Below are 72,089 nucleotides of genomic sequence, written 5' to 3' on the forward strand. Positions count from 1 at the left end.
ATGTGGGCTCAGTAGTTGTGGCTCGCAGGCTCCAGAGCGCAGGCTCAGTAGTTGTGGCACACGGGCTTAGTTGCTCCGTGGCACGTGGGATCTTCCCAGACCAGGGCTCGAACCCGTGTCCCCTGCATTGGCAGGCGGATTCTTAACCACTGTGCCACCAGGGAAGTCCCACACATCAGCTGTTTGACAGTTCGCTGGTCCCCTCTCTCACTGTCCGGTTTTCAGCTACTGCTTTTCATTGCTTTCAACAGGTACCACCCACCCCCTCACCACCACCTTATAGTCTTAGCTGAGAAACCAGATAAAGGAGCCTGTTACAAATGTATGTAAAGTAAGAGTTAATAGGTTCCCAGAGAGCAGCTGACTCTTTTCTGCGCAGCAAAAATGCTTTTGTAGAACTCTCTGAGATAATCACCCAAGCCCTTCCACTCACTTCTCACTTCTCGGCCTCATCCTGGATGGCTGAGGTTTGGGGGGTCAGACCCCTAGAAAAGTGACCATCACTATGCTCAGATGACGTGACTTCCAACATGCAAGGTGCTTCAAGGTGCTTTGTTTTTCAGATACAAGTAAAATCAATATCACGGACACAACTGCCATCTGCCTTTAGTATTTTTTTTTTAGAAATTAGACAAGATTTCATCTGAGTTGAACTCAAGTCTCTGATGCTCTAAGTGTCTTGTCCCAGCCTGAAAGGACCACTTTGACGACAGGAAGTCATCCTGAGAAAAGCCCGTGGCTCCTAACCTCACAATTTCCCAGCTCCTCCATGGAGCACTCATTTCTGCTCACCTGCCTGTTCCCAGCGCCTTCATCCTACTGTCACAGAGCTTCCCTTATCCAGTGGACATTTGCAAAGTCCCATGAGGTGCCAGACACTAGGATGAGCACCGGGGGTCCTTGCCTCCAGAAGCCCCCACCAGGTGAGGGGAGCAGACAGGTAGCAGCGGTTAGTCCTACCTTGTGACCAGGATGTAGCAGGTACAGAGCTTCTGGGCACTCAGAGAAGAGAGTGACCAACTCGTCCCTGATGGGAAGCGGGGAAAGCTTTACCCAAGAGGGGCCATTTGAGCTGAGCCTTGAATGCAAAAAAGGAAAAAGGAAGGGTATCCCTGGTGGAAGAAACAGCTTGTGCAAAGGTGTGAACATTCACAGCTTGTTTGGAGCCGAGGGAGGGCTGGGCAGAGGCTGAGGCCAGAGTGTAAGTGTCCCATCAGCGTGCAACCACCATCATGGAGACAGTCTGAGCAGGACCAGAAAAGGATCCAGGAATCAATCCCCTGGGGTCCCTTACATGTTGGCTGTGGCCAGTCTCAGGAGACCCCCAGTCCTGCTTTCAGATTCAGGGACTCAAGTTCCCATCAGCTTCCACCCCAGGCCCAGGTGTATCTTCAAGAGCTTGTGACCACCTTCTGGAGGCAGCACGTGCAGACTGGCCCTGAGAGAGTGTTTCCAGAGGGCAGCTGATCCCCTGGCCAAACACACTAACAATAATCTCGGGTAGATTTCCAGACCAGACTCTGACACATTCAAACCAAAAAGACTCAAAGATTTGCACAGTTGATGAAAACTAAAACACCAGCAGGCTTCTCCAGCTTGGGGAGCACTTTCCCCAATCAGTGATTCAGCAAGAGATATGTGTTCACCTGCCAGACACAGGGAGGAGGAGGGCGGGGAGTCTGACACCATCCCTTAAATAAACCATGGTTCATCTTTAGAGCAGCTAAAAAGAATGAGGCGGTGCTATATATACTGACCTGGAAAGCTCCTAAGACGTATTAAATGAAAAAAGCAAATTGCAGGGCTTCTCTGGTGGTGCAGTGGTTAAGAATCCGCCTGCCAGTGCAGGGGACATGGGTTCGAGCCCTGGTCCGGGAAGATCGCACATGCTGCGGAGCAACTAAGCCCGTGCGGCACAGCTACTGAGCCTGCGCTCTAGAGCCCGCGAGCCACAACTACTGAAGCCTGCGCGCCTAGAGCCCATGCTCCGCAACAAGAGAAGCCACCACAATAAGAAGCTCGTGCACCGCAACGAAGAGTAGCCCCCACTCGCCGCAACTAGAGAAAGCCCATGCGCAGCAACGAAGACCCAACACAGCCAAAAATAAATAAATAAATAAATTTATTAAAAAAAAAAAGAAAATTGCAGAAAAATACATAGGATCTCACATACACTAAATTTAAAAGTGTGTGTGTGTGTATGTGTGTGCACATGTGTCCCTATAAATGCATGACCAAAGACCTGGGCTATCTCACAACAACCCCACGCAGTAGTCGCACTAACCCCTTTTGGCCAATGTAATTATTAAGGTTCTGTAAGGTTAGGTAATTTCATCATATGGCTAATAAACTGTTGAGCTGGGATATAATAATAACCACCACTAAGATTTATGTAGCAATTTTTTTCAAAGCACTGGAATAATACACACTAAACTCATTCATTCATTCATTCAACAAGCCTGAACTGAATATCTACTGTGTGCCTGACACTACTTCATTGGAGGTAAAATGATGAACAGTACAAACGAAGTCCCTGTCCTCATGGCAGTTATATGCAGGGGTCACCTCTGGAAAGAAAATGATAGAGGGTGGGGTTGGGAAAAGGAAAGAAAATATTAGCCTCATGTATACTGTTTGAATTTTTCATAATTGGAATGTACCCACAATTTGAATAATTGAAATTTATCTGTAATGTTTTCATTGAAAAGGTACCTTTGCCTCTAGGGGTATTTAATTTTCAAGCCTACTGCCCAACTACTAAGAGTTTCTTTCTAATAAGTTTTGTTTTAATTACCATAACAGGAAAGTGCATTCAGAAAAGTAAAACATAGATAACCACTTCTTGGGTCATGGGGAACCTCGTTAGGCACCAGACACTATGCTAAACCTTATGCACATACCATCTTGTCTGATCCTCACAACTACACCACAAGGTAAGAACTATACCCATTTGATTTTATTTTATTTTTAATTTATTTATTTTACTATTTATTTTATTTTTGGCTGCATTGGGTCTTCATTACCGAGCATGGGCTCTTCTCTAGCTGTGGAGAGTGGGGGCCACTCTTCACTGTGGTACGTGGGGTTCTCATCGCGGCGGCTTCTCTTGTTGTGGAGCACGGGCTCTAGGCGCGTGGGCTTCAGTAGTTGTGGCTCGTGGGCTCTAGAGTGCAGGCTCAGCAGTTGTGGCGCACGGGCTTAGTTGCTCCACGGCGTGTGGGATCTTCCCGGACCAGGGCGCAAACCCGTGTCCCCTTCATTGGCAGGCGGATTCTTAACCACTGCGCCACCAGGGAAGTCCTATACCCACTTTATAGATCAGTTTTCAACCAGGGGCGATTTTGCCCCCAAGAGACACACGGCAAAGTCTGGAGATGTTTTTGGTTGTCACATTATAGGGAGGGGGGCGGTTGCTACTCGCATCTAATGGATAGAAGCCAGGGATGCTGAACATCCTACAATGTCCAGGGTGGCCCCCACCACAAAGAATTATCCATTCCAAAATGTCAGTAGTGCTGAAGTTCAGAAACCCTGTTATAGATGAAGAAATTGAGGCTTGAGAGAATCACGTGCCCAAGGTCACACAGCTAGTGTGGTAGGCAGAATAATGGCCACCAAGACCTGTGAATATGGTACCATATGTGGCAAAGGAGAATTAAAGCTGGAGATGGACATAAGGTTGCTGATCAGCTGACCTTAAAATAGGGAGAGTAGCCTGGATTATCCAGGTGGGCCCAGTGTAATCACAAGCGTCCTTAAAAGTGGAAGGGGAGGCAGGAGACTCAGTGTCAAAGAGACGTGAAGTGCTGGCTTTGAGATGGAAGGTCTGTGACTCCAAAGCGTAGCTCTTGACATTACACTAGAAAAAGGGAGGGGCAGGGAATCTTCCATGACCCCACAGCCCAGGGAGAACCACTGTTAATATTCTGGAATTATACTATGGTTACAAATTACATCATGAGCATTCTCCTATGTCATTAAAAATTAATAGAAAACCCAACTTTCATTGACTTTATAATAGTTCATCACACAAATGCACCATTATTTAACTGCTCCCTTTTATTTGGCCATTAAGTTGTTTTTCATTCTGTACTATTACAAACAACCCTGCAATAAACATTTTTGCTTGAATTTCCCACTGCATCTTGGGTTATTTCCTTAGAATAGATTCCTAGAAGTCAAATCATCAATCCAATGGGTATGAACATTTTGAGGCTCTTAACAGATACTGCCAAATGGCTCTCCAAAATGATAAGGACAGGAAAGAATCCATTTCAAATTCTTGAAAACCTGAAGGATTTTTAAAATTCAGTTGATAGATAAAAATAGTCTCCTGTTTTAATTTGCCTTTCCTTGGTTATCTGTGGAACTGAGCCTTTTTCTCATATATTTACAAATCATTTTTATGTCAACTATGAATCATTTGTTCATGTTTTTTTCCTATATTTCTATTTGTTAATAATTTTCTAATCAGTTTTATTTTATATATATCAATATGAACATTAAAAATAGTGTTCTCATATACATCACAAATTTATTTTGGAAAATATATATTGGAAAATATTTGCCATACGTATTTGTTTGGGGAGAACATTTGCCATAAATAGTTGCTTATTGCTGCCTTCTGGCATTTGCTGTTATTCATGTTTTATACATTTTTTTTTCATGTTGTCAGATCTATTGCTTTTTCTTTGGGATCTTATCCATCACCTAAATGCTTAGAAAGACCTTCCCAGTTCAGAGATGGGGTAAATGTTTACATGCATTTTCTTCTATGTTATGTGTGCATGTAGTTTAATTTCTTAAATTTAACTCTTTTTTTGTGTGTGTGTGTGTGGCTGCATTGAGTCTTCGTTGCTGCGCATGGGCTTTCTCTAGTTGCAGCAAGTGGGGTCTACTCTTCATTGCGGTGGCTTCTCTTGTTGCGGAGCACGGGCTCTAGGCTCGTGGGCTTCAGTAGTTGCGGGGCATGGGCTCAGTAGCTGTGGCGCATGGGCTTAGCTGCTCCATGGCATGTGGGATCTTCCCGGACCAGGGCTCAAACCCGTGTCCCCTGCATTGGCAGGCAGATTCCCAACCACTGAGCCACCAGGGAAGTCCTAAATGTAACTCTTTAATGCATAACTTCATTATGACCATGAGGGCAAAGTTCCCTGCAACTTTTTAAAGGTGTACACAGAGTCAAATAACAATCCCAGGAAATATTCAAGTATAGCCAAAAGCAAGCCCGAATGTGACATACACTAAATTATAAGCATCCTTACTGTGGTCCAGCAGGAACCCAAGAAGCATCCCCTCTCCACAAACAGACCCATGTTCAATTTCTCTCATTTCACTCTGAGATTCCCTGGTGCTTATCATCAGAGTGAATGCTGACGGTTTTCCCAGACCTCCTCATCCCCCCAAACCATGTTCAACCTCACAAAGAAGTAAGGATCCCAGCCTGGGGCTCCCTGTGCTCTACCTCCCTACGCGTGCCCTGCTACCACCAGAAGGAAGGATGGAGGAGGTACTCAGCTTGCCTGGGTATCTTCCATGTGTACAAGAGGTACATGTGCCACTAAACTTCTGTTTTTCTCCTAAAAAAAAAAAAAGAATACGAGGAAGAAAGGATGGAAACTCTTCGAACCCACCCTAAGTGGTGACTGGTGTCTGCCTGTGTGGAGAAGCCCAATCATCAAAGAGACAATGGGAAAAAAACGGAAAAAAAAAAAAAAAACAGGCAATGGATTAGAGCCTGGAGCAGTAATTCTTAGCTGCAGTGTCTGGTCAGCTCTGAAGGGTGTCATCAGCAATGTCTACTAATAATAGTTAAAGGACCAAGTACTTCAAATGATTAACATTTTGCAAAAAAAAAAAAATTCGTATTAAATATTGAGTAGAGTCAAAAGACTATCTCAAAAACAAAGGTAAGATATAAAGAATAACAGTAAGAATCAACTATGTATAAACTGCCTACTTTGCCATCAACTTTCGATTTCCCTCCCCAGTCCCATGCCATCCCCAGACCCCTCACAGAAGGACTGTCCCAAATTCTGTGGTCACTCCCTTGTTCTTCTCTATGGTAGGACCATATATGTTTGTACCTTTAGAAAACATTTTGTTCAGTTTTGCATGCTTTTTAGTTGTATCTAAATTGAAACAGCATATGTATTGTTTTGCCACTGTATTTTTTCTTTCGACATTATGTTCCTGATACCATGTTTTTTCATGTAGCTATAATGAACTCACCAATACTGCTCAATGTGTTCCATTGAATGAACATACCACAATTTATTCATTCTATCAGTGATGAACACTTGGATGTGTTTCCAATTTGAGGCAATTAGAAATAAGGCTTCAGTGAACATTTTTGAACAACTTTATTGGGTTATAATTTATATTACTATAAAATTTACCCATTGTAGTGGACTATAAATATATACATTTGTGCAACCATAACCACAATCCAGGTTTAGAACACTTCCATCACTCCAGAAGGTCCCTCATACCCATTTGTGATCAATCCCACCCACTCACCCACCCACCCATAGCCCCGGGCAACCGCTGACAACTTTCTGTCTCTATAGTGTTGACTTTTCTAGAAGTTTCACACAAGTGGAATCGTACAATATATAGTCTTTCATGCCTGTCTTCTTTCACTTAGCATAATTTTTTTTTAATTTATTTATCTTCAAATTTTTGGCTGTGTTGGGTCTTTGTTGCTGCATGCGGGCTTTCTCTAGTTGCAGTGAACGGGGGCTACTCTTCATTGCGGTGCATGGGCTGCTCGTTGGGTGGCTCCTCTTGTTGCAGAGCACAGGCTCTAGGCGCGCGGGCTTCAGTAGTTGTGGCACTCAGGCTCAGTAGTTGTGGCGCACAGGCTTAGTTGCTCCATGGCTTGTGGGATCTTCCTGGACCAGGGCTCAAACCCATGTCCCCTGCATTGACAGGCGGATTCTTAACCACTGCGCCACCAGGGAAGCCCTAGCATAATGTTTTTGAGGTTCATTCATCTTGTTGCATGTATCAGTAGCTTGTTCTTTTTATTGCTGAGTAGTATTTCGTTCTATGGACACACCATACTTGTTTATCCATTTATCAGTTGGTGAATATTTGGATTATTTCCAGGTTTGGGCTAATATGAATAATGTTGCTAAAAGTACTTGTGTACAAGTCTTTGTGTGGACCTATGTTTTCATTTCTCTTGGGTAGATAACCTAAGAGTAGAATGGCTGGGTCATATGGCAACTTTATGTTTAACTTTTTTTTTTTTTAATAAATTTATTTATTTTATTTTTTATTTATTTTCGGCTGTGTTGGGTCTTCGGTGCTGCGTGCAGGTTTTCTCTAGTTGCGGTGAGCGGGGGCTACTCTTTGTTGCGGTTCGCAGGCTTCTATTGCGGTGTCTTCTCTTGTTGCGGAGCACAGGCTCTAGGCACGCAGGGTCTAGAGCGCAGGCTCAGTAGTTGTGGCTCACGGGCTTAGTTGCTCCGCAGCATGTGGGATCTTCCTGGACCAGGGCTCGAACCTGTGTCCCCTACATTGGCAGGCGGATTCTTAACCACTGCGCCACCAGGGAAGCCCCATGTTTAACTTGTTTAAAAAACAATAAAACTGCTTTCCAAAGTGGTTGTGTCATTTTGCAGTCCTACCAGAGTGTAGGAGAGTTCCAGTTTCTCCACATCCAAGTAGAAAACCATTGGGTTTTGCCAGTCTCTTCTATTACATCTACTTTAGTTGGTAGGTAGCGTATGAACATTCTGAATCATGTTTCCTGGTGCACCTGAGCAAGATTTCTCAAGCGTTTGTATCTGGCTGACTGCTCAATCATAGGTTATGTGTGGCTTCAACTTTACTATTAGATATTAACAAATTATTTTCCAAATAGATTGTAGCAATTTCACTCCCTTTAGAGTTCCAGTTCCACCACATTTTTGTCAACATTTGATATCAATAGAATGTTTGATTTTGCCTGTCTGGTGGTGTACCTCATTTGGTTGTAATTTGCATTTCCTTGATTATAATCTTGTTTATTCTTTTTTTTTGGCCGTGCTGCGTGGCTTGTGGGATCTTAGTTCCCCAATCAGGGGCTGAACCCCAGTCCTCAGCACTGAAAGCGTGGAGTCCTAACCACTGGACTGCCAGGGAATTCCCCTTAAAGCAGTATTTATATATAATTATTAGTTGTTATTCAGATATTCTATATCCTTATTAATGTTTTGTCTGTTTTACCTACAAGAGAGTTGTAACATCTCCCACGAAGATGGTGGATTTGCCTGTTTCTCCTTGCAGCTCTATCGGTTTTTTCATTCACATACTTTGAGGCGAAACGATTAGGTATATACTAGTTTAGAATTGTTATATCTTCCTGGTAAAAGCCAGGAAGCCTGGTAAAAGCCATTGAGGCTTTTACATTACATAGCCACTCTTTAATCTCTAGTAAAGCTTTTTGCCATAAAGCCTGTTTCGTCTGCTGCTGGTATACCTATGTCAGCTTTCCTCTGTTAGCGTCTACTGGCACATCTTCTTTCATCCTTTTACCTTTAAACTTTCTGCATCCTTATGTTTTACACGTTTTTCTTATAGAGGATGTATAACTGTTTTTTTTAAATCCAGTCTGAAATTTTGTACTTTAATGGCATTCTTTAGTGCATTTACATTTATTATAAGTAATCTTATGTTTGGGTTTATTTCAACTATCTTATTGTGTACTTCTAATTTCTTCTACCGTTTTCATGACTTTTCCCTCGATCATGCTTTCTTTTGTAATATTTATTTTTTCTTCACTCCACTTCTTTACATCCGCTATATTGGAAGTTATACCCTCTATTTTCCTTTTTTTTTTTTTTTTTTTTTACAAGCGGTGCCCTACATATTTTAACATACATACTTAACCTATCAAAATTAATATCAATGTTCACGGCTTCAAAATGATCCACAGTGTGGGAGCTGGAGTGAAAAACAGGTGTGGGGGGCTAGATAAAATAAGAGTCGTCCTGTATTAAGGGAAAAGTGGGTTAGGATCCTTTACACTATGACCTTTACTTTCGTAATGCTTACAATTTTCCATAAGTTAAAAATCTTAGAGTTGGTATCTTTACCCTCCTCCTGAACAATACAAGGATTTTAGAGCACTCTATTCCAGTCACTCCCCCGTGATGCACACGCTGCTGTTGCTTGGTATTTTTGTTGTACTTGGCTGTTTGTTTGTTTTAACCACAAATTAAATAACATCATCGCCATCATTATTATGTTTTAGAGTACCCCACACATATACTACTTCCTTTGCTCACCATCCCTTCTTGCAACTCAGACCCTAGGCAATTACCTTCCATCTGCCTGAGGGACACACACATACACTGCGTAGGGCTTCCTCACCCTATAGAGTCCCCTGTATTGGGTCAGGTCCCAACTGGCAAAGGAAACCTCAATTCACCAGCCCAGCTGACCTCTGGATATGCAAAGGTCTTGGGACCCATGACACATGGGTCCCCTGTGTGTTGGTTGGATGCCCCTTGCCAAGGGGTCCCACAGTCCTCTGTACTCTTCCTGTGGGAAGCAGAATAATGGCCCCAAAAGATGCCCACATCCTAATTCCCGGACCCTAAAGACTATGTTACTTTCCATGGCAAAAAGGAATTAAGGTTCCAGGTGGAATTAAGATTGCTAATTAGAGAGCATTAAAATAGGGAGATTACCCTGGATCATCCAGGTGGGCCCAATGTAATCACAAGCATCCTGAAAAGTAGAAGAGGGAAGCAGAAGAAAATAATCCTTTGAAGAAGGAAGGGGGCCACAGCCAAAGGAATGCAGGCAGGCTCGAGACACTGGAAAAGGCAAGGAAACAGATTCTCCCCTAGAGCCTCTGGAAAAGAATGCAGTCCTGTTGACACCTTGATTTTAGCCCAGTGAGAACCATTTCAGACTTCTGACCTCCAGAACGGTAAGATAAGTTTGTACTGTTTTGACCACTATGTTGGTGATAATTTGTTGCAGCAGCAAAAGGAAACTAATATGTCTCCCACCAAAGTATCATCATCTGTTTGCTTGTCTGTCCACCCCCATCAGAGTATAAGCTCCATGAGTTCAGAAGTATGCCCGTCTTATTCACACTCAGCCCAAGGCCCTGATGGTGAACAAATAAACCTGAGAGCTGGAAAGGGCCAAGAAATCACTTAGGCCACCTAATTATTTTAAATGAGAGAAAACTGAGGCCCAGAGAAGGGCAATGACTTGCTTAAGGCTGCTCAATCTGTACCAGCCTGGGACACCACCCTGCCTTCTGGTCCCTAAGCCATAGAAGCCCCAGGACAGGCACTGTCAGGGCACAAGAAACCCTAGGGAACTCGGGACAGCTGGGAAAGTCAGGTAAGACCGAGAGAAGATGTCTAAAATGACTTGAGCAATCTTAAAAATGTTAATCCCAATGGAGTCCCTGGTCCACCAGTAACTACTAGGGCAGAACTGCGCCCAGCACCCGCCTGATCAGCTCAATTAGAAAGACACTTTCACCTGAAGCTTTAGAACGGCCCATGGGCACGTAGTTAATGGCAAACTGAAGGCCTGCTTTCAAGAATCTTATTATACAGCAGAAACTAACACAACATTGTAAGGCAATTATACTCCAATAAAGATGTTAAGAAAAAGAAAAAAAATCTTAGCATCTCACTCTTCTGGCCAGAGTCAAAGCTTTGGGCAAATTAGGAAAAGGTACTTCTTCCACAAGACATCTTTTTCCATCTGTCAGAATATTGTCATAATATACCATTCCATTAGAAAAAGACGCTTTACTCCCGATTTGCCAGAAAACTATCAGAGATTCACTCACACATGTATTACCACGTCTATGAAGTACAAGACACCCCCTTAGATGCGAAGCCCTTGCACAGTGCACAACCTGCGGAAACATACACAGCAGCCCTGTTAGGCAGTCTGGTCTCATCCCCTTCACTGACCTCATCTTCCCCCACCTCAGCCCTCAGGCCCATTGGAAAACAACCTTGACCTCAGAGTTTACCATTTCATGTCTAACTCCTCCACTAGGGGCCCCAGCTTTTACTCCCTTCCCCTTGCAGACAGCAGGGGTTGAGGATGAGCATGAGAAGCCTGATAGTCCCAGTCAGAAAGAAGGTGAGGAGGTAGGGAGACAGCAAGTAGTGAATGCTAACTGAATGTCTATGGGCCAGGAGCTGGTTGAGGAAATCTGGTAGCTCCCAGCACAGGCCTTGGAGAAAGCCCACCCACTACCCACTACCTACTGGGGAGATGCTGGGTACACTTTTTTAGCCTCCGAAAACCTCATTTTCCTTTCTGTGAAGAGGGTATGATTGTAGCACTGCCGGAAGGATTTAAGAAACTATGAGCTCATGCTGGCGCCTGTAAAGGCTCTGGACGTGCGAGCTGTTGTTATTTCTATTATTATCAGCACCATCAGCCCAGGGACATCTGCCCTTCAGGCTGTCAGCTTCCAGGCATATCTTGCTTTAAACAAAATTGGGACGATACATAGTTCTAAAAGCAAACCACATGGCTAGGAGGAGGGAGGGTGTGTTACAAAGAGAAACGATTGCTCGTTATACTAAAGTACCCATTACTAGATAAATAGAAAAATCCACACCGCTTCCGAGTGGAATTGCTTTTCTCTGGGAACAATTTCTGACATGCTGGATGGGCCCAGTTGGGCCCCAGGCGGCTCCTTGCACCATCTCCTTCTGCCCCCCACTGCCTGTGCTCCTAGCCGTCCTCCCCCAGGCGAGCCCCAGAAGCCCCATGGCCAGAGGATGACCGGGTGCATCCAAGTAGGCACAGCCCAGCTTTGGAGAGGGACACAGGTTAAAATGTGAGCTCTGCAGCCTCCCCTCGTGGATAACACGAGGGCAATCACAGCACCCACCTCGTGGAGCAGCCGTGTAAGTGGTACCAAGACGATGCTATAAAGCACCTGGTCTGATGGTCGTGGTGTTACCATTACTAATATCAGCTGGGAGACTTCAGCGCAAGGCAGGGTGGGTAAGAGAAGAGCCACCTCGAAGCCCCTGTTCTCAGTTCTCTGGATTTTCTTCCTGCCCCCGTTTATACACACACACAATTCTGACGTGGTTGTCACCTCCATCTGGCCAGAATGTTGTATCCCACCTTTTTGATAGAATTCCCAAATGCATTTTTTTCATGTTACTACGTCTCAATTAGAGTGAATTCAGCTGCAAGTAAAAGAATACCTGACTTGTAGTGGCTGAAACAATAAAGATGTTAAATTATCTTGTGTAACACATCACAAGACTTCAACAGAAATGTCACCAAGCCTTCATTTTTTTTTTTTAATATAGCTTTTCCAGGCAGCCATCACCAGTGTGCCAGCTTTTTATCCCTTAAGACTTTTGTCACCTCTGGGCTGCCTCAGCTCCACAACCTGCCAGTGACCAGAAGAAGGTGAGGTTCCTGGTCTTTTTTTTTTTTTTTTCTTTTCTTTTTAAAGAAGGGAGCAAACTCCCTCTCAGAGCCCACCTAACAGACATCCCCTTATATTTCAGGGACCGGACCTGGGTCACCAGCCCTCTCCTAGAAAAATCAGGGAAAATAGGCTGTTTCTGCTGGTTCACACCCATCACAGCTCACCCACGTAGGGCAAGGGAGAGACTGTGCCAGTACACAATTAAGAAAGCAAGAAGGAGAAAGTGGCTGTCACTTTACACGATTAGCCCCCTCGCTGATCGAGGAAGGAGCTGGAGCCCAAGAGTGGTAAAGTCCCGCGTCCAAGGCCACAGGCGACCTTGCAGAAGGACCAAGATAAAAACCCAGCCACTGGCCCAGCAAGCTCCCGCCACTTCACCACGTGGCTTCTCAACCCACTACAGCTGCCTCTAAGCCCCAAAGGGCAGAAGCCCCGTCCCCGGGACCCTCTGAGCTCGGCCAGAGGCATGACATGCACCAAGTCAACACCGTTACAGAAGTGAGCCCCTGACATACTCAGGCCCCAGGGCGGGGGGAGCCAAAGCACTTCCTGCCCCTCGCGAGAGCTTGGCAGGCGGGTCAGCGGGAACCCAGAGCCTGACAAACAGCATCTCTGTAGCTGCCTGGACACCCGCCAAGCTGCCTCATTCCCTAGGGCTGACCTCATGTTTCTGAAGAGCCTCAAGACGCCTGAGGTCTGTGTGTTGCCTCTCATGGTTCAGTTCTGCTGCCAGCAAAGGAAATGGCCCAGGATGGCGGCTGGGGGCCACGTGGAGAGGTGGAAACTCAGAGCCCAAGCATCCCTCCCCACCACCCACCCCTGCCCTGCCCGACTTGTGCCACACAGGCCCCGTTCCAGAAGAAACTGAGCAACGCTGTCTAACCTCTGAGATGAGGCCCATCCTGATCTGCCTTCCTGCTTCCATCAATCTGAAGGTATCCCTCGAAGACACTGTCACAGTCTGACTCTTTCCGTTTCATTCCAGACTTCTGGAAAGGGAACAAAAAGGCAGTCAGACTTCATCTATCGGAGCATCTAAGAACATCTCAGAAGTCAGTTCCACTGCCACAAAGAGAGCTGGAGAGCTCATCTGAGGCCTGTGCTTGGTGACAAAAGTAACTGCTGATTTACCCTAGAGCTGGACCAGGCAGCCACTCCAGCCTTTCTGCGGTCACTGACAGTGTACTGAGGCCCAGGGTGTCACCCGCCAAAAAAAAAAAAGCGTTTATGAACTTGGCCTCCACTTCCAGACATTCTTTCAGGGCAAAACACCTACTGTGGGCAAGGCCAACAGCAGACAAGGTGAGCAACCTAGGGAAAGAGCACGGAGCCAGGCCCCCAGGACACATGAGCATCCTTTCACTTCTCTCCAGGGCATCTATCTCACAATCACCACAACCCACCCACCCAGGCTGTAGCTCCGAATCAAGGCATTTGTTTCCATTCATGTTCACTTAAAAGTGTTTATTCCCCTTGCAAAACCACAAGGGCTAAAAAATCATGGGAGGGAGGAAAGAAGACCTCGCTTATTTGCCAGCCTCTCTTTGGCCTGACCAAGGCGGACTGGGCCCGGCAGCTGGCGGTTTTAAACTTTCCTTGCAGAAGTTTTTCTCAGAATGGTAGCTCCAGTCTTCAGAACTTGAAAAGCCTGCATACCTTGCAAGTATGCAGGCTGCAGGAATTTTCCATTTATAGAATAATATTCTTCATACCACTCTGGGGGCCAGCGTTCTCGTGGTAAGAGCTCGGAGTTCAGTGTCAGCAAACCGGCCACACTTCTGCAGGAGCCCCACGCCATCTGGGCCCTTTTATTTATTTTTGGTGGGAGACGGGAGGAAATAAAGGAATAGCTTTTTAACTTGAGTGCCAACACAAACTTGGAAAAGGAACTGGGTTGGCAAGTGCAGAATATCACTGCCTGGTTTGGGGACTTAACTGTTAGGGAGTAGTAGGTGAGGAAGAGACTGAAAAACATATCTTCCACCCCACACGCAGACAGGTGGCCAGAACAGGCATCACGTTACCACCTCAAGGCCTTCCCCATGCCTGCTACGTGGCCTCTGGATTGCTCCTGAGGGCAGGGGCCCACGCCAAAGGCACAAGGCCCCATCTCACTTCTCTTCTTCTAGTTTTCCCTGTGTGCTACACTAGATTTCTGCTGATGCATGCACAAAGTCTGAAATACCTTCAGGTTCCATGATATAGTGGGAAGGCCACCATGCCAGTCATGAAGAGGCCTGAGTCCTAGTTCTGGCTGTGACAAATTCACCATGTGACCTTAAAGGAGCCCTTCTCTTCTCTGGGTCTCATTTTCTTCATCTGTAAAGTAAGATCGGAGTGAATGATCCCAAAGATCCCTTCCACTGCTAACATTCTGACTCACTCATTCATTCTAATGTTAACCTGTGCCAGCGCTAGGTTCTGGGCATCCCCTCCTGGGCTATTCTAAACCTGCTGGGCGCAGCCAGACCCATAAGCATAGCCTAATGACCGCTAATGACGGCTGCAACACCAGCCTCCCAGTCCTTGTTTCAATAGCCACAGCTCCTCCAGAGAGAGGAAGGAAAACCCTGCCCTGCCCCATGAAGCCAGCCCTGCCTGCCAGCTCAGCCACCAGAGGAGGCGTTTTCCCTGTCCCACAGTACCCTACAAGAATCCTCCCAGCAGCTAATACCTTTCCTACTTTCCATCTTTTTAAAAAATGTATTGCCGCTTCTCCTGGGAAGGACATAACCACCTTGCAGCCACCTAATCAAGTCTTCTGATTTATTTTCCAATTTTTTAGAAAATTTTTTTAATTCATTTCAAAGTATTCAACTGTGACGCTGAATACGCTGTGTTATTCAAATTGCACATACACCTCAGATTTTAATACAGCCCCCTGACCCGGGGTTGGGGGTGAGGCAGGGAGCGTGGGGAGCTACACACACACACACACACACACACACACACACACACACACACACACACACACACACACACACACACACACACACACACACACCAATCACTGTCCTAAGGCCGGAAGGTTATCTGGCCCAGCCCGCATCCCCACCTGTCACCAGCGAATGGCCACCTAGTCTCGGAACACCTGTTGGGAGGTACGTCGTGCTGTGGGAAAGTCCTGCGTCCTTCCGCTACTTACTAGGCAAGAACCAAAACCTCTCTGAACCTCTCTGAGGTTTCTGCGAGGATTTCACCCAGTTGAAAGCTCTCCAAAACGCTGTGCAAACGGAAGTTACTTGATTGCTAGGCTGCTCTGACTTAAAAACTGCATCCTTAGGTCGCGCCAAGTCTTGCCTCCCCACGTCTTTTCCTGCAGATGCTGGTGAGAAAGAGAGAGGAAAGAAGGGGTTTCTCAGAAGGCTAGCCCAGGGCACTAAGGGCTGGGAAGTGGGTCTCACCACCAGGCCGAGGGAGATCCAGGCCTGGTCATCGGTTACAAACCGAGGGAACAAGGCGAAGGTGAAGGCGGGCCCCAGCAGCCGCCCCTCCCGTACTCCGATCCCCTACTTTCCCCTCCCCTCCCAGCTGCGCCGTAGGGCACGTCCCCTCCCCCGATTCACCAATCAGCGTCCGGAGCGGCGCCCGTGGCAGGGGGCTCAGGTCGGCAGCCAATTAGCGCAGCGGCCCGAGGCGGCGCCTCGCCCGCCCACTCCCAGAATGAAAGCCGCCCCGCAGCTGGCGAGGCTGGTGCAGCGCGTGGGGCGCGGAAGCCGCGCGGGCCAGAGCGGAGCGCGCTCACTGCCTGCCTGCCTGCCTGCCCGCCCGCCCCCCTGCGCGTCCGCCTCCGCTCCGCCTCGGTCCGGGGCACGGGCGAGGTGGGCGAGGTGGCCGGGGCGGGGGAGGGCAGGGGGCAGGGCTGAGGCGACGAAGCCGGGGGCGGGGAGGAGCGGGGCCGGATAAAAGGCGGCGAGGCGGCCCCACCCCGAGGCAGGCCGGCGGGCAGGCTCGGCGCGTCCCTTCCGTCCGGCCCGCGCCGGCGGCGGGGAGGCGGCGCGCGCGGCCCGCAGCCCGCCCATGGAGGCTTTCCCCTGGGCGCCCCGCTCGCCCCGCCGCGGCCGTGCCCCCCCGCCCATGGCGCTCGTGCCCAGCGCCCGCTACGTGAGCTCCCAGCGCCCGGTGCACCCGCAGCCCTTCAGCTCGTGGAACGACTACCTGGGGCTCGCCACGCTCATCACCAAGGCGGTGGACGGCGAGCCGCGCTTCGGCTGCGCCCGCGGCGGGGACGGCGGCGGCGACGGCTCCCCGCCCTCCTCTTCTTCCTCGTCGTGCTGCTCCCCCCACGCTGGGGCCGGGCCCGGGTCACTGGGGCCCGCGCTGGGGCCGCCCGACTACGACGACGACGACGACGACGACGACAGCGACGAGCTGGGATCCCGGGGCCGCTACCTGGGGGGCGCGCTGGAGCTGCGCACGCTGGAGCTGTGCGCGGACCCCGCCGAGGCCGGGCTGCTGGAGGAGCGTTTCGCCGAGTTGAGCCCGTTCGCTGGTCGCGCCGCCGCCGTGCTGCTGGGCTGCGCGCCCGCCGCTGCTGCCACCGCCGAAGTGGCGCCGCGCGAGGAGCGGGCCGCAGCGTGGGCGGCTGAGCCCAGGCTGCATGCTGCCTCCGGGGCGGCCGCCGCCCGGCTGCTCAAGCCCGAGCTGCAGGTGTGCGTGTTCTGCCGGAACAACAAGGAGGCGGTGGCGCTCTACACCACCCACATCCTGAAGGGACCCGACGGGCGAGTGCTGTGCCCCGTGCTGCGCCGCTACACGTGCCCCCTGTGCGGCGCCAGCGGCGACAACGCACACACCATCAAGTACTGCCCGCTGTCCAAAGTGCCGCCGCCGCCCGCCGCCCGCCCGCCGCCGCGCAGCGCCAGGGACGGCCTGCCCGGCAAGAAGCTGCGTTGAGGACCCGGGCTCCGGTCTGCTGCTGCCACCACCTGACGCCACAAGGGTCGCCGCCTGCCCACTCTCGTATTTGGTCTGCGCACTCTCCCTTGCTGCTGGGGAGCATGGAGCTCAGCAGTTGGCTCAACTTGGGATGTCGTCTTGTTTTTCTCAAAGGAAGCCGACGGTACTGAGTACTTTCCTGTCGAAGAGCGGTTGAGAGTAGACGCTAAAGTCTTGATTTATCTCTAGTTTGTGCACATCCAGACGGTGAAGGCTGGGTATTCCGCTAACTGAAATGTGGCAACTTAGAGGCGCTGTTTATTTATACGTCGACCTATTTTAGATGCGCATCAGTATGAAACTGTCTCAATCTAATCTTGGATGTTTAATTTTATGAATGGAGGCACTTTACTAGGTCTAGAATATTTTTTTAAAGGCCTCTTAACTGAACTTAACTGGCGATTTTATGGAATGTCAGCAAAATGACTTTTATTGTTTGAAACAAGTAGTATTTCTGTTGTCCTTAATCAGTTATAATTCCAGGCGAAGCAAACCCCCGGCCTGGTAGCATTATTAAGTGAAGGCTTAGTAAACTTTCCAGTATTAGTTTGGGTGGGTGTTCCCTCCTTGTGGCTTGTTTCTGTCCTAGCTGGATGTAGCAGGTAGAATACAGCAGCTCCTTATCCTTTTATGTACCAGATCTTTTATTACTGAACGAGCAACTAGCGTTTTCCACCTTTAAAAGTCGTGCCAAGTTATAATGTTGTGTATACACTTGAAAATGGTGCTGTTTAAAAAAACCTGTGCATTTATACAGTAACAGTATGTTAATTCGTTAATCTTGCCTTTAACTCTGGTACTTGGCCTTTTGTCTATGCCCCCCACCCCATTCCAGTTTTTCAAAACATTTGTCATCCTTCAGATCAAAAGGGAGCAGTATTAATTCACTCTGTCTGAATTGCTCAATTTCAGGGTTCCTAAACAGTGGAAAGCTCATTCCAGCTGTTGCCTCTCAAACTAAATATAAGATGGAATCCTTTGAGCTCTGGAAAGTCAGTGTAATAACCTGGGTTCAGGAAGGTTCCACTCTGGGCTATGTTGGCTTTAGGCATCACAGGCAGTCCTCAAACTGGTATAAGCACTAATTAAAGGGACTATTGGGGGGGGGGGGGGGCGGGAGACAAGGAAGACAGCCTCTCATGTTCCCATTCTCACTGGAAGATTACCCTTCTCTTTCTGGAATCCCACCAGTTATCCATAAATGAGATTAAATCTAATCCTTAGCAAAGGTGCTTGACTCCTACTTTAACCTCCCACCCTCATTTTCAAATCCACTGTAGTGAGCACCACACCATATCTACCATCAGGACAGACATAGAAGGCAAAAATGGAAATGAATTAAGATGAAGTCATCTGAAATGTATAAAATCACTATCTGAAAATACCAGCCAGAGATTTAGTCTATAGAGGTTCCAGGAGAGCTTAGCTACGTTATTAAAAATTAGACTGCTTTCATGGTAAACAACTAACTTCCTCCGCAGCAAATTTGCCTGATTTGAACATCCTTTGAAGCTGCCGTAAATAACACTGGGGGATAGCTATGAGCGTTTATTGGTCAAAGGAAGGTGCATGGGCGGGGGATGGACGGGACGATTTGTTGGTCAGGAAAAAATAATCCACTTGACTCGGCCTGAACTCAAGTAGCTTAATAAAACCATGAAATTAACTTATTTTCTTCAGTTTTGCTAGAAGACATACCAGTTTAAATTAGACTTGCTTTTTAAGGAGTTTTCAGGTCAACATGAATTCCTGTTACCTCTTGCCACTGCTCTAATTGTACCTTTTCAAGAGTCATTATTAACTGAGGGGTGCATTCTCCAGACCAGAAGATATGGTTAAGAAGGTGACTTAACCGTATCAGCCCCCCAAACTTGCCTGTTCTCCAGCTAACTTTAACTCCCAGTATTTTAAGCATGAACAGGGAATATCAGTAGTTTTGTAGAGATCTCTTATGAAAAGTTTACTAACCACGCTAATACATTTAAAAGCAACTCTCGATCTGAAACATGTTTTAGACACTTGAAAAGCTAAAATTAGGGTAAAAGGAAACCCAATTTTTTGAAGTGTTAAAAAGTACCCACAATAGTGTGACAAAATTACTTGTTTTCATAAGAACAGACTGCATACTTGGCCAAAAAAAAAAAAAGTATGGAATCCTCAAAAGAGCTTCACCAACTGTGCAGGCACAGACTGCTTTATATTTTAAAATTATACCACAAATACACATGTACTTCAAAGTTTCAGTGTTAGTCCTAATTTTCTAATCTGTTCTTAGCTACAGTATGAACATTCCATTAATTTCCTGTATATTTCAGTTAGACTTATGAAATCATTAATCAAGTCTACAGCCAAATCATGCCACACCATATAGGTGCCAACCTCCTCCTGGTAGCCACTATGGGTAACTACTAGGATGTCGAGTCTTTTTTGGGCCGCTGTCTCTGCCCTCAGACCCATCCATATTGACAGCAATAATATCCCCATCTAAAAATGCAGAAACCACTGGCAACATGGAAGACAGTGAGTAGGTGGGTCGTTCAGCTTTCCTTTGACACCTGTGAATAAGCACTGGGGGCGGGGTGAGGTTGTGAGGCCTTGACAGTGGAAACTGGAGAGCAGGATCACAAGCAGCTGCAGACTCTTCTGCCTTTATATCCTGTGCTCTGATTCCAATACCCAGGACAAAGGACTTGGGAGAACAGGACGTCTGGAAAAGGGTCTGGGCAGGAAGGGTGGTTTGCAGACTAGCCTGGAAACGTAACCATCAGACACGCATCTGTAACTCATCTAAACAAATCAGCGTAAATGAATCGTCTGCTGCAGCCGATCTGTGATGGCCCAGGTACAGTCCTGTTCTAGTAACTTAAGACAGAGCAGGTTACTGCCCCAAGTTTTTTCACTTGGTACAAAAGGAAAGACCCTCTCCTCACAAAAGAGGACCTTTTAAGACTTTCACTTGTTTGAAATCCAGATATTAAGAAAAATGTTTTTTAAAGTGTTTTTTTTTCACAGTTTTCATAAAGGTCTATTTCATTATTGGTGGGTAGCGCATTTAACAGTTAAATACATTTAAATAATGTATAGGTGACTGCACGACTGCAGCATTGGTAACTAGATAACCAATTCAACTAGAAACCAGCTAACAAGTAACTGCCTAAGTCTTTAAAACACAGCTCTTTAGATCATCCTTTGTTTTGATCACCTTCCTGGGTGGAGGCAGGGGAAGCCTGCTGGTCACACTGGAAGTATATTAAGGCCATGTCTTCTGATATCCATTCCCAGAGGTTTCTTTCAGCTGGATTAAAGCCTCCAGCTCCAGGGCAAGCCCAAGGTTGTGGCCCCCAGCATTAATGCTCTTCCCATCTACCAGAGCAGACAGTTTAAGCTTCACACCAGGCCTCAGAGTCTGAGTGTAGCCCATTCCAACTAAACTAGAGTTGTTGACTTTTGCAGAAATGGAGGCAGTGAGATCCAAACGATATTTAGCTACAATGCCAAAGCGAGTGCAGTTGGTTCCTGATGTCCAAGCAAGGTTTACTGAAGTGTCAAGATCTTCACATACTTTTTGATACCTCCAAATTCTGGCCCATCATTGACCTTAGTGTGTAGCTAGAAGTCCCCAGTCCTGTAGCCCACTGCAAGGTTATTCCTTGTCAGCTTTGACTTGGCACTATCAAAGGTCATCTGGTACCCAGCAAGCCAGCCCTCATAACCAAAGACTGCTGAACCGTGGATTGCAGGTCCAGCAAAATCAAAGTCAACACCACGACCAAGGTTTATACATTCCCTCTTGTAAGAAGACTTGATTTTACCACTTTTCTTTCCTGTTTGGTGAAAAGGTGGTATCAAATGTCAGTTTCAAACCTTGACAAATCTGGTCTTCAAGAGCGATTTCAGAGTATTATCAGTGTTGCACTTTTCTGTGAAAGTCAGACCACACTCACACCATTTGGTCTCCAAGGTCCCGGTAACTTTACCAGTGTCTGCGTTAGATGAACCAGATGTTGAGAATTCCACGCCACTGCATGACTTTGTTTTCACATCCAGTTTCACCAACCCAAAACCAAATCCTTGGTTGAAAATATCTCTGGCAGCTTTGCCAAGGTCAGCACATGATGGAGGAATACACATTGGCTGCGGGCAGTTCTGTCTGTAGGTCGCTATGGCGAGGCCAAGGGGAGAGGTGAGCCGGTGGTCTCCTGGCGGGGAGGGGGAGGCGCCGCTGCCGCCCGGCTAGCAGCTGAGTCCACTCAGCTCGCTCGGGGTCTGGCTGCAGCTCTAAAGTGGTTTCTATCATTGTTAACATCGAAAAGGAGAGGCTGCATCTGATTAAGTTTTCAAAAAGCATCAATACTCCCTCTTCTGGCCTTAAGGCTATACCAACAGAAATTCTCACCACTACTCACACAAGGAAGAATGTAAGTGCCTATAGCCACTATAAATTTGCAACTAACATTCTGTGAAACCAATTATGATTTTTCTAATTTCAGGGGAAAACCCAAGATGTACACTGCACACACACCGTACTCACAGAGAGGATAGCTTTACAAGGAAACTAAGGGGTTCATCATCACGGAACAGAGGAGGACGTTTAAGTGGAAACATCCTAGCCACATTTGCTTTCTGTTATATTTAGGTTATTTTCTGATACCCAACAGTGAGAAATTTAACAGCACTGGTAAAAACTCAAGTTAAAAAAAACCCCAACTGAATACGCAAGCTCAGCATTATAAATAAAACACTTTGACTGTAACCACAGATCAACACTAAAACAAATTCTCTAAGTATTTTATTTATCATTGAAGAAAAAACACAGCAGCAAGTTCTGTGTTGGCTTCAATAAGACCAAATAGTTAATCTTTAACATAGCTACTACACTCCAAAATTGAAGTCAACACAGTCATTACTACAAATTACTTGGTGAAAGAATCTATTCTGAAGAGAAAGGAAATTAGGAAAAACAATTTAAACAATTCCTCCAAACCACACATTTATAAATACTGTCATATTTAAAATGCTTGAAAGGCATGAATTCTCCATAAATGGAAAAGCGGTTTGCTATTGGCAACAGAAAAAAACTCAGCAACAGTTTACCAAATGCTTTAAAATTTAAAAGCTGTATCTGTTTTGGATTCACACTTTAGCAGTATTCTTGTCATTACAATAATGACTGCAAATTGGTTTATACTCACCTTCTCTCAAGTAAAATCTACCGAAAATTCCTCTGTATCCGGTGTGTGTAATGTTTACTGCACTTACAGTAAACCTAAAAACTTTCTAAATTTAGTAGATAGTAAATACCTCGAAATACCTAGAGGTATGTCTCAACCACTAGTGGTGTGAGAATTGTTTCAGCTCTCTGCTTTAGCGTCTTCAAATACATTTTCTGTAACAGAATCTTACTTCATCCCAAATTAATATCAGGTATTTCGAAATCAAAAGAAAAAAGATCAGTTCTATACCAAGATACAGGTGTTACTGAACACCTGAAGAATTCCCATTTTAAATTTATTTTTTAGTTTTTCTTTTTTGTAAACAAATGATTGATGAAACAATGCAACACCTCAAATTCCAAAAAAAGGCATGGTTTTCCAACCTTCTGTGGATACGGTGCATGATCAACCTATTACATAGGATTAATACAAGTTCATGCTTTTTGTGTTATGGTGAGACATTAAAGAGTCCAATTTAGATTGGTTGAAGCACAAGTATAATATTTCCTTGAATGTCATCAAACCTATGTAAAGACATGAGTTTGAGTACATTATCTTGAGACTTAACGTCGTACTGTGGTCCATCCATCTTCATCAGTCTCATTTTTAGTGCGACGAAGAGATTCCCTATCTTTCTCAGCTCTCCATGAGGTCTTCTCTTTTTCACCTTCTCTGTCTCGGTCTCGATCTCTTTCTCGATCTCTTGAAAGAGCTGCAGGAGGAACACGACGAGGGGCATCCCGCTCTTCGGCCCGGTCATCTTTCCTGTCATCAGCACGTCTCCAAGAACTTACTTTTAATTTAAAAAAAAGGAGAGAGAATAAATTTGTACTGTATGCTATTAGCTCAGACTAAACAGAGCTGAAGCAAAAGGAATGCCTCAAATTACTCGGAAATCCTGTACTGAAAATAGTGATAGAGAATCTTCATTTAAAAAAAAAACAAACAATAAAAGCTAAATACACTTAAATCATTTTGATACAATTTCTGAAAAACCTTTAAAACAATATACAGACTTAGAAATATAAGTTTGCAAGCAAAAAGAAATCACTGGCCTGGGAAGTGTCCTGATTTTTTTTTAAATTTAGGATAAGGTGACAAAAATCTGGCTGAATAAAAATTTTTTAAAGGATTTTTGGCTCCTGTTGAAGAAGATTTAACAGCAAATAAATGAAACAATGTATTTCATTAGGGCTATCAAAGAAGAAATACCCTTACAATCTGGTTGTAACAAACCAGCTAGTAAAAGCTTGTGAGGCAACTACTTAAGTGCTACGGTCATTTTAAACAAAGCACTTTTCACTAAAGCTTCCATTGTTACAATTCCAGAGAAAGAATGTTTGACACTTTGTGCTTATCTACCAGGACCTTACTTTTTTCCTTCTTTACATAAAATAAACTCTTTTTGTAAAATCAATATAGGTATTGCTTACTACACCACTGAATTAGTCTACTACTATACTTTGAATTTAAAGATGAGCTAAACTTCACAAAGCAACCAGTGAGTAAGTTTGTGAGAACCTTGAACTCTAAATGAAATAAAAGATCTACTTGTCCATCTTGGTTTTGGTGTTCATACAAATTTAAGACATAGCAAAACCCCGAATTCCCTCATATATTACGGCTCTCCAGTGTTCAGCGGTCATACAGAAAGAACATCTCTACCTTCCTCACGCTCTGGTCTGAGAGGAGGTCCTCTTCGGTCTCTGTCATCTCGTCTTTCTCTTAGATCACGGCGCTCATCTCTCTCACGACGGCGGTCATCCCGATCCCTATCGTCACGACGACTTGCATCTCTCCAGCTTGAAGATTCTTCAGCTGGTCCTCTTCTCCAGCCAGCTTCATCCCTGTACCCATTCAAAATGACACGTTAAGTTCTGTCATTAGACTCTACGGGTTAATTTTAAGTGAATATATCATATCCAAGTTAGCAAATAATAACAGGAATAAAGTTTAAACTCGTGACTTGACCTCAAACTGTATGCCTCAGGCATGGAGGTCAAATGAGAACACCTGGCTCTGCACTGTCCAACACAGTAGTCATTACTCATTCCAAATGCTCAACAGTCGAATGTGACTGCTGGTTACCATATGAACATTACATATACAGGACATTTTCATCCTTGCAGGAAACTGTACTGAACTGTACCGGTCTAGATTAGTACAAAGCCACTTTGACCAGAGGAAGTAAGCTAGAATTCTTACTACTAATAAAAGTAAAGAGGCTTTTAATAATTTAAAGGCAATAAACTGACCTCAACCACAAGGGAAAAGCAATTGGCAGTGAAGAACCTCGACTGGTTCCACTGCCATAGAGCTACACAGCCCACAGCCAGCCACACAGCTCCAGCCTCCAGGTCCTCACTCTGTAGAGAGGGAACTGGTTCAATTAACATGACCTCTAAATTTTTTTAAATCTACACTATGATTCTACTAGATAAATTGGGGGGAGTGAAGGGGATGAGCACCATTTTTCGAAAACAGTTGGGAATGCATAAGAGAGCATTAAAAGAATCCTAAGTGTAATGCCACAGACACTTCTTTTAATTAGAATATCAAACCTCGGCCGTCTGAAGCGGTCCTCGCGATCCCCATCTCTCTCTCTGTCCCTCTCCCTCTCCCTCTCTCTGTCTCTTTCTCTCTCCGGGTCCCTGTCGTTCTCATCGCGATCTTGATTATCTCGGTCTCTCTCTTTTTCCCTGTCCCATTCACGGTCTTCTGATGGTCTCGATTCTCGAGGTGGACCCCAACTCTCTTCTCTGGCTTTTTCTTTCTCTCTCCATCCACCTATGTTTTTAAAAAAGAAAAAAAAATTTTTCCACTCAAGAAACAGATTGGCAGCCATGAATCTTGATGTTAATCCATCACCATTACAAATGCTAATTAATTTAAGACACTCTACCTCATTTTAAAAAAACCAACTAAATTCATTTAACCTCATTTCATGGAACCACCAACTCCTATTTATGACTACCTATTATTGTTTTTCTAACATATAACATATAGGAACTTTTATAGCCTAGGTTAAGTGTTCCATATGCAGAGATTTCAGGTATAAAAATCTGTTCTGACGGTAAAGACAACTCATTTAAGCAGAAAACAAAGGGTGAGGGGTAGGATCTAGATCTCTGAGAGGCAGAACCCCAATTACTAGTTCATTTATACCTTGCAACATTTTCAAAACCTTTCTAACTGAAGACTCTTTCCTTTCACATTCATGCCCCCCACCATTTACCACCCGTAAAAAGTCCTGAAATAAGGATAAATCCTTTGGCCCTGCTCAATATCTCACACTTAGCCATGGGATGTCCAAATCTAGAAACAATATATACATGTACACACACATATGCATGCACACACAAAAAGAAACCAAAGGAAGCAGAGATTTCAATGAAAATGTATTACAGCTGCAAGGCTAATAATTATTAGTCACTAACATTTATATTACTGTGTGCCACAGAACTAGTCTAAAGCCTCTGCCTGTATTAGCTCATTCAATCCTACCCATAGCACTGAGCTAAGTAGATTATTCCATACTTGCTAATTTGCTACTTGCTAAAATCTATAATCCCAAAATTAATACTCTAGCACTTTTACAAGTCGCTCGCAGACACATACAGAGTGACAAAATATTTGAGTCGCCTGACGGGCCTGTTGTCAGCTGAGGTCAAACAAGACAATGCCGTCTTCTTGCTGCAGTTCTCCTACTTTAAACAAGTAGCCTTTTGGTGATCTAGTTAGTGCCACATTTTCACATTTTTGTGCTTTTTGTTGGCGATTTCAGTTTTTAAGTGCGCCACCAGCCCTACGCCCCAGCAGTCTCAAGCACAAGAAGGCAATGGATATGTCTTAGGGAAAAAATACACGTGTTAGATAAGCTTCTTTCAGGAATGAGTTACAGTGCTGTTGGCCATAAGTTCAATGCTAATGAATCAATAATATACATTAAATAAAGTGTCTTTAAACAGAAAAATAAAACAAGGTTATGTGTTGACTGGTTGAAAAACTGACCAGAGGGCTCACAGAAACCTAACCTGGTACTTCCCTTAAGAGCAATGGTTCAGTATTCACTAACTTTATATTATATTACATAACTATCATGAATTAATGAGAATCTACTAGACTGTTACCCCCTTTTTACACAAGGCACAGAAAAGTTAGGTGGCTTTCCCAAAGTCACAAAGCTTCACAGTGGAATGAAGTGAGAAGAAACACAAGTATGCCACAGAAACCACTAAGGATAAAGGGCAGGAAGCTGCTCAAATTTGCATTTAGAACAAATTACAATGGTTACCGAAAAGATGTAAGAAAAAGGATGAAACAGCAAAGAACTCCCATCTTATACAATTAGATGGACAGTGGTGCCCCTGAAGTGTGTGTGTGTGTGTGTGTGTGTGTGTGTGTGTGTGTACGTGTACTGGAGAAGGGGGGGTTCACTTTTGATGGGTTGAGTTGGAAGTGTCAGTAACACTTACAGGTGCGATATATAAAGTTGGAAACACAGGTCTGAAGGTAAGGGGAGAAGTCATCTGGAGAAGACAGTAACAGAAGTCACAGACCTGTATACATTACTCAAGAATAATAAAAAGTATGAAAGGATGAGCAGGCCTAAGACTGACAAAGTAAAGAAATGGGCTCCTCTCGTGAACATAATCCCATGGTTGGCAAGAGTACAGACAAATGTTTAGTTAAGTATATTTTGTTTTTCATTATTTATATGAGGAGGCTAGTCCAGGACAGAACCTGAAGAACACCGATACTTAGGGACGGGTACAGAAGGAAGGGACCTCAAAGAAGCAGTCAACAAGGAAGAGGGAAAACAAAGTGCATATATCACTAAAGCAGAAAAGGGGGTGAAGCTATTTGTTTTGGTGTGAAAGATCTCAGAGGCAAGCTTTTGACATAAAAGTCACTGCAGAAATATTCAAGGAAAGATAAAAGACCAGTTTATCTAAAAATAGTAGTAATACAGCCCAACCTCTGTCATAAATCTGTTAAAATTTCACTTTTTTCAGTTGAAAAGAACACTTCTTACTTAACAATCAAACTGTAATTTGTCACCTGAGATCTGAGCTCCTTGTTTGAAATAACTTGCAATCCTCTACAGAACAGTGGAGATTAGCTGGTGTAGAATTTCACGTTGTATTTGCAAACACATCAAGCAGATTACATCTATAAAGCATCCAATCTGGTTTCTTGAATACCAGAATTTTACCTGGTTTGACAAACGGTCTCCAGGGACCAGGTCTTGCGTCATCACCCCTTCTAGGAATCCGATCGTCATCAGCCCGTCTTGAGATCCGATCATCATCCGTGTTTCTCCAAGGCCCCCTGTCATCATCTGCACCGCGCCTGGAAAATCTGTCATCATCTGCACTGCGCCTGGAAAATCTATCATCGTCGGTATTCCGCCAAGGTCCTCGATCGTCATCCAACCCACGCCTGGGACCCCGGTCGTCATCCATGCCCCGCCTGGGACGATCGTCGTCAGCGTTCCGCCAGGATGACCTCTCCTCATCCGCACCTCCTCGGCGCAGACCCCGGTCCTCATCCATCCCACGCCTAGGTCCTCTGTCCTCATCAGCTGTTCGCCAGCTTCCTCTGTCCTCATCCAGTCCTCGTCTAGGTGGTCTGTCATCATCCGCCTGACGCCAGACACCCCTGTCTTCATCGCCAATTCGTCTGGGAGGCCTGTCGTCATCTGCATTACGCCAAGAAGGCCGGTCATCGTCTGTCCCTCGGCGAGAGAACCTATCTTCATCAGGACCACGTCTTGGGCCTCTGTCGTCATCCATGCCACGCCGGGGAACCCGATCATCGTCTGGTCTAAGAGAGGACTCTCTCTCTTCATCATCCCCCGAACGCCTTGGTCGATCTTCATCTCTTCTTTGAGGCCTCTCTTCATCCCGCCCTTCTCCACGTCTCCACTCCCTACAGAGTAACAAGCCAAACATCTTTAAGAGTATATTTTCTTAAAAGCAGGTGATCTTTTTGGGAGTGATGTTACTCACTTCTAAAAATCACTTCAGTCTAAATTCATTAATCCTACTCCTAAAAGAGTATGTTCCACTAAAAAACAACACAAAATCTTACAGCAACAATTAAACCAATAAGCAGACAAGTGCCTTTAAAAGGTTATCTGCACTTTATGAGGAATACCTTAGCAATTTCTAAATCTATTACTACAAGCTTTCAAAACGATGAGAAAAATGTTATGCAACTGTTCATTCTTACTCTAACCTCAATACTATTAGTTTAGGGAATTGAAAAAAAAAAAAAAAAACTGAAGCATGTATTTCCCAAGATATTTATAAGTCAGTGATTACAGCAGCACTGAAGCAAAATTTCAGTAATAGACATGCGTACAATTCTTCATGACTCCCTTTTCCCCACCCCTACAAAATAAACCAAATGAGAAAAACACTGATAAGATATTAACAGGATCTATGATTTGTTGGTACTATTTTCCTTAACTCTACTTACTTCTCTGGTGGGCCTCTTCTCCACTCAGAATCTGTTTCAGGTACTTTTCTCCATGTGCCTTCTGAATCTCTATCTCCCCAACGAGAGTCCTACATTGAGCAAAGTTAATGAGAGGCACTACATTAGCAACACTACTGATCAACATATAAACTGAACAGGAATCTCAAAGAGCCAGTAACAAAAGGACAAACAGATGAAAAGAATAAGTGAAACATGAAAAGAGATGGACTGTAAAAGGCCAGAAGAAAAGGAGGAAAAATTTCCCTAAGTTTTCTGCTCTAAGTAAATTGAATCCTGATAGGGCACACACATGCCAAAACGGGTGAGTAACAGACCATATGCTCAAAGCTTCCAAGGAATAAAGCAGAGTATCTACAAAAGTAACAAGACCAAGACTATTATCAAGAACCCTCCTCCCATTAGGTACTAGGACAGTGAACACAGGTCTCTAATCTTCTGGAGCAGGATGACTTTGAACTGGCCAAACCAATGAACCATTATGCAACTGAAAGAGAAAAACAAAACCTCTTTTGAGACATACACAAAAATACTTGATAAAATATACACTATACAAAACAAAAAAACTTATCTGCAAAGGGGAAAAGGTGATATACAGTGTAAACATATTTTAAACTAAATCATGTTGCCAACAAGGTTGTAAAACTGTTAAATGATTTCTAAATAGAGAGATTAGCACTGTTTTAAAGCACTGGAGGCAATAAAACTTAAGGTGTGCTCAAAATTTTGTTTTGTTCTGAAGAGAGGGAAGAGTTCTCAAAATTTACAGACCGAAAGCTTAGACTTTGAAAAGAACAGATGGTAATCACTAAAAGAACAGAGAAAAAAGCACAACAAATGAGCTGAGAAAACTTCTGAAGTTTGGCTTAAAGAAAGGAAGGGGTGAGTGGCAGGGACATGGAAGCCAATAAAAAAACACCAAACCAAATGTCAGGAATAAAGCCGCATATACTAGTTACCATGTTAAACATTAACAGATAACTAAAGACTCTCCAACTGAAAGGGAAGAGGGGGGCCCACAAACAGAAACAATAAAAAAAAAGGATGAACACAGAATTTCAAAAACTAACGAAAAGAAGAGAATTAGAAACCCATAACCACGGGTGATTTACCTCATCTACTTCAGAAGATGAAGCAAATTAACAGGATGTAGCAAATCAAACACTGTACCTCTGATTTCACACATACACACAGCATTTTGTGCCCAACAGAAAAAGAATACTCATAATATAAAAATTAGCAACAAGAGTAACAAAACTAAAAATCTATCTATATATTATAAAACGAATTGAAGGCTACATAGATAACTAGTAGCAGGTCCTCCAGTAAAATTAAGCATTTGATACAGGTGTGGCACAGATACCTCCAGCTACTCACCTCTAACCTTAACAAATAAGCAGTATTTTATTTAAAGGGCAGCATGGGCACATCCCAGGAAAAACAAGGAGCATGCAGGCAGATGTCACAGACACGATAAAGCATAAAACGAGCTCAGAATAGCTAAAGTATAGGTGACTAAGAAGAATGTGGTGAAAGATGAAGCTAACGAAAAAAGCAATAAACATAAAAGGCCCTGACTGCTAAGGCATGTTTTTTACCTTTGGCTCTAAGCAATAAGTACCACTCAAAGGAAGGTCTGAAACCAAGAGCAGGGCTAACAATCAAATATGCATTATGAAAAACCAAGCAGGCCACTGTACAGAGGAAGATCTGAAGCTGGGCAAGATTACGATCAGGGAAAATAGTAAGACCAGTAAGTAATACAGGCAAAAGAAACAATCTGAATTAAGGCAGGAGCATAGGGACAGAAAGGAGAGGGAGGGGTTCAAAACACTGTGGTTAAGTAGGTACAATGCCACCACGAGAAGAGGGGATTAAAGAGAGACCCCCTTTACACAAGATAAAGTGAGAAACACAGGTCAGTTTTGGACATGAATGCATATTAAAAATAAACATTTAGACCAGCATTTGAATCACCTGGTACTCTTGTTAAAATGCAGACTCTGAATCAGAAGACTTGGCACTGGGCCTGAGATTCTGCATTTCTACCAAGCTCCTAAAGGGATGTTGAATACTGCTGGTCCCCCAGATTCATCTTTGAGTACCCTCACATCATCCTCCTAAATCCACAGTAACTCCTTTCAAGGAACCAAAACAGTCCCTCTTCCACATGACTATGTTACTTTTTGTCAAATACTTAGTTTCATGGGATTAGTTCTTACTGAATTAAGTATTCTAAACTGAAGCCTATTATAAAACCCAAACTTTGCTAAGACAACTCTAATCCCCTCCCCACTGCCTCTAGGAACCTTCTGTCTTTGGGAAGACAAAGCAATACCAGACTTAAAAAGAAATGTGAATAATGTGCTTTAAAACACCAAGCCCAGACACTGACACGTGCGCTGACCAATGCATCATGCAAGAGACCTGGCTGATAGACACACATCACATAAAAACAGAGTGATGTCTATACTTACCTTTCTAGAAAGTGGATCATCACCAAGTCTTCTCTCCTCCTCTCTACGACGTTCCCTTTCTTCAATTTCCAACTCCCTTTGACGTTTTTTCCTTTCCACCTCTTCTAATTTCTTTACCCGCTCCTGATATTCTCGAAGCTCCTCCTCACGTTTCGCCCGTTCAGCACGCTCTCTCTCTTCCCGCTCTGTACAACGTATCAGGTTATAAAGTGTGCCTCCTACCTGCACGCTTCCCCTAGTGCTAGGTCTACTTCTCTGGTATTAAAGAGGCAGCATAATGTAGAAGGAAATTCTTTTTAAGAATTTTACAAGAGTTTACAATCAGCTAAACTTGAATATCAGAAATATTCAAGAAAACAAGTATTACGCCACTCAACACAACTGAAGAAGAATCCCTCCCCCAACTCCTGAGCATCTGGGATGCCAGGTAAAGGATAATCTGAGAGACTTCATCTAGCATGTGTTGCTCAATAAATGTTAACACTATGTAGACTACAGCGATAAAAAATAAAAAGGCAGAATTTTCAAAAGAACACCAAAAACGTGGAAATAAGCTGGCAGAGGACCTAACACCCTCACAGATAAAAAACTGCAGAAAACTACAAGCTGGGTTGTCAGAACCTGAGAACTAGTTAGTTGCAGTTAAGAAGCCAATCATCTTGGTTCCACATTCCTCTATTTTCTAAGTAAGACTGTATAAACTGGACCTATCACCAAGCTTACCATACACCTCCAGTCTGTCTATATAGTTACCTTTTAGCATTTTTTCTTCCGCCCTCCTCTGCTCTTCTTCTTCCTTTTCTCTATAGTAGGTTATTCTTCGTTCTTCTTTACGTTGTCTTTTACGTTCTTCCAAACGATTATGCCTTTCTTCTGCTAATCGCTCTTCAAACTGTTTAAGTTTTTCCTGTAATTGAATGGTCACCAAAAAATAAAAAACAATCAAATTTTCAAGGGCTACAAACTGGCAGTAAGCTTTAAGTTTACAAAAACATTGCAAGTTTCGTGGAACCACAGAAAGCAACCTTTAAGAATAAAAACCAAATTTCCAAGTGACTGAAGTTCTCGCATGTCAAATTTTTAAAATCTGAACTGACAGTATTATCTATACCCAGTGGCTTTATTTTTATACAATAAATCAAATGATTAAGTCAGAAACTAAGAGCAGGACACTTTTGATCTAGTTTTTTCCTTTCTGAATCAAAGAATAAACAAAAGCTTGTATCAAAAGCAAATTTTATGCAGTCTACTTTCACCTTCAGAAAAATCTGTTCATAAGTGATGGTTACTTGGCCTATGAAATAATTTCAAGATACCTCTGTTAAAATATTATTTGAATGACGATTATAAATGTTAGCTCAAGACAGAATGTACCACCAGGTTAAAGAAGAATCCTTAAGGTAAAACCCAAAAGCTCATGAATAGATGTTTCCCTGAAACCAGTAAACAGACTGTCACCTCATAAACAGACTGTCGTGCTGCCTTGAGCCGCATTACAAATAAATCTCTGTCTTCAAGCATCCGTGACATTCGGTTCTTATGTTCAAGAGCCTTTTCCCGTTCTAGCTGCATTGTAGTAATCTGCAGATACATGACACAAAGTTAAATTTCAAAGTATTCATTATCTGCTTACTAATTTATCCCAAATTCCTGACAGATATTCTTGAAGAATTACAAGAAGTTCCTTTGCCCCTTCCATTCTGCCATAAAAATGGAAGGGTAACACATCCCTAGGAAGACAATCAGGGACAGAAGATGGATGAAGACGACTTGGAGCATCTGTAAGAAACGGTTTTAACCCCATGGTACGACAACATTTATAGAGGAAAAACTAAAATGTATACGGTAAAACAAAATAACAAATACCTCATGGTATAACAGGCACTATGGCTTTATTATTTAACGCATTCTCTTCCTTAAAAACAACTGGAGGTTAAGGCAGGATGAATTATTCATATAGGAAAGCTTTTCCTTTGTGCTCCAAGTGAAACAATAAAAGGTTTCAGGGCACATGGAGCAAATCCTCCTAAGCATTTTAGCTGGTCTGTAACACGTCTCTTTTTCTAATTTCATACATTTAAAGAATTACCACACAAATTACAACTTCTAAACAACCTGGAAAAACTGGCAACACTAGGCCCACAATGACAACAATCCAATGGAACCAAGAAGGGGCAGCCTCCATAGCTGTGTGTTGTCTCCTGCCTGTGGTTATTTTTTTAACCAGAATGAGGTCACTCATTTTTACTACAAATGTGGCCGCTACAAGCATTTACAAATGTTGCTTTTGTATCGTTAGGTAAATACATACAATACAGACTAACAGAACTATAGAAGGAGCTGTTTAGTCACAAAAAACCGGACTGTATGACTCCACCTATAAGAAATATCCAAAACAGGCAAGTCTAGAGACAGAAAGGAGATTAGTGGCTGCTGAGGGAATGGAGAGAAAACGGAGTGACTGCTAACGGGTATGAAGTTTCTTTTGGGGTATGTTCTAAAATTAGGTTGCACAATTCTGTAAAGACACTAAAACCATCAATTGCACACTTTAAATTGGTGAAATACGTGGCATGTGAATTGTATTATGTGGCATGTGAGTTATAAGGCATGTGAATTGCTGGGGTATTTTTTTAAATAAATTTTTCAGCTATCCTTTGTATTTTACAAGTTTCATTTTTTAATCTCCATTCTGAAAATTTCTGTCTGTCTACCAATCTGTTAGCATGCAGCCATTAAAGCACCATATCTGGCAAAAGAATACAAAAATCAATTTGAAACCCTGTTCCCATTACTGGCAGAGGACTTAAGTATAGCTTACAGTCTGAAAATATTATAATTAAATGAAAACCTTACTCTTTCTTCTTCTTGTTGTTCCCACAGATCCATGTCTTTAATTCTCTGTTCTTCATAAGCACTCTTTATCAAAGGGATTTCTTCCAAACGTTTAGCTCTTTCAAAGTAGTCAATCTGAATGTCATGAAAACAAGTGTTGTTTAAAAAAAAAAAAAAAATTATTTTAAACTTGGCATGTTAAAGTTCACCAGTTCTTTCATTTACCTTTTTTTCTTGATTCTTTAAGCGCTCCTGAAGTTCCTTCTTTTCTTTCTCCAGTTGTTCAACCTGTTTAGCCATGATGAAATCGGGATCCAATTCTTCAAGGTCCTAAAAAGTAATACAAACGCACCATAATTAATAAGAGTATAAAAGAAGTGCACAGCGGTCAAAATGGAGCACCATTTCTTTCTAGAAATGTATGCTAAATTACTTTCTTTATAATGGGCAAATGCTTGCAATGGGTAAATTCAGGCAATATAAAAATGTTTTAAAATAGCCTTATTTCCACTTGATTTGTAGGGAAAAACAATGTAATCTTAACATCTATTTCTTATTCCTCCATTCTACCGTATCCAAACTCCATTTCAACAGTGGCTAAAAACTGTAGCATCGCTAAAAACAAATGCTTACTTCAGAGATTAATGAACTAGCTGTATCAAGATGAGTGAAATAACCAAATAACCCAAAATGAACCAATAAATGGTAAAGAACTGTACTTCTAAGAGACCCGAATAAAACTGAAGTTTTTAGTGCATAGTATGCTACATACTTCAATGTCAATATCTTTGAACGCTTTGGCACCCAGTTCTGTCTTCTTGATCTGCTCCAAACGCTCACGAACAGTTTTCTTCTTGATTTGTTCATGTTCCTGTAAGATACGCTCCTTCTCTCTCTCCTTTGCCTCCTGTCGCAGCCTCTCTTCTTCAGCCTTCCGTACTTTCTGGAGTTCAGCTTCCCTCTGCTCCAGCTCTTCTTTCTCACGCTGAATATTCAGACTCTCAAGCCGCTCTTTCCTTTCCTCAATTGTCTGACGGCGAGCCAGGATACGCTGATGCTCTTTCCGTGAATTTTTAAGGTATGCAGTAACAGCCAACTGATGCTGTTCTTCTTTCTCTTGCTTCAAAAACGAATGCATTAAAATAAATTTAAGTGGCATACCATGGTATCCAGACATCAAAAATATTACATAATCCTAATATATTATCCTTACATGTATCTGCAGCTAATAACAGAAGATAACATTATTCAAGCTACTGGTTCCCAGTACCAAATACTATGGCGCTACTCCTATTTGAAGTCTTTAACGATAATGACATAGCTGAAGAACGTTTATCTGCTAGGTTGACTTTTCCCTGAACCAAATCTACTTTAAAGTGTTCAAGCCAAGGCGGAATACTAACAGAGCTCACAAACAAGAAACAACTGAAGCAGAAAGGAAAAGCCCAATCCTAGTACCCCCTATTTGGAGGGTCATCACATGTGGTCTGTTATTGTACGGTTTAACAGTACTCCTTTTATCACATTACCCGAGCAGTGTATCATTTTATCCCATGGAAGGAAGCTCAAAGATCTGTATATCTGATAAAGATATTTGATAAAATACCAAAACTATCAAATACAACTAAATATCAATAGGAAATCTATAATAAATCCCTTCTCTCAGACATCATCTCAAACCTTTCTGTGAAAGACATAAGGGCCCCTCAAAAATTCTGTAGTCCATTTCTCCCAAAGATACATACCAGTATATGAGCTGGCTTAATGACTTCAAGGGCTTTTGCAAGCACTGAGGACATGGCTGTCAGCTGATTTCTGATCTGTTCTGAAGGCATGCTCTGCAGATGAGGACCAATTGGAGCATCTTCTCGAGTAGCATAATTCAAATCAGATCCAAAACTAAGGGTCCGAGACGTGTGGTCAATACGAACCTTTGAAAATTAAATGGTACTATCAACAGTTAAATCTACATGCAAATATAGTCATTCCACAAATGAATAACTTGATTAAAATTTCAAATGCATTTGAGAAAAAAAATTAACTAAAGAATGTCAAATATAAAAGCTAGAAGATTCATTCAATAAAGCTTTACAACAGTGCCACTGTACCAAAAGCTGAGAAACAAAGAGTACGTGTTTTTCGTCCTCAAAGGCCTCCAACCTCAGAGTCCCCTCGCAGCACCTACCTGAAGGTCGCAGTGCCTGGCTGCATCTACTATGGCCCGTTCCAGTTGGAAAGCATCAACAAAAGGAACCAGAGAAGTCAAACGAGAAAACTCAATGCTCTGATAAATTTGTGCCACCTGCATAAAAAACACAAGGTTAGTAATAATAGCTATCATTTATTCAGCAATTTTTATGTGGAGTCTCATGATAACCATGGAAAGTAGAAATTTAGCCTATTTTTCAAAGAAAAGAAAACTGAAGCTCAAGAGTATGTTAACAGTACACTGCTGGAGCTGCAATTACAATCCAAGGCTATTTCAAAGGATTATGTTATATTTTGAACCATCACATAATCCTTTCATATCCTAGTTTCATTAAAAAAAAAAAACCTAAATGGTCACGTATTTGTAGCTAGAGACCTGCTACTTACCTAATTCATCTGAACACTTAATAAAATTGTTTATTTGTCTGAAGGAGACTGGCAGTATTACTACTTAGTTATACTGCTAATTAACCTTCAATTATTTGTATAGCACATAAGAAATAACACTGCTCACATATAGGAGAGAAAGCAGGTCAATGAAATGTGCACAAATACGAAAGTGAACATACAGTAAAAGCCCCCCCCCCAAATGAAACAAATGGAAGACAAAACAGGATCATTTAAGCCATATTATAAACCATAATATTCAAACTTAAGTACAAAGGTGGACTAAAATACGTTAAAAGACTGACAATACTGGGACTTCCCTGGCAGTCTGGTGGTTTAGACTCTGTGCTTCCAACACAATGAGTACAGGTTCTATCCCTGGTTGGGGAACTAAGATCCCACAGGCCACGCAGTGCAGCCAAAAAAAAAGACCGATAATACTTAGTGTTAGCAGGAAAAAAGGCTTTCTATTTCTTGTTCACTACTGGTGGGAGGGCCCATGAATCTGATCTTTGAGGATCTATTAAAGCTTTAAATGTGTAGACTATGACTAATTCCACTTCTTAGCTACAGGAAGTCACAGAAGAATGCAAAGATACAAGTATAGAAGATGCTCACTACTGCAACATTTTATGATAGCAAAAAAAAAAAAAATTTCCATCAATAGACTCTGAATAAATAAATCATGGTACCTTTAGACAATGAAAAACTACGTAGGTATTAAAAGGAATAAGACATACACGGCTAACAAGGAAAAATGTACGAAGACAGTGGTCAACAGAAAAAGACAAAAGCAGTTATGAATTACATAATTGTTTTTCAAATCAAACAGATAAATAGTAAAACTAATTTTGGTGGAGGGTAGAATTTGGGGAGGCTTTCATTTTCTAGGCTATTCCTACATTTTTTAGTTTTGTGATCAAAACAATCAAGGGAGAAATTACAGTTCTTCCATAAAACATTCATTTTTTTCATCTTTACCTGCTGGAGAAGCCGGAGTATGGTGTTGTTTTGCAGCTGTGGGACATACTGTTGTAACTCTGGCTCCTTTTCAGGTTGCTCCCTAATCCAATTTAAAACCTATAAAATCCATTAAATTGAAAAAGAGTTATATTTTCTACACGACAAATACTAAAACACCTGAGATACTTTTTCAATTTTCTTAATATACAAAACCACCACACAATGCAAAGAAATACAAAAGGTAACGTGCAGCTATTGACTGTTGTCTGAAGGTGACTGACAGCAATGGCTAAATTAGTTGTGCTGCTAATTTACCTCCAAAGGTTTATTTAGCACATCAGAAATATCTTTTCTCTTGACATTAAAAAAAAAAAAAAAAAAATGAAATGTGCACCAAATTCAAACACACAGGACAACACTTCTCTCTTAAATAAAAATACAACCTAAGACTGCAACAGGGCTGGCTACCTGGTAATGTAACCAAAGCTTACCTTTGTGACTCTCTCACAGAGTTTTAGTGGGTTAAATTCGACTTCCAGCCAATTGTAAAGGTCTTTTACTTCTGGGACAACATATTGTAGCACATTGAATCTGACCTACAGTAAGCAAAACAAAAGGTTTAAATGCTGAAGGTGTTTTCAACTGGGATTCTGAAATGATTATAAATTAAAGAAAAATATAAGATTGGAAATCTGGGAAATGACTCTAAGATTATCTAGCCTCAACCTCACCTCCTTGAAATTTATGAAAAAGAAATCCAGGACCACTACGCTGAGTCTCCTGCCCCAAATTATGCAGCTCTCTACAGTGAAACCCCACAAGAATTTACAAGGGAAATAAAAACTCATCAACATAATCAAAATATTTACAAAGACAATTTGTGTGGCCAACATCAACTAATTTATTATCAATAACAAGTAAAATACTAGTTTACAAACAACTTTATCACACAAAAGTTATTACAGCAGCGTCACTCCTGATAGCCACAAACTCAAAAATCTCAGGACAAAAAGGGATAGGTTCACATAATATACAGAAACGGTCAAAGAAAGCACAGCTACAGTCAATACATGAATAAATCTCCCAGATGGTGAGGAAACGAATTTCACATAAAATATACAAACAGGCAAAATTAATCTGTGGTGTTATAAATCAGGACAGTAGTTATTCTTGGGGGAAATGGGAGAGCGTTGACTGGAAAAATCTTTTGAGAATTTATGCAATTACATTTATGATTTGTACTTTAAAAAAAGTTACAGTTTAATACATTTTAAGTTTATATTTGAATAGAACTCAACTTCCTTTCACAATAAAGATGCTGCTTGCATAAACCGCCCTCACAAAGGAGACAAAAAAGTGGTATAATTTTATAAACTCCAAAACTGCCCATAACCAAATCCTATCTTAACCTGTGCTCTAACTACATGCAGTGCATGTGACCTTTATCCTTTACTTGTTGGAAACTGCTAACCCAAAGAGAGAAAAACTGCAGCAACAAACCAAGACCCCAAAGCACAGGAGCACATACTCCTACAGACTAGGTTCTAAACTGAGGCAACTGCTGGCAGATCCCATCTCCAAGACAGGAGGATGTCCACACTCTCGAGCACTCTAGGTTTAACTCCAGTGCAAAATGGGTGCATGACTGATGTCCCACAACATTTGAATACTTCCCTTGTAAGTGCCCTTGTATGTTTATAGGAATAAGATGTGATACAAGCATTCAAATAAAATTCCCCCAGCCCTGATTTCATTCCTATCAAGAAATTATTCTATAGCCATCATCAAAAAGTCTACAAATAAATCCTGGAGAAGGTGTGGAGAAAAGGGAACCCTCCTACACTGCTGGTGGGAATGTAAGTTGGGGCAGCCACTATGGAGAACAGTATGGAGGTTCCTCAGAAAACTAAAATTAGAATTACCATATGACCCATCAATCACACTCCTGGGCATATATCTGGGCAAAACTATAATTAAAAACGATACGTCACCCCTATGTTCACAGAAGCACTATCCACAATAGCCAGGACACGGAAACAACCTAAATGTCCATCAACAGATGAACAGACAAAGAAGACGTGATATAATTACACACACACACACAATGGAATACTACTCAGCCATAAAAAAAATTGCCGTTTGCAGCAACATGGATGCAACTAGAGATTATCATACTAAGTGAATTCAAAAAGAGAAAGACAAATACCATATGATATCACTTATATGTGGAATCTAAAATATGACACAAATGAACCTATCTATCAAACAAAAACAGACCCACAGAGCACAGACTGGCGGCTGCCGGGGGTGCGGGGTGTGGAGATGGACTGGGAGTTTGGGGTTAGCAGATGCAAACTCTTCCATACAGAATAAACAAGGTCCTACTGTACAGCACAGGGAACTATATTCAGTATCCTGAGATAGGCCATAATGGAAAAGAATACTTTAAAAATGTACATATATGTATAACTGAATCACTTTGCTGTACAGCAGAAATTAACACAACACTGTAAACCAACTACAATTTGATTTTAAATAAATAAATAAATAATTATCCTAGATTTTCCATTTAGCAACCCCTCCAAACAGGGAATGTGCTAGGTAGGCTACCATAATCTATTAAAGTACATTTCTCTCTAAAATTAATAATTGGCTTTCTGACCTAACAATCTCTTATGAACTGGATTAATTTGAGTCTGTTCCTGAGATATTAGAATCATTCTCTTGGTGATTATGAATTTAGTTATATAAGCCCAAAACTCAGGTCTCGACCTTGTACATATAGTGAACTTAAGTTTTATAAAATGCCTCTTGACAGTTAGCTATTCATCTGGCACCAACCAGTACCTTTCTTACAAACTTAAACATTTGTCTATGGGTACAATGAGGACCCAGATCTGGATGTCTTGGCTACTGACCCTGATCCCACCAATAGTCACCCCTGAATAAGTATCTTTAACATCAAGGTGTGCTATGTACAGACATGGGCTCAAGACATATGGATTATACTTCCAGTTTGGCACATCTTTCAGTATTTAAAAAATTTTTTAAATACATATTTGCTAGTAAGACCTCTTCCTAATCACAATGCTGTTGTTTTATAATTTAATTCAGTCTCATAAAAAACTTTCCAAAACACAAAGCTGATTTTTGCAAGTGGAAGCAGAATAAAGCATGGAGGCATACAAAGACAGAGAAATACTGTTTTAGATATTAAGTTTTTTATAAAAGTTGACCACAAAGGGAATTTGCCTTGCTACTATACAGAGAACTATGTTACAAGACAAAACTGCTGCCATATAGAAAATGTGTTAATTTTTATCTAAATTAATTGACTGCCAGTAAAGTAAGGCCTATTCTCTAATACCTGTCCCTCTTTTTTCTCTTGTCCCAAAGTAATTTGCCAGAGGTGTACCACAATAACTACTAAGTCAGACTACTACTGTGAATCAGAATCTCTAAAATCTAAACTCCTCTAAGAGCGCAAATTCCATTTAAGTATCGCTTGCCTGGCATGTAACAGACACTCGTGATAAATTTCCACTGAATTAAAGATTCCAATGTAAAACATTGTGAAGATACAAAATCTTAGGCTCCATATTCTGAAACTGACTTAGTGAATGCAGTGGGTGAAACCTAGAAATCTGCATTTAAAAAAGTACTTCACACAATTTCAGTGCATAGCCCTGATTAAGAACCACTGCCTTAGTAACATACAATGAAAGCTTAAAAGAAAAAAAAGTTGGAAACATTTTAACTGTCCAGAATTGGGCCTAATCTAACTCACATTCTTTCCTAGCCTCATCATTGTATTTCTAACACCTATCAGCTTGATTTTTTTCTATAGCCCCTGAACATTCTTGCCCATCATCACTTCTCTTACCAGGTGGCCCATATTATTCCTCGAAGCTAGTCCAAGTCTTGTCTGCTACATCAAATTTAACCCCAGCTCACTCAAGACAAAACACCTCAACTGAACACAGTGTTGACTTACACCAGTGGTTCTCAAACTTGTCCATGCATCAGAATTCCCAGCATTTAATAATCATAAATTATAAAACCTGACCATATAGCTTTCTGTTCAAAGCCATAAGAATGCTAAAACTTATACCAACCATATCGTTAATAAGGCCAATTCGCGTTGGTGGGGCTTGCAGTCCTAGCAGTGTTGCAAGGCGACGCTGTTTTTCAACTATAATGCCGTCCATATCCAGAAGTCGAGCAATATCAGTACGCTCAGGGGTAATGGGGATGGAAAGAGTGGCCAAAAGGACTCTAGTAGACATTCTGGAGAACAAAGTTACAATCTGTTAAATGTGTAAATGTTACTTGATAAGCAGAAAGACACTTCTCTTTAATCCTCTAGTAAAATATGCCAGTGACAGAATGTGTACACCACCATGGTGAACTGTACTCGTAAGTATTCATCAAAGCATGGGATTAATTAAAAGAGAAATGGACTACGCTAAAATGAACACTTGGAGAAGCAGAACTTCATTCACCCACTTACTACCGTCTATGTCTTCTAGCTATAGAGAAAGACTGTGGGTAAAATGGCAGAACAGACACATTTGTATGTACCCCATACTTCCTTATAAAAACATTTAAGGCAGCTTTTAAAACTAAGGGAAAAATGACAATAAGAAAGAGGAAAAAATTACAAGGACCATAAGTGAACATAATTATGGAAGGTGGGGGTCAAAAGCTAAAGCTTCCTTAGAACACAAAAGGAAAGTCAGGTTGAATTAAGAGCACCGTAGGACACTAAGGACTGTGGGCTCTGGAGCACAGGAGTCAAGAGTTGGAATCTCAGGGCTTCCCTGGTGGGGCAGTGGTTGAGAATCTGCCTGCCAATGCAGGGGACACGGGTTCAAGCCCTGGTCTGGGAAGATCCCACATGCCGCGGAGCAACTAGGCCCGTGAGCCACAATTACTGAGCCTGCGCGTCTGGAGCCTGTGCTCCGCAATAAGATAGGCCGCGATAGTGACAGGCCCACGCACTGCGATGAAGAGTGGCCCCCGCTTGCCGCAACTAGGGAGAGCCCTCGCACGGAAATGAAGACCCAACACAGCCAAAAATAAATAAATAAATAAAGGAGTTCCTTTAAAAAAAGAGTTGGAATCTCAGCTTCACGATTCCCAAAACTGGAACCTTAGGCAAAATACTTCATTTTCTGAGTCACAAGGCTGTTGTGAGGATTAAGGAAAATAACGTACATAGAGCAAAACAGCTTAATGATTATGACAGTACTCTTATAGTATTTTCTAATGCGAGAGTACAGAAACAACAAAGGAACATCAGGTCTTTTCTTATCCCAAACAGACATGGATTATGTACAGGATAGTGAATGACACAATGAACACTATCCTCAAGAGCTTTTTTTTAAAAATACATACTAGAAAAATTCATTTATTTGGTTCCATGTATTGCTTTAAAAGCTAAAAGAAAAACAATCTGGTGTATATATTTCTACTACAGGCCAAAATAACATGGTCTACCAATAAGATATGGTATGTGAGTTGCCTATGCGCAACTGAAATGTACAATAAAAACCAAACATGACTGAAAGGAAAAGTACACATGTAATGTTAAAAAAATAAAAGTCTTTAGATTGTTAGGTTATAGACTATCTATCTACATAAAAATACACACACCAAATACTCTATACAGTTAACGTTTTATAGTTGGGAAAAAGTTACTTGATAGAAGTACTCATTTTTTTTGTCTAATTAGTTCCTAGATTCTAAATACCCGTACGTGGATAGAAAGCTCATACCTTAACACCGACTTTCCTAATATTCCATTTCCTCAATTGGAGAGTTGATTATCAGATAAAAGATAGCTACTGAAGGCCAAGAATACTGCCCAAGAAGAACCACGTCGAGATATTTTTGGTAGCTACAACTGGAAGGACTGCTACTGGCACCCAGTGGGTAAACCAGGGATGCTGCTGAAGATCCTGAATGCACAGTCCCCTCCACAACAAAGAATGAACCAGCCCCAAATGTCATCAGTGCAGAGGCTGAGAAACCCTCATCAAACACTCTCATGCCATTTAGAAGTTATTTCTTTCATAATTTCAATACTATCTGACAATAAGACTCTTACCTTTGCATCTCTTCTTGTGTAAGATTCTTTCTCATTTCTCTAGATAAATGGTAAAGACGATGGAGTGTAGATGCATGAAAAAGAGCATTTCCAGATTTCCAAAATACAGTTGAGACTTTGTTATAATAATTTGCCATCAACTGAGGTTTGGGCGGTTTTTTAGACAAGGAGAATAGCCCATGAATATCTTCCACAGCTTTGAATGCTTCCTAAAATTAGTGGTACAAATTACAGTCATTGCATTCTAAACAAACAGATCTAATTCAAATCTCTTTATGAAACTTAAAATACAGAACACAAGAATAAAAATGGCAAATAAAATGCCTTCATGTGTGGTTCTTTTTATTCGTCTATAATTCAATATCTGATATGTTTCAGAAAAACATCACAATTACAAAAACACTAAATCCTTAAACTGCTTGAAGTAGATTGCCCAAACTTTTTACAAAAATATACATATTATCATACCACTTGAGGGAATATATGTTTTTTTAAATCTGAAAGGATATAAAACACAATATAGAGGTTATTTCTGAGTGATAAGATAATGGATATTTTCTCCCTTTTACTTATCTATTTTTTCTATACTAAGCGTGTTTACTTGTCTTCTATTGAACTTTTTTTCCTCTTTAGTTCATCAGACAGTATTCCACGGGTGTACCCTACAGAAAAGGAAAACATGGGGAGAGAGCGGGAAATCACATTTCCACTTGGCTGAAAAACTACCAATTTTTAGTTTCTTCCTCCGCAATTTCAATTAGATTTGGTGGGGGAATCAAATATATAAAAACAATTCATGTGAAAATGTCTCTGCAGAATTCTTAGAGTAAAAAGGCCATGATGAGGACAAGATTCCCAACACCACTGGGATCTCCAATGTAGGATATTCACTGTGCATTGCTTACTAAGTCAGGGCAGCACTGAGATATCTAGGAGGTAATCTAGTGCAGTGTTTCTGTAGCTCTCTGCATTAAAGGACAAGTTCATCTTTGTCATTTCTAACCGGTTGCCACCAATACTTTTATAAAATACAATAAAATTACTACAAAAATAAGATGGAAAGATGAACTTAGACTTTTTTTTAATCAGAGTAAACAGACATAAAACTACCATGAAACTATTCTTTAAAAAATTTTGTAAATGCGTATTCCCCAAGCATTAAGCCACACTTTGAGCACTGAGGTCTGAAAAAGATTACATGATTTGGCTCAGAATTGACAGCAGGCATCAAGAACCAAAATATCTGAGACTTCCTGTCCAGAACTCTTCCTACTCCATTAGACAACCTTAAATTTGTCACCTATCTATTGAAATTAACCAACAGGTTATCAAGATGCAGATACTCATTAAAGGAAAAAAAAAGGTAATATGGGCTGTTATTACTACAAAGAAAAGCTAACAGTTCACAACATACCTGCCACAATTCCATGCTGATAGCACTGTCCAACTGAACAAGCCTGGTTTCCAAATGCATGGACTGGCTCTCTGGATTATTAAGATTGATTGCTGTACTTTGGTTATGGTGGCGTTGAATCTGAGACAAGTGCATTCTCAAATTGTCACACAGCTTACGGAATTCAGCCTTACGGGTATATTGGAGGCAGAATTTGAAAGCTATAAGCATAATTGTAAAATATATTAGGTACTTTCCACCATCAACTTAAGTATTTGAATAGGTTTTATTTCATATACTAAGGTCAGTTATTTTAACAAGATTTACCAAACTCACCATCAGTCTTTAGAAGTGATCAGAGTCATAACTCACTTCATGTGCCCTGACCACCTTTTGGACATAGTCATCAGTCCTGGTCTAGGACTAAAATACGGTTCTGGGAGAGTTTACAAAAGGAAGCGATTCAAATTTAGGTCTAGGAGGGACTCACCTTTCAAACACTTCAAACCCTAAAAGAGCAAAAAAATTCTGGTCTGAAATACAATGAACTTTCCTATCTAAGTTACTAGAAAACAAGCTTTTGCACTAATTAAAACTAAATAATACAAATTGGGGGTGTGTGGTAACCTAATTTCAACTGTGTACACAGATGTGTAAATGAAATACTTGCTCCATCATTAAAATACATAGTCATTTTCTACTGTCAAAAATGCAATACTAAAATAACTTTTGTCCTTCCCTTAAAAAAGAGTATTTCTATTTCAAAGGATGCAGTTTAACTACAAGTTAATATTTATCTCAACTGTTATCAAAAAGCCCTAGCTTATTTGTGTTAAATGAAAATTCACATACGCTAGCCATGTAAGCATAACGAAACAGATCAGCCAATCAGCCCCATATTAAAAAGAATGGCAACACCTGCTTGTGCCTAAGGCCAAAGTAAGAAAAAGCCAAGAGCCACTCTCAAGTCACTTACAGTTAAAAGGCTGCATTGACAGTAAGGCAAAAAGACAAGATTAGGAAAACAGATTTAACACAGTTCTTCAGATTAAAAGTGCATGCAGTATTAACTACTAGATACTTTTTATGATGATCCTGAGTCATCAAGAAGGTTTAGTTCTATATTCAGTAACACTGTTTAAGAAAGGAAAAATATATAGTTTTTCATAGAATCATGTAAGTCTTCTGGACCTTAAAAAGACTTTAGAAACCCAGTACATGGTTAAGCAGCTTGCCAAAGAATATGTTGTAGAGTCAAAAGTAGAACTCAAGTTTGCCAGAAAGCAATCAAAAAGTTAAGTTTATCTTTTCAGTCACTTGGAAAATTCCAAAATGACTTTAAAAGGTGTTTCAGACATCAGTGGAATATAGAGAATTACCTTGACTAATGAAACAAATTTCTTATAATCATTTATGTAATATTCAAATGAATGCTAATCATCTACAACAATAAAAACTATGTAAAATAAGTACTACAGAGAAAAGGAGGTTAACTTTAACAGTTAATCTTTTGCAAAACCTATCCTTAAGTCAACTTTCAAATCAGTTCTTGTTTTACCTTGTTGGGCAATATCATGGTAGAGACGCTCTACTCTAGAATTGTTTCGAAGAAGGTCCAAACACTGTCTGTATGATTCCCACAGGAATTTAACCCATGGAGTTAAAAGTAATCTGTCAGTACGATCCTGAGTGTCTTCACCACTTACAGCACTTAGGAGAACACTACAAAAATATTTAAAAACATTGAAAACAATTTTAGACATGGTTTCCTACTTTGCCATATGATTATAAAACCAAAACCAAAATTGATCATTATAAAATAGTTTAAAGTCTTACTACAACTCTGGACACACTTTAAACCTATCAGTGTCAAAGTATTTGAATTCCCAATCTGTATTACAGCCATTTAAATTAGTATACACCCTCCTATCTGATGGTTGTAATTTTCCACCTTTATGAACTTTAAATAGTACATGACTTCTTGAGGTTACCGTACATTTAAAATTTCAAAGATAAGCATTCTTTCTAGCAAACATCTACTTCAAATGGGTATGATGGAGACACATGTAAAGAAAAACAATGAGAAAAATTTACTTAGCAATTTAACCCACACACCTCTCAGGAGTTTGAATATTATCCAGATCTTCTATGTCTAAGACCATCTGCTGGGATTCTTCTTTAGCAGCTTCAGTTTTCTCCTCTGCCAATTTCAAGTATGCCCTAACAACATCCTCTAGAGATTTGATGTTCACCTAGACGAAATAAATAAATAAATAAAACTTTCCCCAACAAACCATAAAATATTTTAAAAGCAAACTTTATGATATAAAACATAATAACTTTCAGAGGCAAACTCCTCTGAAAATTACTAAAAGCACTTAGTAAAACATAAAAACCCAGCTGTTCATACCTGTTGACAAATGTTCTTATACTGATATAAGCCTTCTTTAGCCAAGTGGCTCTTGCGAAGATCCACACAAAGTTCCAAGTATTTCAACATAATTGGCTCGTGTATCTTTTGCCATGTTCTATGTTTCTTACTTTTCATAACATCGTAAAGAACGTCCAAAGCAGGCTGCTTTTTGCCAACTTCAAGAAATTCTGGAAAAGTAACTCAGGAGAATTAAAATCAGTTATGTATACTATATAAATGCCTAAATCTTGCTTTTTAATTTGGCTGTTTTAATTTCTGAACCTATTACCATCTCTTTTGAGGTCAAATTTATTTTTGACTTCTAAAGCTATGCCAAAATTATCCAAGGCAAAACAATGAAAAATACTACCTCAAATATGACCTACAGGTAAAACTAGATTTCACTCAATTCCTCTGTACCAATTATATCTTTCTAAGTTATTTTAAAGTTCCAGGAATTCAAGTCATGAGGGAAAACAATCTCCCCCTTGTACATGCAGAAAAATCAAGTATAACTTCGGTCACAATGATCTGGCTGATGAAATTTTTTTAGTTTATGTTAAGACTTGAGGCAGAAAAAACAAATTAGATTGACTTTTTTCCTTTACGTTCTATTGACTGTGCGGGTCTATTTCTGGGCTCTATAGTGATCGTTCTCTATTGATCTATCTGTCTAGTTTTTTGCCAATACCTCACTGTCTTGATTACTGTAGCCATATAGAAAAGTCTTCAGATCAAGTAGGGTGAGTACTCCAACTTTGTTCTTCAGTATTGTGTTGGCTATACAACACCTTTTGCCTTTGCACATAAAACTTCAGAATTAGCTTGTAGATACCTAAAAAACAGCTCATTGGGGAATTCCCTCGTGGCCCAGTGGTTAAGAATCTGCCTTCCAATGCAGGGGACGTGGGTTCGATCCCTGGTCCGGGAACTAAGATCCCACATGCCACGGGGCAACTAAACCCAAGCGCTGCAACTACTGAGCCTGCATGCTCTGGAGCCCATGCACCACAACGAGAGAGAAGTCCACGTGCCACAAGGAAAGATCCCACATGCCGCAACTAAGACTCAGCCAAATAAATAAAATAAGTTAGTTTAAAAAAAAAGAGAAAGCTCACTGGGATCTTACTGAATCTATGTAACAAGTTTGGAAAAACTGACAACAGTATTTACTCTTCCAATCCATGAGCACAGAATATCGCTCCACTTATTTATCCCAGTCTAAACATGAGAAACATATTGAGACAAATCCCAGCTGAGAAACTACCTGACCAATACTGCTCAAAACCATCAAGGCCATCAACAAATCTAAGAAACTGTCACAACCAAGAGGAGCCTAAGGAGACAACTAAATGTAATGTGGTGTCCTAGATGGGATCCTGGAATACAAAAGGGACATTAGGAAAAGCTGAGGAAATATGAATAAAGTATGGACTTTCCTTAATAACAATGTAACATCATTGATTCATTAATTGTGAAAAATATACCACACAGATGTAAGATATTCAATAATAGGAGAATCTGTGTGTGGTGTACATGGGAACCCTCTGTACGATATGATAATTCTGTAAATCTCTAATTTCTAAAATTAAAAGTTTATTTTTTAATTGGAAAAAAAATTTAGAACGTAGAGCAAAGAAATGTATACTCTTTTAAAATTCACCACCTAAACCTGAAGGCATGTACATGGCAATATTTCAAAATCAGTTCCAATCTTACGTATGTTGCTCGTTTTGAAAATCAAAAGCAAAGTCTCCTCTATCACATTATTTCTGACCAAGGTTAAAATTTATCATATTTTTTCTCATCTTATTTTCTTTTGTACACTTAATAGACTAGGGGGTGGTACTTTTCTGGTTATGTTCAACTTAAAACTCAGTAACTGGCAAACTTCACACACAAAAAAATCTCTCCACTGAACATTTGAAAAATAATTTGGCAGAACTAAACACTAGTTTACACTATAAAAAACTTAAAACATCTGTTTTTTAAAATCATTGTTTACTTTCGTCCTAAGGAAAAAAAAAATCCTTGACAAAAAATTCTTTTAAGTGTTAACCTAACAATGTATAACATTATAACATTAACTGTGCTAGGCAAACATAGGTAAAAATGTCTCTTATTTGGAGGATTTACTAGATCTACAGATTTAGTGAGTAACTCTTATTTCTTCTTACAGTTATCACATCTTTCAGGAATGCTGTTTCTAAACATTCCTTCCTCCAGGAAAACTACAAACAATATTCCAACTCTAGTATATTAAAAAGCTTGCACAGGATAAATCACAAAACATACTAAACTTAATATCTTTAACACAGTATCCTACATCATCCCATATTACATCAAATCATATTCCTCACAGGCAAATGAATTATAAACCCCTCTTCAATACTTCAATAGTCTCAATATTAAACCTGCCAATATGACAGAAAGGCCATTTTCAGTTGAGTCAATTTCATTACCTCCCCCCAAATAAATCCTACAAAATTAAACAAAGATGTAATACAACTAGATACTTTGTTGAAATAAGTCTTTTCTATTTTAAGGGGAGGACCTACCCATCTTCTTCCTGGCGCATGCACAGAAGATTATTTTAAAATCCAACAGCACTTTAAATGCTTTTCAAAACTGACATAAACAGTTTCTATCAGCCAAAAATTGGGGAGTAAATGTTTTTAAATTTATCCTTTACATTAAGAGTATCAGAGCAGCACACCAAAATTACCTATTATAACCTATTATATCCAATTCCCAAACTTATCTTGAGGATTTAAATCCCATACTACCATATATAAACACCGTCAATGCAATACAGAATAGACACAAAAAGAGTCACCAGCATGATGTGGTGACAAAATATTAAACTGTCAAAAAATAATTCACTTTCCCAATATCTTATTTTTAAATTCGTGTGGTATCTTAATGTCATTTTAAAAAAAACAGAAAGTCTTGTTCAGTGATACAACTAAAAGTACTTTTCATTTCCTCAACAGCCAATCAAAATTTAGGATTCCAAATTCAATACTTTCAAACTCTGAAACAACAGTTTCATAAAAGTCAAAGCAAATGCATTAAAAAATAATTTTTCATAGGACCATCACCACCACCACCAAAAAAAAAGGAAAACATGGATACCAGGCAAGGATGTTTTTAAAAGAAAACACTGAAATGGGAAGAAGTTTCTCATGATGAGCCATGATGGTGAGTTCCTGTCTTTATCCTAACTGGTATCTGAGGATATAGTTTAGATGATCCTCTGAATCATCTAATTAGGGGGAAAAAAAGTTTTTGAGGCTGGAAAAAACTATCACACACTAAAACCTCTACTGCAAAATTTACAGAAATGTTCATTACCAGATTGATATTTTTGAAATAAAAATTAAAATCTGGAATTACCAACTATTACTAGGAGGGTGGGCATTCTGAGTTTACCTTAAAGACACAATGAAACTATGTGTCTACCTATAAAGAAAAACTTTAGGTCAACCCTTCAATTTTACTAGTTTATTTGTGCACCAGACCAAGCAGATAAGCTATAATGTTACACAGTTTGTGGGTTTATTAACAACTTCATTTTTAAGTCATTGGTTGTAGAGTGTAAGTTAAAAAGCTGTTACAGGGTAAGAAGCAACTGGTTTGGCACTACTTAACGATATAAACTGGAAAATGGCTTTTTCCAAATGATTCTGGGGAATGAATTTCTTGCCTGTAACTGCTGGGCCAAGTGCTCATTTTCCTGGATGATTGTTTTCCAATTGTTTCCAAAAATATTGCTCTGATAAACTATTCTACACTTAAATTTATTCATGTTTTATTAGGATAATGTAATGGATGAGGTCCAAATGTGATTGAGATTACCAATGTTATAGATAAATGAGATTATTTCCATTAAAATAAAATGTGCTTTGATCATCCTATTTAAAGTTTTGTAAGTAGTGTCATTTGCCGTCCACATTCTGCTCTTTGACACTAAGACAGGATCTCTCGTTCACAAGATCAAAGGTACAGAAATTACTACTTGAAAGGTAAGGCATCCCTACCATACAAGCACTCATCCTACAGCTTAAAGGGGCCTTTTTGAAAAACTACACTAACAAAATTCATGTTCCCACCTCCATCTCAGTGTCCCTTTCTCATCCTGCCTACTTTAATTTCTGACATTTTCCCCATATTGCCCTCCATGAATCAAATCTATTTCAACTTAGAAATTGTGAGAAAAGATTTAAGATTTGTTACATATCATATATCCCTACTAATTTTGAAAAATTACTGACATATTAAGTTCATCAAAAGATTCAGAAGGGAGGAGCAAAGGAAACAAGGCCTGAACACACCAAATGTGTAATATTTAGGCCATTGAGATTACAGTGCTTCAGCCAATTAACATGGGGAAAAAATGTCTGTTGGTCAAGCATTCAAAGGACTGTAAAACAGATCTGCAGAAGCAATTACAGCAGTTAATTTCACCCAAGTCATTTGGTATACCACAAGATAATTCTCTAAGATTCAAAACATCAAAAAAAAAAATGTTTTCCCAGCTCATTTTGTAGGGTTAAATTTCCATCTCAATCTATTTTCTTTCCTATAAATTAATCAACATCTGTAAACTTCTTGCCTGTTCTAACTATTAGATAGAGAATTAGAATGGGTGTTGATTAGATCAAAGTTGTAGTTTCAATTGTTTTTAAAACAATTACTCTATTCCACACAATGTGGCACTATCCGATTTCACAGACTGTTACTTCTCCCCGACATTCTTACTTCTAGTTAAAATAACAAGCACGGGACAAACAGACCTCTGGCCCTGACAGATTATCAGTAGTATCAACTGTATGTACTGACTGAAATTGACCTTTTCCTAAGAGGATTTTCAAACAAACTAACAAAATAAGCTTCACAAGCATAAAAGCTTAACAGACACGGCACATCCACCTACAACATGGATAAGATCCAAAACTTGTTTGGATGGAAGAAGGGTGAAACTAAGAGCAATGGACGCCCTTAACACTTATAAACCCTAAATAAGAAAGTGTTTAAAGACCAGAGGCACGTATAATACATTTGCACCCCCATAATGCCAACGTAATAAATGCCTCTTGAATGGACCGCGACAAGCACAAGTTTTCCCAGAAGCGCCGTAAGTTTTCCCGTAAGTACACATATGGAAATAAAAATCGCAAGTAGCAGCGCCGTGGTGAAAAAAATCGACTGATCTGGAAGTTAAGAGACCTTGGTTTTAGACTCCTAGCTCAACAACTAACTCCCAGAGTGACCTTGGGCAAACCAGACTCCCTAGGCCTCACTTTCGTTATCTTTGAGAGAGAACTTGAAGTCCCTCTTACAGTATTAACTCTGTTCCAACTTCCTGTGATTCGGAGTAGGCTTCTGAGCTGCCACTAATCAATGCCAGAAAAAATAGGAAACGGGTTAAATGGGTCAGAGTCCCCGAAGCGGAGATAGTGGTCAGAGGGGAGGGTAAGTGGACCCTGACCCCGCAAAGCGCGGGGCTGGATTCGGGGGGTGCCGAGCTGTCTGCGGGAGGGCCGGAGGTGGGACTGCCCGGCTCCCGGCCCGGCGGAGGTGGAGCCGAGGTTCTCGCGTGCATTGTCCCCGGGAGGGAGCCATGTTTCCTCCTCCCCGGCACTCCCAGATGGCGGCCGGGGGCGCGGGGCCGAAGCTGAAAGCCCCGTGGTCTGGAGGACCAAGCGGAGGCGGGCGGGCGGGCGGCAGAAGCTCGGGGCCGGGTAGGCCTGTCTCGGGAACCGCGGCCCCGAGACTCACCCGGCGGCGGCGGCGGCGGCGGCGGCGGGAGGGACGGCCCCCCAAGCGACGGTTCCCTGCTCCGCGCCTCCCACCCCCGAGTCGGTTGGAGCAAGAAGGGACACCATGCCCAACCACGGCCTGAGTCGGCGGCGGGCAGGCCGCATCGGCCTCCTGTGCAGCCGTAGCTGGGCCGCGGAGCAGCGAGAAGCTGGCCCGGGCGCCTCGACTTCCGAGGCCTCGGGCCGCCCCATTCCGGCGCGCCCTGATCCCCTACTCACCGTTGGCGCGTTTGAGGGCATTTTCCGGCCTCTGGAAATAGGCCGGCATCTTGGCGGCAGGCTCAGCTCACCCGGAGTCAGCGAACTCCTTAGGGGCCCGGGCCGGGAGAGGAGACGAACGGGAAGCAGCGCGAGGCTCCACGCTCCTCGCCAGCAGTAGCCCGCGCCCAGCCGGCCAGAGACGGAAAGGAAAGAGCCACGTGACCCCCGCGCGGCGGCGCCGCCGTCGCCGCCTAGGCCCCGGATGTAGGGGCGGGCCTTCGCCCGCGCACCGCCCCTCCTCGCGCGCAGGCGCGTTGGCCGTACGCCTGCCGGCTGACGTGGCGCCCGCCGAAGTCTTCCTAGCTTTATGGCTGCACCTGGGGACTCTGCGGGGAAATGTTAGGGAGCCGGCTCTCCGGCACCTCACTCTTGAGCGACAATCTGGGTGGGAAAGGTGAGATTTGGGTCAGAGCTTCTGTCTGGCGAGAAGGCACAGATTCTTCTAACATGACTTGTGCGGAGTCATACAAATTTACTGTCAGGTCCCATCCGCCTAGAGAATGTCCTGGCTCGACTGAGTTAAAATGCTGAATTTATTCATTTAACACAAGTCCTTTGAGCACATATCATTAGGGCCAGCGATGCTCACCACTGGAGATAGTAGTGACCTGTCAAACAGCACGGACTAGTATGGGGAGGAGGGTTGTAATAAGTAACTTAAACAAATAAGCAAGCTTATTTCATATCTAGGTAAAATTTTAAAATTGGGGACACAGAGAGTGCCTGGGCCCTCAGAGATAGATGAGTACACAATGAGGGTCAAGATAGGATCTTTTCTGGGCCTGGAGAAAAGCATAATTACTTGCTGTTGATTAATGCTCACTTAGTAGAAGACAAGCAACCTAAGCATACTAAAAGCCACTCAGGAGGTGGCAAAAGGAAGCAATCAGGGTGATAAAGGTTTTTTCCCTAATCAAGCTACTTTTGTACTATATATGACTGGATAATTTCTCTAATACAGTGTTTTGGAGGGCTTTTCTGACTTGAGTGGAATAAATATGATTCTCAAAAAAACAGTTGTTAAGGACACAACTGAAGTAGTACATTATACATATTTGCAACATAATGTCTTACAGTTTTAAAACAAGTATCACGTTTTACAGTTTACTGAAATGCTTTCACATTCATTGTTTTGTTTACAAGAATGCTGTGATGAAGGTATTTATACTGACGAACATAATAAATTTCAGGGGTAAACCAAGGTTCACATTTATACATTCATTGAACCAACTACATCATATTATCAACAAACCATTACTATGTGCCAGGCTGAGGAGATAAGCACCCCGATAGGTAGGTACACAGCAGTTGAACAGGATAGATTTGGTTCCTGCCTTCTCAGACTTTGCAGTCTAGAGAGAGGAAGATTTGAACACTCATCGGAAGCTCCGTGGAGGGAATTCCCTGGCAGTACAGTGGTTAGGACTCCGTGCTTTCACCACCCAGGGCCCAGGTTCAATCCCCGGTCAGGGAACTAAGATCCCACAAGGCCAAAAAAAAAAAAAGAAGCCACGTGGAAACGGAGACACCACTCCAGTCCAGGCCCCCATCGTCTCTCTAGGCCCATCTCTCAGCACACTCAGTGTCTTTTCAGTGCCCGAAACAGCCCTCTGCTACCTCCAACCCAGCGCATGCCATCACTTCACTTGGAAATTCACCACTGCCCATTCCTTGCTCTGGCAACAATCACCTATACGTGTCACTTCTGCCAGGATTCTTCCCTGGCCCCCAGATAAGATTAGGTGCCAAGGCATTGAGCGCCAGTAACATCCTGTCTTAGCACTGACCATACTTCCGTGTAATTACTTGCAGACTGTAAGTTCAGAGAGGGAAGGACCATATTTGTGTTGTTCACCACTGTATCCCCAATGCCTGGCAAGGCATCAGGCAGACAAGATGCTCTCAAAAAATGCTGGAGAGAGATGAATAAATCCTTACATAAATATTTATATAATACATTTTCCTACCTTACACATGGGGAGGTAACAAGTTTAAAGGCCAATGTGTGTCACACTTCATTCATAGAGCATCTCCCCATCTACACGGAGTGCTCGATATCCCTAAGCCTCAGCATGCAAATAGTAAAGAAGAAACAAGAATGTTCTTCACCCAAAGTTCCTAATGGCACTGATTCTGAACCTCCAGTTGTGCCGAAGTTCACTCATGATTCTCTGAGGTCAGTGCTCAAAGATACCATGCTTTCCTGCACATACATATCCCTCCCCCCCCCACCCCACACCGTTACCTGACTAACTCCTGCTAGTACTTCAAGCTTCAGCCCAAAGGCTTCCTCTGCAGAGCCTTTCCTGCCAGCGGGGGCTCAACCCAACTTCCCCTTTGCCTGTGCTCTTTGTTCAGGCCACCGTTAACTCCATCACTGGGGCCAGCCCTGAACACTCTGCTGCCCCTGCACCCTTGTCAAGGGGTGGCTGTGTTCCTCCAGCAAACCACTGGTGCCTGGAGGTGACCAGTGACCGACTAGCTCTTCCCACTAGCTACTTCCAGAGCGCGCTCTCTCTCTTTCTCTCTCCTCCCTTAAATTCTGAGTTTTGACATTCATGCCATCAGTCTAGGCCACATGTGATTCCTCCACACTGCAGTCCTCGACAGGCATCTTCAGAACCCAGGTCACATTCCCTCATTCCTTGGCTCTTAGTTCTGGCTCCCTGTCACTCTCTCCAACACCACCATCGTAATGATTCGTGGGCTCTATACCCATGTATCAGTAAATGATCCTGGCCACCTGGCCTTCACTATGTGTCCTCTACCTGAGCTCAGCCACTCACACATGGTGATACCCTAGAGTCTAGACCAGGAATCAGCACACTTTTTCTATAAAGGGCCAGGTGGTAATTAATGTAGGCTTTGCAGGCCAGGAAGCAATGTCTTCAATTATTGGGGCAACCGTTCTTGCTAAAAGGATAATAGTCTTTTTTTTTTTTTTTTTTAGTATATTTTAAAATGTGAGAAAGCATTCTTAGCTCAAGGCTGTATAAAAACAGGCAGCAGGCCAAATTTAACCCACAGGTCATAGTTTGCTGACCCCTAACCCAGACCTTGTCACGCTAACTGTCTCAGTTCCCAAATCTTGATTTCAAGCATCTTATTTTCTGGCCACCACCGCCTATGGTTAATTCTATCAGATCCCTACTTGAACAACCCTGCTGCCTGACTGGGACCCGCAATCCATTCATCAATCGTGCTTCCTTTTCGCTGCTCTCATCCCTCTTGTCCTCTGTTTCCTCCAGACGCAACTTGGACTCCATCATTTAGTTATTTTTCTTGCTCAGTTCTCCCTTTATTCTACCCCAAACCCTGGCCAACCCAACCCTCCACCCACTCCTTGCCTATAGCCTAATGTGACTGGAGAAGAATGCACAGCCATGTCGACAAGTCTCACTTTAAGTTCACGACCACAAGCCTCAACAAGCAGTGTGTTGCTGTTCAGCCATCCTACTCCACTTCTCTGGGCCACACTCCCACTCTCCCGGATGACTAGTTCATACTTTTTCCTCTCTCTAATTCTCCAGTACGCCCTTTCTCTACTCTCAGCCAATGGCCAAAACAGTGGAAAAATTAGAGAACTTTGGCACTCTGCCATCTACCACCCATCTTCATCTGTGCTCAGACCCTCTGCCTTCCCTCCTGTTACTCTCCATCCACTATCCCATCTAGAGCCAGCCCCTACCTACCAATACGTTGGATTCCATCTCCTCTCACACACAGAGATGATCACTGCATCCTCCCTGAAACACTGTCTTCATTTGGCTTCCAGGATCACCCTTCCCTGATTTCCTTCCTACCTCTCTGTCTGCTCCTTATCTCTCTGACCTCTAAGGTTGAAAATTCCCAGAGCTCAGCTCCTGGACCTCTTCCCTCCTCTAACTACCTTCATCTCTTGGTTCTAGCTCAGGCTTCTAGGTACTTTCGCAGTATGCGTCTTTGCCATAGGCATCTTTGCCGCAAGCATTTTGGCTCCAAATATTTTTTGCCGCATAACTAATTGGCCTTAGGCAATTTTGCCCTAAAAGATAAAATAACGAAAAGTAAAAGAGCGACCTCATCTGTCAGCTCGATAAAGACATCCACAATGTCACTAACCGGAAGAAATGCTAATACATTTCAACCAGTTGAAACCAAACTGTCAAACCAAGAACTGTCAACCAGTTATTATATCCTTCATAACAAAATTGTCTTACGGCCAATTAGTTATGCAGTGGAAATGCTTGCTTATGGCAAAGTTACCTGACATGCTAGCTCATAGATTTAGAAATCACATCTGTGCTTATAAGTTACAAAATTGTATCATCAGCACTTGATCTCTCCCCTGAAAGCCCGTCTGACATCCATTAAATGTTTGACACACGGCGTACACCCAGCCTGTCCCAAACCAGACTCCGGGTCTCTTCTGGCTGCAACCTGTGCCTCCTGCCATCGTCCCCCAGTGAACCATTACAACCCCTTTCTTCCGGTTGCTTAAGCCACAAAAGTGTTGGAGACATCCTCGACTCCACTTTTTCTGTCATATCCCCACATCCAGTCAACCCATCAACAAATCCCACATGTGCTACCTCCACAGCTATCACTCTGATCCAAGTCACCATCATTTCTCATCTGGAGTGTATAATAACCTGCTAGCTTGTCTTTCTCTTTTCACCTGGCTCCCTTCTCTTTTTTCTCCACTTAGCAAGGAGGGGGATCCTTTTAACACAAACGTGAGGTGATCATGTCAGTCCCCTAATGACGACCCTCTTGTGGCCCCCAGATCACCCTGTGAAAGTCAGTCCTGATAATGGCCTACAAGGCCCTACACAATCCCTTCCTTTCCCTGTCCCTCCCATTGCCACGCCAGTGTCACCTTTTCAGTGCTGTCTTCCCTCACCTCTTTAAAGTAATAATAACCTCCCTTCTTCCCATACGGTACTTCTAGCGTGCTTCTCTTCTTTATTTTCCTCCATAGCATTGATTTCTTTATCATCATTTGATCCCTGATATATTTTATGAGTTTCTTTCTTTATTGTCTACTCCTCTAGAATACAAGCTTGATGAGGGCAGGGATTTGTCTGTTTTGTTCAAATGCTATATCTGCAGCACCAGTAAGAGTGCCTTGCACAGAGTAAGCACTCAATAAATCTTCGTCGAAGAAATGACAATTGGTTAAAGCAAGCCTCCTATATTATAATTGCCCGTCTGCATGTTGGTCTCCTCTATGACCCTGGAAGTCCTTTGAAGATAATGATTGGGACCATTAATCTTTGCGTCTGGGCAGTGCGTGGCTCATGGTCACACCCAAGCACCTTGGTGGTTCCAGCTGCACGATAACAAACTAGGTCCTAAACCTCACAGCCTTGAATTCCTAACCATGGAAGTGTCTAACTGGGGTTGGAAAGTTTTTAGGCAGTGGTGCACCAAAAGCAGACGTGGGGTACACTGTGCTTGTGCCAGACAGTTCTCACTGAGCCTTTGGGTTCTGCACATTTAAAGCAGGAACTTGGAATGCAAATTCAGTTGAGTATATTCTTTAGCAGAAACATGTCCTGGCAATATACTGTTATTTATTGGGAAAAATGCATCTTACACTCAGGAGTCTTCAATTAATATTCTGCTTGCCTCTAGAAGAAGGCTGAGGGGAAGAAGAAAGAGGGGCTTGTTTGTGGGAATTGGCATACGTGCTCACACGTGCCATTGTTGGCACACCATGAAGCCCAGCTCCTGCTTGGGAATTGAGGAGATTATGCCCAAAGCTACACAAACCAACTACAGCCAAGGAAGCAGAATGAGTAAAAGACACTGTGCATAGTGGTTTTGGGTGTGGTTTGAAACGAGGCTTCTCTGTGAAATGTGTTAAACATGATTAGAAGGAACCCTAGAACGTGTGGGCTTTCATCCTAGGCTTGTGGATGTTAGACTATCTTCCCATGGACCTTTTCATTGTGCTCTCTTCTCAGGGAGCAGCTAAAATAGTCCCTCCTCAGAGAACCCTTTCCTGACCACCCAATCTAATCTAAAGACCAGCCTGTTTTAACTCTCAGAGGAGCAGTCAGCACTAACTGGGAGTTTTCTCTGTTTCCTTGGTTACTGTCTGTCTTAACATACTAGATGGTAAGCTTTAAGAGGCCAAGTTCATCTTGTTCACCGCTGTATCTCCAACTCCTGGAACTATACCCAGCACAGGGCAGGCATTCCATAAGTATGAGACGTGTGAATAAATGAAGGAATGGAGACTGTGGTAGACAGACTTCTAAGATGTCCTCCAAGACTCCTTCTCCGTGTTGTACACATCCTGTTTAATGTCTGGGACTGTAAATGTGATGGTGTATTACTTCTGTGAGTAGGTTAGTTATATGTCACAGTTGACTTTAAGAAGGGGAGATTGGGGCTTCCCTGGTGGTCCAGTGGTTAAGACTCCACCTGGTTGAGGAGCTAAGATCCCACATCCCCCCCCCCAAAAAAGGGAGGGGGACATCATTTGGGTGGGCCTAACCAATCACATGAGCCCTTTAAATCTGGGTGTAGAGGTCAGAGGCAGAGGAAGTAAGAGATTCAAAGCATGAGAAAGTATATGGAGGGAGCCACAGAGCGAAAAACTGCGGGCAGCCTCTAGGAGCCGAGAGCAGTCCGCCAGCCAAAAGTCAACCAGTGAATGGAGGCCTCAGTCCTACAACTGCAAGGAACTGAATTCTATCAACAACTTGGATGAGCTTGGAAACAGATTCTTCCCCAGAGCCTCCAGAAAGGAATGCAGCCTGGCAAGACCCTGAACAGAGACCCAGCCACACAAATCTACAGAACTGGGAGCTAATAAATGGGTGTTGTTTTAAGTCACTGTTTGTGGTAACCTGTTACATAGCAAGAGAAAACTAATACAGAGACCTTAACAGTTTTCTCCATATTAACTCACAGAGAAAAAAGAATGAAACACTATGGAGTCTTCGCTTTGCAGGAAGTGAAAACCAAGGTACAGCTCAATGGAGGAAAAGGGCAAGACTGTGTAAGGTGTAACTATAAAAATTCTGACAGGTCTAGCGAAAGCCCCATGAGAGCTTTGAGACTCTCTGAGGCTATGAACAAGTTACCGTACTCCACACTGGTGTTTTTAGAACTAGGGGCATGTTACATTTCCTAGGGAACTAGGATTATAAATACATCTCAGTTATTCCTATGAGCATGCCAGTTTTGGGGTTAGTTGTGGCTTCAAACCACAGCTTTGCCATTTTACTTGACATTGGGCAAGTAATCTCTCTGAGCCTCAGTTTTATCAGCTGTGGAATAAGCATTATGAGGTTGTTGTGAGGTTGAGTGAGATACTATGTGTATCGTTCTTAGCACCATCCCTGACACAAGCTCTCTAGAAGTCATTTCCACGTATATGCAAGACGGATAAAATAATCAGTGCTTGAAATATTCACAGCCTCTTTCTGCCCCCTCAACTGCTAAACTATTCTGATGATGACTAATGAGCATTTCCCCCTTTCCTTCCCCCTGTTTTCCACATCCTGTATTCGGGACAGGAAGTAATCAATCAGGAGGACAGCTGGAGAAGTTGGGTAGGAGATTCAGGTAGGAAGGGGCTGAGATGAGAGACAGAGGGATAATAGAGGGGTGGGAAAAAAGGCTAATGGAGGGAAAAAAGGAAAGAGGAGAGAAGATGAAGGTAACAGAAAGAGTTATTTCTAAGGAGAGTGGAGAGAGATATGAGAACCCGTGACAGACGAACGAGAGAGAGAGGTTACAAAAATACAAGGGAGTCTGTGCCGACATAAATACATGATTGAATAAATAAATGTGAGCAAATAGAGAAATTTCCCGTGGAGAAGAATTCCACATAATTTATATAGATACTTTGCCCTCAAGAGAGTGGAGCATAAGCCTCCACTCCTTAGGTGTCAGCTGTGCATAGTGACTTCTACCCAAAAAGAACAGTATAGAAAAAGGAGAGAGGGGGTGACTTTACAGGAGAGAAACCCAACAAGCACAGCCTCAGCCAGGTGATCAAGGTGTCATATGATGAGATGAGAACTGCACTTGACCACTGTGGCCTTCCTCCCGCTAAATGCAAAACCCAGTCTTATCGTGAGAAAAACATCAGACAACTCCTAACTGAAGGACAGTTTATAAAATACCTGGCCACTACTCCTCAAAACTGTCAAAGTGATCAAAAACAAGGAAAGTCTGAGAAACTGTCACAGCCAAGAGGACCCTAAGGAAACATCCTAAGTAGAAACCTGAAACAGAAAAACTCTTTAGGTAAAAATTAAGGAAATCTGGATAAAATAGAAACTTCAGTTACTAATGTATCAACATTGGCTCAATAGTTGTGACAAATGTACTATACTTTTTTTTTTTTAATATTTATTTATTCATTTGGCTTGCACCGGGTCTTAGTTGCAGCACGTGGGATCTTTTTAGTTGCAGCATGTAGGATCTAGTTCCCGGACCAGGGATCAAACCTGGGCCCCCTGCATTGGGAGCATGGAGTCTTAGCCACTGGACCACTAGAAAAGTCCCACAAATGTACTATACTGATGTAAGATGTTAATAATAGAAGAAACCGGGTGGGGAGTATATGGTAACTCTCAGTATTATCATTGCAACTTTTCTGTAAATCGAAAACTGTTCTAAAACAAAACATTTATCCCAGATTTCAGTACCACATTTTAAAATTAAAAATAATACAATAAAATGTTTAAAAATATGAGAGGAAAGGAATTTTAAGACATATTACTGTAGGTAATGAATTCTGTCATCTTTAATGCTCTTTGAAAAATGCAAATAAGGATCAGAATTAATTTTAATTGCATTTTCCTTACTGAAATGTTTCTTTTAATGCAACACAGCTCCAAAGCTGGGCTTCCTGGGGCCTAGGATCTACTCAGGTTCCAATATTAGCATCCTGAAATGTTGGAGAACACAAGAAGGATGACTTCCTCTTGGGAATGTTCTGGAAGTCTCGAATAGCCTGGAAGCCAATTAACCATCAAGACAGAGTGTCAGGGCAGTTGACTGAATCCCCTTCCAGAAGTGACTTTCCAGTCCCCTGGCAGGCCCGGAATCCCTTAAAAGAGCTGCCACCACAAAGAAGCTCTTGGCTGAGTACATGCCTAATCTCTGATTAAATCCAGTTATGGAAACAGATGAAAAGAAGAGCCACACTTGGCTCACAAGAGCCTGGGCATTGGAACATCTGTGGAAAATATTGGGTCCCTTATCCACATACCCAGAGAGTTTGGGCATTTTCCAAATCCACATCAGTGCCAACAACTTCTTTATCTTTTCCTGGGGAGCAAGGAGCAGGCTGTACAAACCAGACGTAGCGGGCCAGAGACTGTCACCCTTAGAAAAGCCTGCCAGGAAGGTAGGCCCTTGGCTGGTGTCGGGAACTTGGATTTCGGGATCACTCCCACCATTCCCAGAATTGATGAGAGTAACCAACTATGCCTAAACTATTCGTACACACAGTGGGGGTCATGCTGAACACCTGTTTCCTTGTGAGAGGCTGGAATTTTGAAATGTGCTGGGCAGAAGTTGCCTACGTGACCGGCACCTTCAATAAAAACCTTGAGTCTCTAATGAGCTTCCCTGGTCAACAATATTTCACATGTGCTGTCACAACTTGTCGCTGGAGGAATCAAGTGCATCCTGTGTGACTCCACTAGGAGAGGACTCTTGGAAGTTTGGGCCTACCTTGCTCTGAACATCAGCCCCTGTGCCTTTCCCCTTTGCTATTTGGCTTTGTATCCTCCAGCTGTAATAAATTATAGCCATGAATACAGCTATATGCTGAATCCTGTGAATCCCCTGAACAAATCATTGAATCTGGGGGTGGTCTTGGGGACACCCTACACAGGCTATTCTTCTTTTGGGGGGATATAATTAGTTTATTATAAAAGAGAGACATGGAAATTATTTACATGATGAAATATCTCAGTGGAATGGGCAGCTTCATGTGATGCCATTTCAGTAGTGATTTATTTCAGTCTACATACTTCCCAAGAACGTCACCATCTCTAAGTAAGAAATAATCCTTGTCTAGAACTGCTTTGGTGCCTTAGAGCCCAGTCCGGTAACTACTACTGTTGTTTGCAATACTTTTCCTTGAGATTTTTCTAGAAGCATAATGCCTCTTTTGGTTACAGTTTCCGCTGCACTCTTTTCAACTAATACTTGGTCAAAGAGGGGGAAAAACTTTCTAAATGCCTGTCCTGCCGTGACTCCGGCCACCATAGTTTAGTTCATACTCTCCACAAGGCTACTCTTATCTATAACATTAGCATAAAGATTTTTCTTGGTCCAACCCTTATTAGGACAGGCACAGAGGAAGATATGGTTAGCTGCATTTGATCACTGAGAAAACAAGCCCAGAGAAGACTGATTTAACAGCTAGGAGGGGCAGAGCTGGAATTAGAGCTCAAGTTTGTCTGTTCCACACCCAGCAGTCAATCTTATTGCCAAAGGTTGGGGTGCCGCCCCTCTCTCCACCCTCTACTTCTCCCCCTTAACGCTGGAGAACCTGTCTGGCAGGTCTGACAGCGCTTGGGGGTGAAAGGGGAGGGAGGAAGGCGTCAGTTCCTGTCATCCCCCCACCTTCCCAGAGATAACCTCTCCACCCCTACCCTCTGTCCCACTCCATCCGAGCCTGGCCGCAGCCTTCTTTATCCTTCCCTCCCGGTACCCACCACCATCTCCCTCAAATCCTTTGTTTTAGTACCTATTGGTCGTCATCTTCCTCCTCATTTATTTTCTGAATGCCTCCAGAATGTGCCAGAGACTAAGGTGACACCGATGGGCCTTGGCCACAGGGGGCTGTCCCTAACTTACTCTTAGAGGAAGTACTTAGAGTGCCCACCTTAGGTCCCCACACCCAGCAGAGCCACCCAAGCAGGGCAAGGAGAGGCAATGACTCGGAGGCTCTCATCCTGTTCCACCTCTGAGACTTCTCGCCTTTTTCTCTTTCCGCAAGTGTGGATCTCTAGGTCTGAAATCCCAGAAACAATAGATCTGGTCATGCATTCCCTCTCCTCTTTTCTGCTTTGCCACCTGTTGTAAGGTGGTCACAGGCAAGAACTCTGCTGTGCTGATGTCTGTACCCTCTCCCCAGCCTTTATCCCATGTCACAGTCTGTTTTGCAGACGCTAGCACACTGAGCAAAGGAAATCAAGTCTGACTGATTCTACGTTCTTGCTAATTTAATGGAAAATGACTACCCAAGCCCAAATACCACATAAAATTATAACGTATTTTGGGCTAAATGTGTCTCTTTTAAGATTCAGCAAATGACCTTAGTAGAAAAGACAGGATATCTGGGGTCTATGGATTTAATGTATTTTCTTATTTTTTCTGTCTACCATGTTTCTTCAAATCTAGAAATGCCATCAGTGATTAAACACATCATTTTATGTACCATGAAGAAAGAAAACAACACTCCCGATTATAATTATAGGATGCATCCCAATTTCAGAGATTTAAAAATTTGGACTATTGGATGCCAAGAAATACAGCATTTTTTAAATTGTGAAATAAAAGTAATAGGAGAAAAAAATTGCTGAAGTCATCTATCTAAAGAAAACCACTGTTACTAACGTTTGAATACTTTTCAATATTGTTCTATATTTTTACAGTTAGGGACCTTATAGATAGTATATTTAATGCCTTTATGCACTAAATATACACATTTATAAATATTTGTAAATACATACATTTATGTACTATACATTTCTACATATTTGTATTTTTATTATACAGTCCACAGTGTTTGGGGTACACAGCCCCAAACCTTCCTTCACACCCTCCCCCCTTGCTCTTCCTCTGAGGAAACCACTGTCAGCAGCTGGGTATGCATCCCTCCCATCCTACAACATATATACATACACATATACACACAGCAGCGTAGAGTTTTACACATAGATGGGATTATAATGAGTTAGTACAACTATGTCTACCTCACACTCCTTCATATCTTCATAGCATTCTGTGATATGGAACGTACGATTGTTTTTTGTTTCTTCATTAACATTGGCTAATTTTCACATTTTCTTTTTTTTTTACAGAAGATTTATTTTATCTTTTTAACATTTTTTAAAAATATCTTTATTGGAGTATAATTGCTTTACAATGGTGTGTTAGTTTCTACTTAACTTTTTTTTGAATTTTACTTTATTTTTTTATACAGCAGGTTCTTATTAGTCATTCATTTTATACACATCAGTGTATACACGTCAATCCCAATCGCCCAGTTCATCACACCACCACCACCACCCGCTGCTGCTTCCCCCCTTGGTGTCCATATGTTTGTTCTCTACGTCTGTGTCTCAATGTCTGCCCTGCAAACCGGTTCAACTGTACCATTGTTCTAGGTTCCACATATATGCGTTAATATACGATATTTGTTTTTCTCTTTCTGACTTGCTTCACTCTGTATGACAGTCTCTGGATTCATCCACGTCTCTACAAATGACCCAATTTCGTTCCTTTTTATGGCTGAGCAATATTCCATTGTATATATGTACCACATCTTCTTTATCCATTCATCTGTCAATGGACATTTAGGTTGCTTCCATGTCCTGGCTATTGTAAATAATGTTGCAATGAACATTGGGGTGCATGTGTCTTTTTGATTTATGGTTTTCTCTGGGTATATGCCCAGTAGTGGGATTGCTGGGTCATATGGTTATTCTATTTTTAGTTTTTTAAGGAACCTCCATACCGTTCTCCATAGTGGCTATATCAATTTACATTCCCACCAACAGTGCAAGAGAGTTTCCTTTTCTCCACACCCTCTCCAGCATTTGTTGTTTGTAGATTTTCTGATGATGCCCATTCTAACTGGTGTGACATGATAACTCATTGTAGTTTTTTTTTGTTTTTTTGTTTTTTAAATAAATTTATTTATTTATTTATTTTAGCTGTGTTGGGTCTTCATTTCTGTGCGAGGGCTCTCTCCAGCTGCGGCAAGCGGGGGCCACTCTTCATCGCGGTGCGTGGGCCTCTCACTATCGCGGCCTCTCCTGTTGCGGAGCACAGGCTCCAGACGCGCAGGCTCAGTAGTTGTGGCTCACGGGCCCAGTTGCTCCCCGGAATGTGGGATCCTCCCAGACCAGGGCTCGAACCCGTGTCCCCTGCATTGGCAAGCAGATTCTCAACCACTGCGCCACCAGGGAAGCCCTCATTGTAGTTTTGATTTGCATTTCTCTAATAATTAGTGATGTTGAGCAGCTTTTCATGTGCTTCTTGGCCATCTGTATGTCCTCTTTGGAGAAATGTCTATTTAGGTCTTCTGCCCATTTTTTGATTGGGTTGTTTATTTTTTTAATATTGAGCTGCATGAGCTGTTTATATATTTTGGAGATTAATCCTTTGTCCGTTGATTCATTTGCAAATATTTTCTCCCATTCTGAGGGTTGTCTTTTCATCTTGTTTGTAGTTTCCTTTGCTTTGCAAAAGCTTTTAAGTTTCATTTTGTCCCATTTGTTTATTTTTGTTTTTATTTCCATTACTCTAGGAGGTGGATCAGAAAAGATCTTGCTGTGATTTATGTCAAAGAGTGTTCTTCCTATGTTTTCCTCTAAGAGTTCTATGGTGTCCGGTCTTACATTTAGGTCTCTAATCCGTTTTGAGTTTATTTTTGTGTATGGTGTTAGGGAGTAATCTAATTTCATTCTTTTACATGCAGCTGTCCAGTTTTCCCAGCACCACTTATTGAAGAGACTGTCTTTTTTCCACTGTATATCCTTGCCTCCTTTATCATAGATTAGTTGACCATAGGTGCGTGGGTTTATCTCTGGGCTTTCTATCCCGTTCCATTGATCTATATTTCTGTTTTTGTGCCAGTACCATATTGTCTTGATTACTGTAGATTTGTAGCACAGCCTGAAGTCAGGGAGTCTGATTCCTCCAGCTCCGTTTTTTTCCCTCAAGACTGCTTTGGCTATTCGGGGTCTTTTGTGTCTCCATACAAATTTTAAGGTTTTTTTGTTCTAGTTCTGTAAAAAATGCCATTGGTAATTTGATAGGGATTGCATTGAATCTGTAGATTGCTTTGGGTAGTGTAGTCATTTTCACAATATTGATTCTTCCAATCCAAGAACATGGTTACCTCTCCATCTGTTGGTATCATCTTTAATTTCTTTCAACAGTGTCTTATAGTTTTCTGCATATAGGTCTTTTGTCTCCCTAGGTAGGTTTATTCCTGGGTATTTTATTCTTTTTGTTGCAATGGTAAATGGGAGTGATTCCTTAATTTCTCTTTCAGATTCTTCATCATTAGTGTATAGGAATGTAAGAGATTTCTGTGCATTAATTTTGTATCCTGCAACTTTACCAAATTCATTGATTAGCTCTAGTAGTTTTCTGGTGGCATCTTTGGGATTCTCTATGTATAGTATCATGTCATCTGCAAACAGTGACAGTTTTACTTCTTCTTTTCCAATTTGTATTCCTTTTATTTCTTGCTTTTCTCGGATTGCTGTGGCTAGGACTTCCAAAACTATGCTGAATAATAGTGGCGAGAGTGGACATCCTTGTCTTGTTCCTGATCTTAGAGGAAATGCTTTCAGGTTTTCACCATTGAGAATGATGTTTGCTGTGGGTTTGTCATATATGGGCCTTATTATGTTGAGGTAGTTTCCCTCTATGCCCACTTTCTGGAGAGTTTTTATCATAAATGGGTGTTGAATTTTGTCAAAAGCTTTTTCTGCGTCTATTGAGATGATCATATGGTTTTTATTCTTCAATTTGTTAATATGGTGTATCACATTGGTTGATTTGCGTATATTGAAGAATCCTTGCATCCCTGGGATAAATCCCACTTGATCGTGGTGTATGATCCTTTTCATGTGTTGTTGGATTCTGTTTGCTAGTATTTTGTTGAGGATTTTTGCATCTATATTCATCAGTGATATTGGTCTATAATTTTCTTTTTTTGTAGTATCTTTGTCCGGTTTTGGTATCAGGGTGATGGTGGCCTCATAGAATGAGTTTGGGAGTGTTCCTTCCTCTGCAATTTTTCAGAAGAGTGTGAGAAGGATGGGTGTTAGCTCTTCTCTAAATGTTTGATAGAATTCACCTGTGAAGCCATCTGGTCCTGGACTTTTGTTTGTTGGAAGATTTTTGATCACAGTTTCAATTTCATTACTTGTGATTGGTCTGTTCATATTTTCTATTTCTTCCTGGTTCAGTCTTGGGAGGTTATACCTTTCTAAGAATTTGTCCATTTCTTCCAGGTTGTCCATTTTATTGGCATAGAGTTGCTTGTAGTAGTCTCTTAGGATGCTTTGTATTTCTGCAGTGTCTGTTGTAACTTCTCCTTTTTCATTTCTAATTTTATTGATTTGAGTTCTCTCCCTCTTTTTCTCGATGAGTCTGGCTAATGGTTTATCAATTTTCTTTACCTTCTCAAAGAACAAGCTTTTAGTTGTATTGATCTATGCAATTGTTTTCTTTGTTTCTATTTCATTTATTTCTGCTCTGATCTTTATGATTTCTTTCCTTCTGCTAACTTTGGGTTTTGTGTGTTCTTCTTTCTCTAGTTCCTTTAGGTGTAAGGTTAGATTGTTTGAGATTTTTCTTGTTTCTTGAGGTAGGCTTGTATTGCTATAAACTTCCCTCTTACAACTGCTTTTGCTGCAACCCATAGGTTTTGGCTCGTTGTGTTTTCATTGTCATTTGTCTCTAGGTTTTTTTTGTTTTTTTGTTTTTTTAATTTATTTATTTATTTTTGGCTGTGTTGGGTCTTCGTTTCTGTGCGAGGGCCCTCTCCAGTTGCGCCAAGCGGGGGCCACTCCTCATTACGGTGCGCGGGCCTCTCACTATCGTGGCCTCTCCTGTTGCGGAGCACAGGCTCCAGATGCGCAGGCTCAGCAGTTGTGGCACACGCGCCTAGCTGCTCCGCGGCCTGTGGGATCCTCCCAGACCAGGGCTCAAACCCGTGTCCCTCGCACTGGCAGGCAGATTCTCAACCACTGCGCCACCAGGGAAGCCCTCTAGGTATTTTTGATTTCTTCTTTGATTTCTTCAGTGATCTCTTGGTTATTTAGTAACGTATTGTTTAGCCTCCCTATATTTGTGTTTTTTACGGTTTTTTCCCTGTAATTGATTTCTAGTCTCATAGCATTGTGGCCGGAAAAGATGCTTGATATGATTTCAATTTTCTTAAATTTACTGAGGCTTGATTTGTGACCCAAGATGTGATCTATCCTGGAGAATGTTCCACGTGCACTTGAGAAGAAAGTGTAATCTGCTGTTTACGGATGGAATGTCCTATAAATATCAATTAAATCTATCTGGTCTACTGTGTCATTTAAAGCTTGTGTTTCCTTTTTAATTTTCTGTCTGGATGATCTGTCCATTGGTGTAAGTGAGGTGTTAAAGTCCCCCACTGTTACTGTTGATTTCCTCTTTTATAGCTGTTAGCAGTTATCTTATGTATTGAGGTGCTCCCATGTTGGGTGCATATATATTTATAATTGTTATATCTTCTTTTTGGATTGATCCCTTGATCATTATGTAGTGTCCTTCCTTGTCTCTTGTAACATTCTTTATTTTAAAGTCTATTTTATCTGATATGAGTATTGCTACTCCAGCTTTCTTTTGATTTCCATTTGCATGGAATATCTTTTTCCATCCCCTCACTTTCAGTCTGAATGTGTCCCTAGGTCTGAAGTGGGTCTCTTGTAGACAGCATATATATGGGTCTTGTTTTTTTTTGTTGTTTTAATTTTATTTATTTATTTATTTATTTTTGGGTGTGTTGGGTCTTCGTTTCTGTGCGAGGGCTTTCTCTAGTTGTGGCAAGTGGGGGCCACTCTTCATCGTGGTGCACGGGCCTCTCACTATCGCGGCCTCTCTTGTTGCAGAGCACAGGCTTCAGATGCGCAGGCTCAGTAATTGTGGCTCATGGGTCTAGGTGCTCCGCGGCATGTGGGATCTTCCCAGACCAGGGCTCGAACCCGTGTCCCCTGCATTGGCAGGCAGATTCTCAACCACTGCGCCACCAGGGAAGCCCTGGGTCTTGTTTTTGTATCCATTCAGCAAGCCTGTGTCTTTTGGTTGGAGCATTTAATCCATTCACATTTAAGGTAATTATCAATATGTATGTTCCTATGACCATATTCTTAATTGTTTTGGGTTTGTTTTTGTAGGTCCTTTTCTTCTCTAGTGTTTCCCACTTAGAGAAGTTCCTTTAGCATTTGTTGTGGAGCTGGTTTGGTGGTGTTGAATTTTCTTAGCTTTTGTTTGTCTGTAAAGCTTTTGATTTCTCCATCGAATCTAAATGAGATCCTTGCCGGGTAGAGTAATCTTGGTTGTAGGTTCTTCCCTTTCATCACTTTAAGTATATCATGCCACTCCCTTCTGGCTTGAAGAGTTTCTGCTGAGAAACCAGCTGTTAACCTTATGGGAGTTCCCTTGTATATTTGTCAGTTTTCCCTTGCTGCTTTCAATAATTTTTCTTTGTCTTTAATTTTTGCCAATTTGATTGCTATGTGTCTCGGTGTGTTTCTCCTTCGGTTTATCCTGTATGGGACTCTCTGCGCTTCGTGGACTTGGGTGGCTATTTCCTTTCCCATGTTAGGGAAGTTTTCGACTATAATCTCTTCAAATATTTTCTCGGGTCCTTTCTCTCTTTCTTCTCCTTCTGGGACCCCTATCATGCGAATGTTGTTGCATTTAATGTTGTCCCAGAGGTCTCTTAGGGTGTCTTCATTTCTTTTCATTCTTTTTTCTTTATTCTCTTCCACAGCAGTGAATTCCACCATTCTGTCTTCCAGGTCACTTATCCATTCTTCTGCCTCAGTTATTCTGCTATTGTTTCCTTCTAGTGTATTTTTCATTTCAGTTATTGTGTTGTTCATCTCTGTTTGTTTGTTCTTTAATTCTTCTAGATCTTTTTTAAACATTTCTTGCATCTTCTCGATCTTTGCCTCCATTCTTTTGCCGAGGTCCTGGATCATCTTCACTATTATTATTCTGAATTCTTTTTTCTGGAAGGTTTCCTATCTCCACTTCATTTAGTTGTTTTTCTGGGGTTTTATCTTGTTCCTTCATCTGGTACATAGCCCTCTGCCTTTTCATCTTGTCTAACTTTCCGTGAATGTGGTTTTTGTTCCACAGGTTGCCGGATTGTAGTTCTTCTCACATTTTC

The 72,089-nt window shown here is 41.9% G+C and overlaps 2 protein-coding genes, 2 non-coding genes and 2 pseudogenes across 4 annotated transcripts; 1 reads left to right on the plus strand and 5 right to left on the minus strand.

Moving 5' to 3' along the window:
- The first annotated feature begins 16,453 nt into the window (after positions 1-16,453).
- Positions 16,454-18,457, plus strand: NANOS1 (nanos C2HC-type zinc finger 1). The gene has a single exon (XM_068549070.1). The coding sequence runs from the start codon at positions 16,454-16,456 to the stop codon at positions 17,327-17,329; it is 876 nt and encodes a 291-aa protein (XP_068405171.1). The 3' UTR covers positions 17,330-18,457.
- Positions 18,458-20,376: 1,919 nt separating this feature from the next.
- Positions 20,377-21,736, minus strand: LOC137767493 (voltage-dependent anion-selective channel protein 2 pseudogene; annotated as a pseudogene).
- Positions 21,737-22,143: 407 nt separating this feature from the next.
- EIF3A (eukaryotic translation initiation factor 3 subunit A) lies at positions 22,144-54,108 on the minus strand. The gene is made up of 22 exons (XM_068548635.1): positions 53,912-54,108; positions 47,868-48,058; positions 47,573-47,709; positions 47,016-47,179; positions 45,479-45,678; positions 44,065-44,273; positions 42,071-42,242; positions 38,447-38,551; positions 37,974-38,072; positions 36,583-36,699; positions 36,143-36,328; positions 35,170-35,517; positions 34,623-34,727; positions 34,419-34,532; positions 33,021-33,143; positions 32,316-32,469; positions 31,563-31,747; positions 29,068-29,156; positions 27,800-28,515; positions 25,146-25,371; positions 24,250-24,431; positions 22,144-23,377 (listed from the first exon to the last, which is right to left on the minus strand). The coding sequence occupies exons 1-22, from the start codon at positions 53,958-53,960 to the stop codon at positions 23,148-23,150; spliced, it is 4,101 nt and encodes a 1,366-aa protein (XP_068404736.1). The 5' UTR covers positions 53,961-54,108; the 3' UTR covers positions 22,144-23,147.
- On the minus strand, positions 37,025-37,154 carry LOC137767932 (small nucleolar RNA SNORA19). The gene has a single exon (XR_011074619.1). It is a non-coding gene; the product is annotated as a small nucleolar RNA SNORA19 (small nucleolar RNA).
- On the minus strand, positions 38,216-38,349 carry LOC137767933 (small nucleolar RNA SNORA19). The gene has a single exon (XR_011074620.1). It is a non-coding gene; the product is annotated as a small nucleolar RNA SNORA19 (small nucleolar RNA).
- Positions 54,109-63,926: 9,818 nt separating the features above from the next.
- Positions 63,927-64,177, minus strand: LOC137767206 (10 kDa heat shock protein, mitochondrial pseudogene; annotated as a pseudogene).
- Positions 64,178-72,089: the final 7,912 nt, after the last annotated feature.

Source organism: Eschrichtius robustus, chromosome 7, assembly GCF_028021215.1.
Source record: "Eschrichtius robustus isolate mEscRob2 chromosome 7, mEscRob2.pri, whole genome shotgun sequence".
In the NCBI taxonomy this organism is placed as follows: domain Eukaryota; kingdom Metazoa; phylum Chordata; class Mammalia; order Artiodactyla; family Eschrichtiidae; genus Eschrichtius; species Eschrichtius robustus.

Excerpts from the sequence above, each read along its gene's own strand:
- NANOS1 (XM_068549070.1), top strand. The coding sequence starts at position 16,454 with ATGGAGGCTTTCCCCTGGGCGCCCCGCTCGCCCCGCCGCGGCCGTGCC.
- EIF3A (XM_068548635.1), bottom strand. The coding sequence starts at position 53,960 with ATGCCGGCCTATTTCCAGAGGCCGGAAAATGCCCTCAAACGCGCCAAC. Across the intron at positions 47,180-47,572 it reads AATATTCAAACTCCTGAGAG|TGTTCTCCTAAGTGCTGTAA; the intron begins GTGTGTGGGTTA and ends ATATTTTTGTAG. Across the intron at positions 45,679-47,015 it reads CCATGATATTGCCCAACAAG|CTTTCAAATTCTGCCTCCAA; the intron begins GTAAAACAAGAA and ends TTATGCTTATAG.